Source organism: Pelobates fuscus, chromosome 1 (genome assembly GCF_036172605.1).
Source record: "Pelobates fuscus isolate aPelFus1 chromosome 1, aPelFus1.pri, whole genome shotgun sequence".
Classification (NCBI taxonomy): Eukaryota; Metazoa; Chordata; class Amphibia; order Anura; family Pelobatidae; genus Pelobates; species Pelobates fuscus.
The window spans coordinates 20,111,271-20,183,126 of NC_086317.1; the positions used below are offsets into that span (position 1 = coordinate 20,111,271).

The 71,856-nt window shown below is 35.9% G+C and overlaps 1 protein-coding gene across 1 annotated transcript; it reads right to left on the minus strand.

The window, feature by feature from the left end:
• Nucleotides 1–9,025: 9,025 nt before the first annotated feature.
• LOC134585368 (rho guanine nucleotide exchange factor 11-like) lies at nt 9,026–16,575 on the minus strand. The gene is made up of 12 exons (XM_063441083.1): nt 16,462–16,575; nt 15,861–16,039; nt 14,934–15,009; nt 14,203–14,367; nt 12,354–12,441; nt 12,040–12,141; nt 11,700–11,819; nt 11,275–11,340; nt 10,839–10,919; nt 10,139–10,240; nt 9,367–9,481; nt 9,026–9,114 (listed from the first exon to the last, which is right to left on the minus strand). The coding sequence occupies exons 1-10, from the start codon at nt 16,517–16,519 to the stop codon at nt 10,189–10,191; spliced, it is 987 nt and encodes a 328-aa protein (XP_063297153.1). The 5' UTR covers nt 16,520–16,575; the 3' UTR covers nt 9,026–9,114; nt 9,367–9,481; nt 10,139–10,188.
• Nucleotides 16,576–71,856: the final 55,281 nt, after the last annotated feature.

Sequence of the window (71,856 nt, forward strand, 5' to 3'; positions counted from 1 at the left end):
GGAAAGCTTGCAGTTCTTGTTTGTTTGTTGGAACCGGAGCTCTATGGATAGCTTCAACCTTAGAATCAGTTGGATGAATGCCATGTGCGTCAACTCGGTAACCAAGGAAATCTACGCTGCTTACACCAAAAACACACTTTTCTTTTTTAAGTTTTAGACCAGCATCAAGAAAACGTTGTAAAACAAGTGGCAGCTGTGCAGCCAATGACTGTATAGAATCTGCTCCAATAAGAACGTCATCAAAATAAGGCACTACACCTGGAAGTCCAGATAAGAGGTCCTCCATTAAATTCTGGAATATGCCAGGAGCAATGGAAACTCCAAACTGCAAACGTCTTGCTCGGAAAGCTCCTTTGTGTGTTATTATCGTTTGTGCATCAGCAGCCTCATCATCCACAGGTAACTGCTGGTAGGCTTGAGCCATATCCAACTTGGCAAATACTTTTCCTTTTGCCAAAGTAGTAAGAATTTGATTAACAGCTGGAATTTGATAGGGATGCTCTTGCAACGCTTTATTTATTGTACATTTGTAGTCAGCACAGATTCTGACATCCCCATTTGGTTTCATGACCGGAACTATGGGTGTACACCACTTTGGGTGTGTTATGGGTTCAAGTATGCCTTGTTCCACAAGACGTGTAATCTCAGCATCTATTTTTGGTCTGAGAGCTAATGCAATTTTGCGAGGCTTCATACGAATTGGGGGTACTTTTGAATCCAATACAAAATAAACAGGAGGGCCTTTAAACATGCCAAGACCTTCTTCAAAAACTGCACTAAATTTATCAATCACATTCTGTAGAATATCTGTGGATACATTATTAACTCCAGTTAATGAAATTCCTAAGGGTTCAAACCACTCTCTACCTAGCAAACTTGCTCTTTGTCCCTTAGTAATTATTAAACGTAAATGTCCTCTGAATTTACCATATTTTACTGGTATAAAACAAGCCCCTTTAACATCCACAGCCTGTTTGTTGTAGTCCACGAGATGAATATCACAAGGTACTATTGAAGGAGAATTATGAGGCCATAACAATGTAAATGTCTCTTCTGAAATCAAAGAATATGCGCACCCAGAATCTACTTCCAGTTTGCACGGAACATCTTGAAGCACAATTTCAGTGTAAACCTTCAGTCCTGATGGTGAATTTTCCACTTTATTCACATAGTCATTTGAGTAAACACCTGTAGTCATTTCACTATCTGAAACGGTTTGTGGAGTATTAAAAGAGTGCGCTGTGGTTTGTATTTTATTCACATTCTTATATTTGGTCTGAATTCCACTGGCTTGACTTTGGCAAACTGTCTGTATGTGACCTGTACGTTTACATGTGTGGCAAACTGCATTTCGAAAACGACACGTATTACGCCTGTGTTTTCCACCGCAACTATAACAAGTTCCTTTAACCCCTTAAGGACACATGACGTGTGTGACACGTCATGATTCCCTTTTATTCCAGAAGTTTGGTCCTTAAGGGGTTAAATGGAGCTGTGACATCAGTGTGTGGTGAACAGTGTATTGATTTAACATCAGTCTTCTTCACTAGATTTATTTCAGGTGAGTTATCTTTGCTGGAGGATTGTATCTCTTTTGAATGGACATATGCAGCCTCATTTGCAAGCGCTTCCTCTTGTGCAATAATACAAGTTAAATTCTGTCTTGCAAGCAGTCTCCTCTGCAGTGCTTCATCTTGCACCCCACACACAAGCCTGTCCCTTAACAAGGATTCTAAGCTGGTACCAAAATTGCAATTTTCAGACAGCCTGCGCAGTCCTGCAATGTATGCTGCAATGCTTTCACCTGGTTTCTGATTTCTTCTATTGAAATGGAAACGCCTCACTGTTTCAGATGGGGTGGGTACTAAATGATGTTTTAACAGTGCCAGTATTTCTTCAAATGAGTAGTCTTGTGGTTTAGCAGGAGATATCAGTGAGCGGACAATATCAAATGTTTTGGATCCAATAACACTCAGTAACACAGCTCTCTTCTGAATAGCATCCACCACCTTATTAGCTTCCAGGAAAAACACTAACCTGTCAGCATATGAGTCCCATGAGGCTGGATTAGCCAGATCAAATTCCTCCATGTGTCCCAGAGAAGCCATGCTGGAAATATTTGTAGATAAAAGAATTCCAAAAAAAAGTTTTACTTCCTCACTCAGGCTGATTTCATTTCCTTTATATATATTCTGCAGTGTCCATTTATTATAATCCCATCCTCGTCGCCAGTTTAGTGTATTAGCATGTTATATATTCACAAATGGCTCTCAGACATTGTAGTAAAACAGAACTTCTCTTTACTTCAGTACACACACATAATGACATAACACCAAAGAGACTAAACACAACAGAACAAGTGCATAACTTCACTATGCTGCCATCTACTGGAAGGTGGACTGCATAAGCCTCAATACATAACACGTTCCATTTTGTATATTAAACCATTCCGATCTAATGTCTCTTCCCACTATTCTAGCAGATGGGTTCGAGTAAAGTGCTCCCATTGCTCCCATAAACCAGCCTTCGAAACCGAAGTGTGTCAATGATCTCTTCAGAAAGTCCCAGCCAACCCTGTCGAAGGCTTTCTCAGCATCTACCGACAGGGTTAGCAGGGGCGTCCCCGTTGTCCTTGCCCAATCCAGTATCTCTACTATTCTCCGGGTATTATTACTTGAGTGTCTCCCTGTCACGAAACCTATCTGATCTATATGGATAATGGATGGAAGCACCCTTTGTAGCCTATCCGCCAATATAGCAGAATATAATTTAACGTCTATATTTATCAGCGATATAGGACGATAGTAAGAGATATATGTTGTGGGTTTATCCGGTTTTAAAATTGGGCTAATATGCACTCTTAAAAAATCCGTCGATGCGTGCCCTTTTGTTGAGATTTCATTAAATGTATCTGTTAGAACAGGAATAATCTGTGTTTTAAAACTTTTTATAGAACTGGTTGGTGTATCCATCCGGTCCTGGAGCTTTTTTATTTACCAGCTTATTTATTGCTCGTTCTACTTCTATCGTGGTGAAAATCTTATTTAATTCATTTCTTTGTTCCTGCGAAATTTTTGGCAGCTTTATATTTGATAAATACCTTTCCAGAGCGTCTGATGGGGGCTTTAAATTTAAATTATATAATTTTTTATAGAAATCTTTAAACGTCTCCGCAATGTCTTCAGGGCGTATAATGTTTTTACCATTCTCTATTAGTTTAGAGATTTTCCTATCCATGTTTTGTTTTTTCAGTCTGTTTGTTAACATGGTGTCTACTTTATTGTTCTTATAGTAAAGTTCGATTTGTAATTTCTTTAAATTCCGTTGTATTCTATCTTCAATGTGCTTATTGATTTTGTTTTGACAAATCTTAATTTTCTCTGTTCTTTCCGTAGAAATATTATTCTTGTTAAAACTAGGTTATAGAACTCGATGTAAAGGTCTGATAATTTAGAGTTGCTGATTTTTTGCTGGCTGGCTAGCTTTATCCAATAGCCTCTTATGACTGTTTTAAAAGAGCACCATAAGCATTCTTTAGATATTTCCTCCATTGAATTTTCTCTAAAAAATAGATCAATGAGTTTAGCTATATATTCTATATTCGTCTTTTTTTCTAAGAGCGCATCATCCAATCTCCAAATTGGTGGACATTTATTATTCCTTTCTAGTACATCAGCTATTACTAGATCGTGATCAGACCAGGTGTTCTTTTTAATTATTATTGAATGTATGGCCTTAGAGAGGTTAATATCTCCCATAATCATGTCTATTCTTGCTGCTGATTTATGAGGAATAGATCGATGAGTTACATCTTTATCATTAGGATGGGCTAGCCTCCAGCAATCGTATAATTCATATTTTTTAAGCACTCTGTTCATTTCTGCAGCCTGTTTTACTAACTTTTTTATCAATTGGTTGGTTGACACCCAACTGTTTGTCCATTATAGGATCCAGTATGCAGTTAAAATCTCCTGCTATTATTAATTTCCCTTTTTTCACCTGTTCTATTAGCCTTAAGATCTTTGTCAACAACTTAATTGGGCGTACATTTGGCAAATACACATTTACTAGTGTGTATGTTATCCCATTTAACAGACCAACCAAAATAATAAATCTTCCCTCGGGGTCTAAATACTGGTATTGGCAATCAAAGTTCATCTCTTTTGAAAAAATAATTGCTACACCACATTTTTTCTTCCCCGGAAGGGAGGCCGCATACATAAGCGGGAACTTTTTGTACTGCCATAGCTGTTTAGCATTAAGTAACCAGTGAGTTTCTTGTACGAATCCAATCCCACCTTAATATTCTCCCTGATCAAGGTATCATATAAAAAGCCTCTTTTCACATGAGAGTTTAAACCTTGGGCGTTAATAGAGATCAATCTAACCATATCCCACTCTTCTTCTTAACCATTCTGAGAACAAAACCCAAATCCATAAAACAAGCTTCAAACATACACTCACACCATACTCATTCATACTAAAACCTATTCTTGGATGACCTCTTGTAATCCAAGGTCTGGGTACCATTCTGGGACCCTAGGGGAGGAACACAGCTTCCCTTTGTGAGGACTGCTCCAGACCACCTCACTTTCTTAATTTCTACCTTCTCTCTCTCATTATGGAGAAAGAGAGCGAGGGAGAGAAGAAAAAAGAAAAAAAAATGTTATATACCTATTATTTGCTTATAAATATAACCCAATTTTGTATCTCTTTTATCCTTTCCCTATATCCAATCTTGGCAGTTTCATGAATGTTATTAGTATTTGATCATTCTTATATATTCAGTTTGCTTTTTGCTTCTCTGTTTTCTATTAACACCAATTTCAAACATTCAGATTTTTTCTCTTTTCTTTCCTCTTTCCTTCCCCTCAAAAAAAAAAAAAAAAAAAAAAAAAAAAGTTTAAAGATTCACATCCAGACGTCATTTTTTACTAACCTTCAATATTTTATTCAATAATATAAAATTACACAGTAGTGATAGTTTATCTTTAATCAATAAGAGTTAGAATTACAGTTGTGCTCAAGCATTTTGCTTACCCTTGGATAATAAATGTACTATTTTTAAAGAAAACATGATAGAGCAGGACAAAACACATTTCTTTTGTTTCTTTTGGGATTTATATTCAACTGTAAGTTATAACAGAATGGCACAGTCATAGAACAAAACATGGCAACAAAGAAACAAATAAAAGGACCCCTGTTCAAAAGTCTGCATACCCTTATTTCTTAATACTATGTACTGCATCCTTTAGCAGCGTGCAGTCTTTTGTAATAGTTGTCTATAAGGCCCCTAATTCATGCAGGTGGTATAGCTGCCCATTCTTCTTGGCAAAATGCATCTAGGTCATGCAAAGTCTTTGGTTGTCTTGCATGAACAACACGTTTGAGATCTCCCGATAGTGGCTCAATGATATTAAGGTCAGGAGACTGTGATGGCCACTCCAGAACCTTCACCTTTTTCTGCTGTAACCACTGGAGGGTCAACTTGGCCTTGTGCTTAGGGTCATTGTCATGCTGGAAAGTCCAAATGTGTCCCATGCGCTGCCTTCGTGCAGAAGAATGCAAATTGTCTGCCAGTATTTTCTGATAACATGCTGCATTCATCTTGCCATCAATTTTCACAAGATTCCCCATGTCTTTAGAGCTCACACCCCCCGAAAAAATCAGTGAGCCACCACCATGCTGCACAATGGGGATGAAATTCTTTTCACTATAGGCCTTGTTGACCCCTCTCCAAACATAGCGCTTATCGGTGTCACCTTAAAGCTCCATTTTGTTCTCGTTACTCCAAATTACAGTGTGCCACAAGCTGTGAGGTGTCAAGGTGTTGTCAGGCATATTTTAACCGGGCTTTTTTGTGACATTGACGCAGTAAAGGCTTCTGTCTTGCAACTTGACCATGCAGCTCATTTTTGTTCAAGTATCGTCATATCTTGCTCCTTGAAACAAGCACACCACCTTTTTCCGGAGCAGCCTGTATTTCTCCTGAGGTTACCTGTGGGTTTTTCTATGCATCACGAACAATCCTTCTGGCAGTTGTGGCTGAAATCCTTCTTAGTCTACCTGACCTTGGCTTGGTATCAAGAGATCCATGAATTTTCCACTCCTTAATAAGTTATTAAACAGTACTGACAGGCATTTTCAAGGCTTTGGATATTTTTTATATCCTTTTCCATCTTTATAAAGTGCTATTACCTTGTTATGCAGTTAGTGTCTATTTACACACAGACACTAATTGCATTTTAACCTGTGTGTGTCACCTTGTGTGTATGTAACAAGGCCAAACATTCAAGGGTATGTAAACTTTTGAAGGAGGCAAACAACTACGTCATAATAAATGGCTTCATAGGATCACTATCCTTCAATAAGACATTCTTCTGCATGATCCGTCATATGTTCAAAATCAATGCCAAAATTTCACAAAATCTGCCAGAGTATGCAATTATTTTAGCACAACTGTAGTTCTTTGTCCTCATCCATGACAATAATGTGTTTTCAGCTCTCTTCTGTTTTTCTCTCGGATATTTTGAACGTCTAGCAAATCATTATTCAATGCTAAAAAATAGAAGAAATTGCCGTTGTAACAATCAAAACTAGAATATATTTGTAACAATCAAAACGAGCATAAATGAGGTAAATCAGTCTGGGATACAATAAGTTCTGCTGTAATGAAAGAGCATAAATCATTGATACATTGTGCTATGGTCTTTCTATTATCTAGGCTACATCTACTGTCAGATAGCAGAAAGTCAGTTCAGAAAGGTAAACTTGTACAAGTTGGTTTAGTGGAAATTTAAAGAATTTGACAATTTAACCCCTTTAAGGACCGGACTGTTTTTGCGATGTACATTTGCGACCAGGCCTCTTTTTACACTTTTGTGGTGTTTGTGTTTAGCTGTAATTTTCCCCGCTCTCATTTTTTGTCCTGTTTTTTTTTTTCAGGACAAAAAGGGCTTTTTTTACATACCTTTATTTGTATAATCTCATGTAATTTAATTAAAAAAAATATGAAAAATTGAACAAATACATGTTTTTTTTTTACTTTTACTTGAAAAATCTTTTACTTATCTACAAAAGCTATTGAAAAAAACTGCTAAATAGATTTAAAATGTTGTCCTGAGTTTGAAAATACCCAGTGTTTACATGCTTTTTTTTTTGCAAGTTATAGGGCTATAAGTACAAGTAGGATATTGCGGTTTCAAAACATACATTTTTAAAATGTATCAATAATGACACTGTAACACTATTATCTGTCATAAATCTCTGAATAACACCCTATATGTACATATTTTTTTTTAAAAGTAGACAACCCAGGGTATTCAATATGGGGTATGTCCAGTCTTTTTTTAGTAGCCACTTAGTCACAAACACTGGGCAAAGTTATCGTTCATATTTGTTTGTGTGTGAAAAAAGTAAAAAACTAAATTGAACGCTAGTTTTGGCCAGTGTTTGTGACTAAGTGGCTACTAAAAAAGATTTGTAATACCTTGGGTTGTTTTCTTTTGCAAATGGTATGCCATCATGAGGGTAATTCTCATTCCTGGGCTACCATACGCTCTCAAAGGCAACGTAACCAACCTGGCAATTTTCAATGTAAATTTTTTTGACCCATATATTTGACCCTGTAACTTTCAAAAACGTATTAAAACCTGTACATGGGGGGTACTGTTAAACTCGGGAGACTTCGCTTAACACAAATATTAGTGTTTCAAAACAGGAAAATGTATCACAACAATTATATCATCAGTAAAAGTGCTGTTTGTGTGTGAAAAATGCAAAAAAAGTCACTTTCACTGACAATATCATTGCTGTGATATGTTTTACTGTTTTGAATCACTAATTTTTGTGTTCAGCAAAGTCTCCCGAGTAAAACAGTACCCCACATGTACAGGTTTTAGGGTGTCATAGAAAGTTACAGGGTAAAATACAGTGCTAGCAAATTAAATTCTCTGGACTTTCGGCCTGGTTTGTCAGGCAGGTCCCTCAGATTGCAATCAATAAAATTACTTAATTATGTAAAAATATTACATAAATACGCAAGTAGAATTTAAATATATATGCATACTTATATATTTGAAGTCTACGTGTATATTTCTATAATTAATTATGTAATTTTGTATATGGACATATGTATATTTCGTATTATTTTTATTTATTTATATATGCATAGCTATATATACAATTTCATTCTAAGTGTATTTTGATATAAATAAATATATATATATATATATATATATATATTAATATCAAAACACAGTTAGAATAAAATTTCACATAGATATATATATATTTTCTAAAATTTTATTATTATTTTTACATTTTTTAATTTAATTTAATTTACTTATTTGTATTTTATAATAATATATATGATATATATAGTTATTATATATTATATATATATATCCATGTGTAATTTAATTATAAGTGTATTTTTATATTAATAAATGTACATATTAATATAAAAATACACTTCGCATGACATTATATATATATATATATACATATATAATTCTATTTATTTATTAACATTAACATGTATTTTTTTATTTTATTTTACACTTGCAGGGAGATTGCCTGTCAGCACAGGCAGTCCCCCGGCAGGCAGACACTAGGACACCTATTGTGACCATGTGATCGCTCTGTTGAGCGATCACATAGCCCCGGGGGTCCCAATCTGCCATGGGGAGACTGCCTGGGCTGCAGGCAGTCTCCCCACAACGGGAGCAACGCCGATCGCTGCCGGGGGAACGACGGCGATCTGGTAAGTACATCTGACCGTTGTGACGGTTCAGGACCGTCAGCGGTCGGCAACGCAGAAATGCAGATGACGGTCCTGAACCATCATCGGTCCTTAAGGGGTTAAGGTTTTATAATATTAATGTCCAGCTGTAGCCTTAGCATTGTATGTTCATTTATTTTATGTTCATAAATAATAGTATTACCCTTAGTGTATTGCAGCAAACATCGGCACTTGATCCTTTCCATCCTCACTGAATAGCTCACCCGGCAAAGGGAGGTATCGGCTCTTCAGACTATTCATTGCTGGACTCCGTGGCATCACATGGATCATCCATTGGTTAGTTTTTATCTCCTTCAATCACCATAATATGCCTGTAAGCAAGGTATGAGATGTGTCTGTGAGATGATGGAATATTACATAGACACTAAGTGCTTTGTGATCGGTGCAGGATTATAAACTGAACATATTGAGTTATTATTGTTAAACTGGTTTTACTAAGAGTTTGAGAACAATTGACCAGAGGGAACATTATGAGATTCAAAAATCACTAAGACTTAGTTATTCGTACAAAACAATACAACAATATAACAATATTTTATGGAATTCTGATTAAGTAATTTTACCATCTCACTCCGCAGCAGGACATATTGTGCCATCAAGGTCTTCGTTGCTGGATACTGTGGAACCGGAGGGATCTTCTGTTGGTTCTTGTCCTTCTTCTTCCATCTCAGTATACACCTGTTTGCAAGTACATTTTTAAATATGTCTTTGAAATGATAAATTGGTGACAATAAAAAACAGTATTTTCATATATCAGTAAGAATGTCAAAAGTTGGAGACCGAAAAAGAACAATTAGGCTCTTAATCAATGGAACTAGAATTATACATTTTCCAATATTAAATAAAACATAATTCCTCTCCCATTGATAATTGTTTTATTTTCACTGGTTCATACATTTGGAGGAATTACCCAGATGAATAAAACTAATGTTATCAATACACAATGAAGAATATTATAAATATCTGTGAGATCATACCTCTAACCATCATCTACCCAACATAACCATCACTCCCTCTTTAATACTACATTAAAGCCTAAACCATAAATACCCCAGGATGGCCCATTCCCATTTGCTATGGGTGATAGAGCAGTCTATATACGTGTTCTAGACTCAATGTGCTCTCAGAGAGGTGGAAACATGTCTAGAAAGATAAAGTTATTGACGGACCTGTTCAGCTAGAAATTGTAAACATTTGAGAATTGTTATTTACTAATCGTATTATCCAATTTCAACATCAAATGTATGGGTCCTTTCCTTTTATATCCAAAAACAAGAGCTATACATTTATAGTGTTACAGTAACTAACTGACCCTCAGCTTTATTAATATCTCACCTGTCAGGGGGAATTACTGTGTCATCGGGTGTTCAATTTTTCATTTCTGCCTATACAGATGTTTCACCATTCGCCTCTTTTTCTTCGGGGTCCTCCAAACAGCTGATTGAATAAGGATATAAGTATCTGTGAGATCACACATTTCTATTTATTTATTTAACAGTTCCTATATAGCACTCTTATCCAGAATGATTTACAATGAATTAAAAGTGACATTGGTAATTATACAAACAGGGGATACATAATTAGACAAAGTGAAACAATAGGAGACCTATTATGTGAGGAGAAATACAGGTTTAAATTAACAGAAATGTACCTGTGATTGTTCCATTATAAAGAATACTGGTTCACACAGTGAGTATGATGGAGATATAAATTAGATACAATGCGTACAATCAATATGCACTGAGTGTGGAGAAAGTAGAAGATAATGAGTGTAGAGAAAGTAAAATATAATAAAAGATACAAAACGTTAGGAGGTCGGGAGGAAGCCTTACTCAGAGAGCAGAAACCTGCAGGGAAAGGAAGTTGATGCTAAAGGAAACTATGTGTAAGGATGTATAAGGTTTCTAATAGTTAGAAAGTCCTACAGTGGATGGAATCATTTAGAGTACGATAGAGATAGGACATAGTAGATGCGACGGATGCATTGCTAATTCAGAGTATAGATACAAAGCAATTCATGTAATTAGCTCAATACCAGCAAACTATGATAACGTAACAGAGCATGTCCCAAACGTGTTCCGCAGTGCAGCCTATGTCGAATTTCTTTTTCTCTGAGCTACAATGAGAAAGGAAGCAGTGTTAGATAAACTTAATAGCGGGAAGGAAGGGAAGAAATAATCAGTATAATTGGTGAGAGGATAATAAAACACGGGAATATATTGGGCCAGAAACAGACAGGTTTGCTAATAAATTATGCCAGAGTAAACCGTAACACAGTTTTATAATAGCTAGAGAAAATTCTAAAATGGATAAAAGGAGTATTTACACTAAAGAATATCATCCAATTACATGCCCAGCTTTGAGAGCGTCATTTCCTTATATGTTTATGAAGAAGAGAGATAGCCACAATATATTAGTATAAATTAGCATAGTACTAACTCTAGATCCCCCAGCTTCAATAAAACTCTAACCTGGAGGTGGGAGGTACTGTGCGGTCAGTTTCATTGTTCTTTCCTTCCTCGGGCCCATGGATGGATCTGTTTACAAGATATGAGCAGTATGTGAAAGATTATTTAACGCCATATTGTCATTCTCTGCTGTTGATCAGTGTGGGATGATAAACTAAATAAATTGGGGTGCTGTTTTTGTATCCATGTATGTATATTGCTACGTTTAAACCTAATGTGTCTTAACCCACACCCAGGGGAATAGATTTGCTCAGAAATGAAATCATATCCAAAACAAATTGATCGGGTCTGGTGTAGATAAGGGTGTAATGGACAAAACTTTGAGAATTTTGGATTTCTAACCTAATGTCTAACGACAGCGGCAGCTTTAAGGGGCCTTTCTTTTTATATCCATAAATAAAGTTCAGTTTATTACAGTAATTACTCACCCCTCCCCAGCTTCGCTAACATCTCTTCTAACAGAGGGAATTACTTCAGCTTTCATTTCTGCGTCCCCAGATGGTTCACCAGTCCCCTCGTTTGCTGGTTCTTCCAGCGTCTCAATACAGCTGTTTGTAAAAGATTATAAAATATGCAAGATCATATATTTCTGTATTCACACTATGAGATTTCATAGAGAGTAATGCTACAAAGTATCAGGGGTGGAGCATCGGGGCAAGTTCTCCCCTCAGAATGGCAGAGGAGGGCATGGGGCTGGGGGTATGAATGGGAGGGTACACTAGTTATGTTTGGAGAGGAAAGAGGGAAGTTTAGGGACTAACATCTCACCTGTCAGGGGGAATTACTGGGTCTGCCGATGTTTTCATTCCTATTTCTGTTGATGGTTTCTCCATCACTTCTCTTGTAGCTTCTTGTATCACCTGAATCCACCTGTTTGTAAAGAGATTATAAATAAGAAATATTTCTATATATTATTTGCTGCCTGATCAATGTAGGATTATGAACTAAATATATTATGAGGATAATATTTACCCGTTTTGGTATATACGATATTAAATGTAAACCCAATGACAGCAATTGAGCCTTTAAACATTGGATACAAATTAGTAAATGATCTAAAAGTGATTGTCTGTCATTCTTACTTATTTTTCTCGGAGGTCGATGCTGTTATAAATTCATACAGTTGGGGTGACTGTAGTGATGTATCCACTACAAAGAATGCTCTCCGATCTGTAGGAATAAACACAGGATTCCAGAAGAATAATTAAAATAGTAGATTAAAAGGTCAATGAAGCATCAACTAACACTATGTAGAGATGTCCCGAACAGTTCGCCGGGAACTGTTCGCCAGCGAACATAGCTTGTTCGCGGTCGCCGCGGCAGGCGAACATATGTGATGTTCGGTCCGCCCCCTATTCGTCATGGAGGTGGGAGGGTCTGGGAGGGAGGGTCTGCTGCTGATTGGCTGGAATGTGTCTGCTGACTGTGAGGTACAGGGTCAAAGTTTACTCAATGATGACGAATAAGGGGCGGACCGAACATCGCATATGTTCGCCCGCCGCGGCGACCGCGAACAAGCTATGTTCGCTGGCGAATAGTTCCCGGCGAACTGTTCGGGACATCTCTAACACTATGTCCTGTGGATTGAGAGTGCTGATAATGGTACAATAGGTATACATTCTGTTTGTTATCATTACCCCCAACTTTTTTTATTTTTTATTTTGTTTCTCATTTTAGACGTGTGCCTTCAGACGGTTATAGCTGTTGCTTATACAGTTGAGGCATTGGTACCCTTGTCATCATTAATATCTCCTCTCCTCTTTGCCCTTAAGTCTCTTGTCCTATCTTAATCTGCCCCAATATTTATTTATTTATTTATTTGAGTTTGTATATAGGAAACAACAGAAGTAAACAAGGAGAAAGCTACATTGTTTTAGTCTTATCTTTTACCTCCATATCCCTTCCCCCCGAACCCTCCCTCCAACCCTTTTTTTAGACCCTATTATAGACCTTATTTATTTTAATCTTTCTTTCTTTGCTTATTTTTGGAGAGAGAGAGCACACCCCATGCCTACTATGTTATAGTTGATTTTGTGATTCCGTTTGTTTCCCCATTTTCTGGGATCGATTTTTCTCTTTTCTATCCTGCTTCCCCCCATTCTCTCCCCTCTTTATAACAGGAAATTGACATATGCACATAGTAAATATTGAGAGAAGATGGAAGAAGAAGAAAGGAGAATAGGGATATTATTTCTCCTTATGTTTTATTATTAATTGGAAAAACTTTTAACCATAATGGAATGATTATTAAGTTAGTGTTTCCATTTTCTTTATCCAATTATCCCAGTCTTCTATCTGGGTATATCTGCTACCTAAGTTCATTAAGATACCCTTTTCCATTTTCGCCTGCCATGTGACTTGTGATATTACTTCTTGGGTACATGGAATTCCCCCTGTTTGCCAGTTTGGTGCTACAAATAATTTCGCTGCGGTAATAATGTGTAGCGTTAGCATTAATACTTTTTTTGTCACTTTTGGCCAATCTAAGTTTAACAACCACTTCAGGCTTAAAAACTAATTTTGTATTAGTTATATTACATTGTTTATATCTTTCCAATATTTATTTATGGGTGCGCATTGCCACCAACTTTATATGTATAATTCTGTATCACTGTCATTTTAATGTTTCTATCTCTATTTTTTACAGATTAAATTTTTTATTTTTAGATCATTTTTCTGAAAATGTTCTGTAAAAACCTCTTCTCTCCCCATGTTATAGTTTTAATTTACCCTGCGGTAATCTACATTTCGGTACTTAACGACTGCAGGCCTTATCACTCCTCAGCTTCTATTAAGATAGATGTGAATTCCTATCATCACATGCAGAAAGAGTTACATCTATTGTTCTACATTCACAGTCATTGTCCTGTCCTTTTCTTTACTTCTATATTCACGGACTTTATCCCATTCCGGGAGAGAGTGACTAGTTACCTGTTGCCACAGGGCGGACTAACAGATTGTTCAGCTTGATGACAGGACTGAACACATTCTTTGTCTTGGTTTTGGGGTCCCTTTCTTCCTTATATTTGAGAACCAATTTATTCTTCTTTTTACGGAGCAGAACAAGCAGATCGTCTACAAGCAGAGCTTGTAATTCTGCAAGAAACAATGAGTTTGGGGTTAAATCAATGACAACAGGAAGCAAAGGCAAACTGCAAATAGATATTGTCTTTCAAAATCTTTTTAGTCACTTACAAATTAAACAATGATTATAAAATATAACCATATCATCTGAATAAACAGAATTAAAAAAAACAAACAGCTTATCAAATAATATGCGGCAAATTTAAAACTGCAAATGTATGAATTAAAATGCCCATTTCATATTTTGGGGTAGATGTTTTTTTGTCAAAACAATTTGACAAGATTATTATAGAGAAAATATTTTAACAACATATTTTACCAGATCAGCAGGAATTGTATAAAACACGCATGGTACAGATAACTGTAAATTTACTATATCAAATGCTAATTCAAGCTAAAATAGCAAGCTATCACTATGGGAAATTTTTACCAAATCAGCTCTTTTTGGCTACATTTTGCAATTAGGTTTTCAATTCTCTTCAGTTTGGTGTTTATTGAAAGCTGTATATTTTTTGAACCGTCTACCATATAGTATTACTATTGTACAAGTAGATTCGTCTTTCAATCTTCGTACATACCAGTTGTTTTGTTCTGTGATCTTTTCCATGTTACAAGCCCTTCATGGAATAATCGTTTGTTAGTGAGGTCCAAGTGCTGTGGATATAAGAAGAAATTGTCTGTGTTACTGATTTGATAAACATTATAAAAGAGATATATATATATATATATATAGTGCAGTTCCAGTTATGGGCACTAGAGACGCTATGACCATTTATTTCCACACACTGTCTACACGTTGTTTGTGTAGACCTTTTTCATGTGAGTTATTCTATTTAATTCTATCTAATTATATTTGACCCATGAGTGGGTGGGCAAGAGGGGCAATTGGCCCCTGGGCCACTAGCATACAGGGGTTGTGGACTGCTAATTGGGATTTTTGTTGAGGGAAGTTAGCAGGAGTGAGGCAGCAGACAGGATTTGTGTGAGATCTTTGGTAGCCACGGACTGTATAGGTTTGTGCGCGGTCTAGTCGCCCGCGATGTCGATGCTCTCGTGACCCGGACTGGATAATTGGGATATTTCCTGAAGGATTGCAATATCTGGGGTTGGCTAGGCTGCCAGACTGTGATGGAGGTATATATTAGTGACCAGGTGAGATAGCGCTCAGTACATGCATAACACCTGCCAGTTATAATTGTTGGCAACGAAGTAGCAAGAAACAGAGTATGCGTCTCCTAGACACTCAGATTTCTGTGAATGATCCATCATACTGTGCAGGTCATACTGATGAAGGTTACAGGAATAGATTATGTCATGCCTTACAACTCCAACAACCTCCATCTGTCAGTTCTGTAGACAAACTGCGCGGTGTGAGCCCATGCATGCAGAGATCTGCGAGTTTTGTGTGCAGTAAAAGCCCAATCATTGTACCTCTGTACCCAGGGTTAATAGTTGCCATCCTGCTTCCTTGAATTATAGAGTATAATATCCCCTCCCAGACTTACTGCAAACTCAGCTGCTGTCGGATGCTTGCTCTTTTTGAGAGCCGTTGTATCCAGATGCTTCTGAATATCTGCCAGGGTTTTTTCATTCTCGATCCTCGCCATTGATGCATTTACGTCTTTCAGTATAGCCCGGCACCGTTCCAGGCAGAGACGCAGGGCTTTCATTTCATTTGATCCAGCTGTAAGAAGATAAATTATAGAATCTCTCAGATGATTTGTGAAATGTAGAGATGCTGGTTTATAAGTAAAATCCTCAAACATTTACAGTGGTCTCTATTACAAAGAGTACCCTGGAGTATGATGGGAAGGCCATAGACATTACATGGATATTGATGGAATATGAGTAAATGGAAGCTCATTGGAGCAGAGCCCTCAGCACCTTCTGTCCAACTTGTCTTGTTTCAACTGCTTTTTGTTAGTTCACCTATTCTACAGCGCTGCAGAATTTATTGTTGCTTTATAAATGATAATAATTATAAAAATGTGACTGATTGTTAACATCTAACGATGCCTCTAATGGAAAGATGTTGGTGACATTTTATTAGGGCAACGTGAAAGTGATTGTCCGAGATGAAAGTTAGCAGATAATAGATGTTCTCACCTTCTGTGTGTTTAATGATATTCTCCAAACGCAGAGGATACTTGGTAACATGCCGCATCTCACACACAAGCAGGTCTTCAAGCAGGAGTTTCCTACAGTCAGGGTCCCTCTCTACATGCTGTGTTTCATGGGTGAGAAAGAACAGGTGCACAAGAAATATAAACATAGAAAGAAAAAACTAAATATTGCAATTAGAACACAGCATAAGAACATCTACTAGTATGGCTTAAAAATAGAAGGTGAGAATTAAATAAATAATTTTGTAAAATGCATGCACGAAAAAAGATAAACATATGGATAATGCATCTTGGACGTAAAAACCCAAGGGCAGAGTACAGAATATTTGATAGAGTCCTAACCTCAACATCTGAGGAAAGGGATTTAGGGGTGATTATTTCTGATGACTTAAAGGTAGGCAGACAATGTAATAGAGCAGCAGGAAATGCTAGCAGAATGCTTGGTTGTATAGGGAGAGGTATTAGCAGTAGAAAGAGGGAAGTGCTCATGCCATTGTACAGAACACTGGTGAGAGCTCACTTGGAGTATTGTACGCAGTACTGGAGACCCTATCTTCAGAAGGATATTGATACCTTAGAGAGAGTTCAAAGAAGGGCTACTAAACTGGTTCATGGATTGCAGGATAAAACTTACCAGGAAAGGTTAAAGGATCTTAACATGTATAGCTTGGAGGAAAGACGAGACAGGGGGGATATGATAGAAACATTTCAATACATAAAGGGAATCAACACAGTAAAGGAGGAGACTATATTTAAAAGCAGAAAAACTACCACAACAAGAGGACATAGTCTTAAATTAGAGGGACAAAGGTTTAAAAATAATATCAGGAAGTATTACTTTACTGAGAGGGTAGTGGATGCATGGAATAGCCTTCCAGCTGAAGTGGTAGAGGTTAACACAGTAAAGGAGTTTAAGCATGCGTGGGATAGGCATAAGGCTATCCTAACTATAAGATAAGGCCAGGGACTAATGAAATTATTTAGAAAACCGGGCAGACTAGATGGGCCGAATGGTTCTTATCTGCCGTCACATTCTATGTTTCTATGTTTCTATTGCAGCAAACTAAGAAAAATGTATAATGAGTTTTATTCAGCCTTCAAACCCTTGTGGTCTGATGAAGACACCTTAGGGTGTCAAAACATTGTCATGTTATAGGTTTGTTGGGTGAATAAAACTCCACTGACATTACAAATCACTGTGCTGGGGACATTTACCGGTATCGTCTAGTGAAGTTGGGGACAGGAAATATGTAACATTACAAAACCTACAGCACTGTATATTACTGACTTGTCAATGGACAGAAAACACCAGAGTTAAAATCCTGCAGGAAAGGAGAGAAGGTGTGAGGTAACACATATAGGGAGCGCTCTATGTGGTGGTAGGCACAGTACCTTCATAAGATTTCTTAACTTGGCGTTCTTGCGCCTTTTGTTCTTAATCAGTTCAAGTGCAGATCTCTGGTTACAGCAATACTTCACTGTTTCCTTCACAATGTCATCTGCAGCTCTGTCAAACTAAACAACCCAGACAAACAAGAATTAGTAAAGTGTTAACACAGAGAAAGAATAAGAGAGCAATGAAGAAGAGTTTGTTTTATAATGTCCCTTTTGTTCTGAAGGGTCTGCTGCTAAGGACAATAAATAAACATTCCTTCACGTAAAAAAAGAGTTATCGAAATACTAAGGGAGAGGGTCCACCACATGTGACAGCCAATAGAGGCGTGCACATAGAATCTACCTCCAGTCTCTGCATTGTACACACCTGAGTGTATTCATGCTCCTTACACAGTCTCTTAGTGCAGCTCTGACCCAATAGCATACAGTAAGAGTGGAGGACACAGAAACTTAGCGTCATATCCAGCCTCTCTATCGACCCTCCTTGCATGCTCACCTTGTGCCAGGTTCTCACCTGATCATTATAAAATTCAGGCTGATGGCAACTACTGGAAGGTAAAAAGGTGGTAGGGGCATTGCAGAGATAACAAAGGGATCGGGAGAGATATAAAAAGGGCATTAGATAGTTTAGGGAGAAACACACAAGGAGGTGAGGGTAATGCAGAGTGAGAAACGGGATGAAGGAGGTCACAAGAGACACACAGGGGATGAAGGGTTCAAGGTAGACACACAGGGGATTGAAGTGGTAAGGCGACATGCACATAACGATGAGAGATAAACAGGGGTGAGACAACACAAGGAGAGATGGAGTCCAAAGATACTCAGAAGAGGTTGAAGAGAGACACCTAGGGGCTTTAGTGATAGATACATGTTAACTGACGAGGGAGTTCCAGCAGACAACTCAAGCCCGGTACTAAATACCCTAGATTCACCATTTGCATGAACGGCTCCTGAAATCGCATAATATCAATGAAAACTGTATCTCCATTTGTATCTTCGCAAGACATACTTCATAAGTATTTTACAGCTAAGACATCATTTCTCATACCCAATCAATGGAAGAAATGTTGTGCTTTTCTCAAAAAGGAAACTCTTTTTATATGACTACATTTCAGATTTTTGACTGATAATAAAAGTACTCACGTGGGATAGTAAGATTCCACCGATTTCGTTGACAGTAAGTCCACTTAGAAGTACCTGCTTCAAGGATACTAGCAGGGAGTCTGGAGGGAAGGTGAAAATATGTGAGCATCATAATAGAGATTGATCAAGATTTCCCATAGCACAGTACTTATAGTGTCCACCTGATAAACTATCCACATTGGATTGAATTACAATAGTCTACATTTTGTGTTATTCTAAATATAAATTTTCACAGTGGCCTGCAGTTTACGGAGAAGATACCCCATTGCTTACACTGAGAGCAGAATACTCCTACCTAAGTAGAGCATAATTAGAATGTCCGTACAACAGGTGGCTGACAAAGATATACTGCCCACTTAGTTATATAGGTTACAGGCAGGGTCTAGTTGTGAAAGCTATTTAAAGAATTAATTTTGTCTCCCCAAATGGCTTGGCATTGTTTTATTTAATCTGTGGTGGACGATATCATGAACAGTTAGCACTCCCTTGTGGTAAGTCTTAACTTTATGGCATTTGATCAGTTTTACTGCATACAATAAAAAATTATCCTTATCTTACTGTGGATAGCAATGAGCTGCGGAAGGTTAGGAAAGACAAGCTTCACTTCATCCGAAGAGAGCAATGTCCCGTTTGTCAAGTTCTGGAAGAATACTAAAATGCGGAGAAAACGAATGTGGGACTCTTCAGTCACAATGAGTTCTAGAACAAAGATAAGAGAATGTATATAACATGATTACTAATGCCTAAGAACCTTGATTTATAAACGCAACATGGAGGTTGTGGTCGTTACAGTGAAACCTATTTAACTGTTTCAGTACTAAACTTTTCATAGACACAGACACTATAGAAACATTGTGAGTGACAATTATCTGTGTTCACTAAACAAGCATGTTACATACTGCCAGCTGAATAGAAGAGCTCAAGGTCGGCATTAATTATTTACTTAACTTCTGTTCTTACATTAAAGGGATACTATAGAGCTGGGAATACAAAGCTGTATTTCTGGCACTGTAGCTCCCTCTGCCTCCCCCTTACTTGCGCTAAAGGGTTAAAACTCTTTATTTACTTATGTGACCCCAATGCCAATATGTCCCTCGGCGCTAATACACCCACGCGGTCAAGTGCCGCGTGCAATAGGCCTATAGTGTCAAGTGCCGCGTGCAATATATCTATTTTTGTGGTGACTTCCCAGTAACTGAAACCTATTTCCCAAATTTGGTAAAATAATGAAAATGGATTTTAAAAAAGAACGAATTTAATTCATTATTTATTATTTAATTCATTTGCCAATTTCTCTATTGTCCCAGAATTCTCATATCAAATTCAAATATTCAAATGTGTGTTTATTGTTAAATAAGCTAAATCACTACTTCAGGCCATTATCGAAAATGTTAAATAATTGCTTAATAATTTGTCAAATACCATTGAGTTATTTAATTAATTCCCCATCGTGCAAGGAATTTTGGCTACACAGGTGAAGATGCATTTTGCTGCTCCCCCCAAAAAATGCTTCTTCATCTGTGTGTCTCGTAACCCCCTTTTTGAATTTCTTACCCTCTTTAGTGTATTTTCATGGCCTGTGGTGGAAGGGGAATAGGCTGTAGAAGGAGGGGGGCAGGCGCTGGGAATGGGCACCGGGGCTGCAGAGGAGGGCACAGGGGCTCTAGGGACAGTGGTGGGGGCACTTGGGCTGTAGAGGGAGACAGAGGCTGTGGTGGGGATGTAGCAGCTGTAGGGGGGAAGGGCTGTGGTGGGGGCACTTGGGCTGTAGAGGGAGGCAGAGGCTGGGGGTGTAGGGGGGGAATGGCTTTGGTGGGGGAACTTGGGCTGAAGAGGGAGGCAGAAAAGCAGTAATAAAATAGAATATTGTCCCTCGTCTAAGGTAAAAATAAATGAAAAGTATGAATAAGCAGGACATGGGCAGAGCAGGTATGAAAATAAACGGTGTTTGTAGTTCACTAATGATGATCCATTCTGCTATGCCTTCCACAAAGATTGCACAATGTGGCACTGTGTACAGTTTAGTAACATCAGGCATAGTTTGTCACCTTGGTGCCCACAAGCAATCTCCTGGATTTGTTTATAAAGGAAATATCTAGAGATATGTGGGATAAGTAAAATGCTCAGATACACAACACATCACACTTTATTAATATAGGTGAAGAATCATTTTAACACTTACCGTGTATCATCTCCTGTCTCAGAATTTCTTGTGGTTGTAACTGAGAAACCACATCCTTACCCACGGTCTCTGACCAGGTCAGATCCGTCCTGAAAGTGAACAGATGGCGTTAGGATTCAGAATTTCTATCTACTAAATTGACATTTTTCAAGACAGATTCTCAGTGCACAACCAATCTTATGATATGAGATTCTTCTCTAAGATTCTTATTGCTCTTACATTGAATGGCAAACTTTTTGGCAATAAAAGCGGTTTTGAAAAATCTCCTGTTCTGGACTTAAAAACTAATATCTACAAAAGCAAAATAATACTAACAGACTTTCTTGGATCCCCTTAGATCTTTTGCATAGATTTAATATTCAAATTATTTCATATGTTTGGCATGTAGTATTGTGTAAAATATTTAAATTTTATAATACTTTTTTTAGTTTTTGATTATGGATATTTTTTTTATATATAGAATATATTTTGTGATATTTTTATATTTTAAAGAAAAAAAAAGCTTATCTAAAAAGATTAAATGATTTGAAACGCTTAACCAACAATATTAATTTTAGGCCTTTATATCTGTCCTTTTTTAAACCTATCCAATCTATGGCGAGATATATGACCAGTAAATGACTATTATATTTGGCATTGCCAGTTTAAACAAAGCACTTTCACACCCTAAAACCCAGTTTCTAACCCCCTGGCACAAGCTCCCAGTGGGTTGCTTTTGAAATGGCTACGGAGTAATTGAATGCTTATTTAATATTCTACTTACCTATTCAACGGTTTGAAAAATTTCAGAACCATCACTGATTTGTTCTGTATCAAATCACCTAAAGCCACAAGATTAGAGGAACGCCAAAGAAGAGCTGTCCTCCTGAGTCTTCTTGTGTTTAATGTGTCAAAGAGCCTTGGCCAAGCAGGTTAAACGATTAGTCCAACGATAAGGAGCTAAACCGAATCTATCACACCAGCCAAGGGAAGCGATCAGTGCTGCTCTGTGCTGAGCAGAAGATACTGACTGGCATGAAACATCACATCATAGTCTTAGTTAAGGTGTCAGTTGATTATGTCATGTAAATGACATCAGTGAACCTGTGTAACATTTTCTGCCCAGGCTCTGGCTATGTCAGTTGATTGTGAGCACATCCATAAAATTCTAGTCCAATGAAAATGAAGGTACCAGTTTTAAAGGGACAGTAACATAATATACCATCCAATTTACCTTAAATATAAGGATTTTAAAGATTTTAAAAAATCTATTTCTATTAAAAAAAAAAAAAAACAGGGAAAACAATCCACAAAAATTATATTTCAAACAAATAGCTAGTAACAGTATCATGAGTTATGACAACTGATACTTATAGCATGCCTTATAATTGCACTGAATTCCACATATAATGCATTATGTATATTATATATAGGGCTCAGAATTCCACATATAATGTATTATGTATATTATATATAGGGCTCTGAATTCCACATATAATGCATTATGTATATTATATATAGGGCTCTGAATTCCATATATAATGCATTATGTATATTATATATAGAGCTCTGAATTCCACATATAATGCATTATGTATATTATATATAGGGCTCTGAATTCCCCATATAATGCATTATGTATATTATATACAGGGCTCTGAATTCCACATATAATGCATTATGTATATTATATATAGAGCTCTGAATTCCACATATAATGCATTATGTATATTATATATAGGGCTCTGAATTCCACATAGAATGCATTATGTATATTATATATAGAGCTCTGAATTCCACATATAATGCATTATGTATATTATATATAGGGCTCTGAATTCCCCATATAATGCATTATGTATATTATATACAGGGCTCTGAATTCCACATATAATGCATTATGTATATTATATATAGAGCTCTGAATTCCACATATAATGCATTATGTATATTATATATAGAGCTCTGCATCCCACATATAATGCATTATGTATATTATATATAGGGCTCTGAATTCCACATATAATGCATTATGTATATTATATATAGGGCTCTGAATTCCACATATAATGCATTATGTATATTATATATAGAGCTCTGCATCCCACATATAATGCATTATGTATATTATATATAGTGCTCTGAATTCCACATATAATGCATTATGTATATTATATATAGAGCTCTGAATTCCACATATAATGCATTATGTATATTATATATAGAGCTCTGCATCCCACATATAATGCATTATGTATATTATATATAGTGCTCTGAATTCCACATATAATGCATTATGTATATTATATATAGGGCTCTGAATTCCACATATAATGCATTATGTATATTATATATAGGGCTCTGAATTCCATATATAATGCATTATGTATATTATATATAGAGCTCTGAATTCCACATATAATGCATTATGTATATTATATATAGGGCTCTGAATTCCACTTATAATGCATTATGTATATTATATATAGAGCTCTGAATTCCATGTATAATGCATTATGTATATTATATATAGGGCTCTGAATTCCATGTATAATGCATTATGTATATTATATATAGAGCTCTGAATTCCACATATAATGCATTATGCATATTATATATAGGGCTCTGAATTCCATATATAATGCATTATGTATATTATATATAGAGCTCTGAATTCCACTTATAATGCATTATGTATATTATATATAGGGCTCTGAATTCCACATATAATGCATTATGTATATTATATATAGGGCTCTGAATTCCACTTATAATGCATTATGTATATTATATATAGGGCTCTGAATTCCTCATATAATGCATTATGCATATTATATATAGGGCTCTGAATTCCATATATAATGCATTATGTATATTATATATAGGGCTCTGAATTCCATATATAATGCATTATGTATATTATATATAGGGCTCTGAATTCCATATATAATGCATTATGTATATTATATATAGGGCTCTGAATTCCACATATAATGCATTATGTATATTATATATAGGGCTCTGAATTCCATATATAATGCATTATGTATATTATATATATAGGGCTCTGAATTCCATATATAATGCATTATGCATATTATATATAGAGCTCTGAATTCCATGTATAATGCATTATGTATATTATACATAGGGCTCTGAATTCCATGTATAATGCATTATGTATATTATATATAGAGCTCTGAATTCCATGTATAATGCATTATGTATATTATATACAGGGCTCTGAATTCCATATATAATGCATTATGTATATTATATATAGGGCTCTGAATCCCACATATAATGCATTATGTATATTATATATAGGGCTCTGAATCCCACATATAATGCATTATGTATATTATATATAGGGCTCTGTATTCCACATATAATGCATTATGTATATTATATATAGGGCTCTGAATTCCATGTATAATGCATTATGTATATTATATACAGGGCTCTGAATTCCATATATAATGCATTATGTATATTATATATAGAGCTCTGAATTCCACATATAATGCATTATGTATATTATATACAGGGCTCTGAATTCCATATATAATGCATTATGTATATTATATATAGAGCTCTGAATTCCACATATAATGCATTGTGTATATTATATATAGGGCTCTGAATTCCATATATAATGCATTATGTATATTATATATAGGGCTCTGAATCCCACATATAATGCATTATGTATATTATATATAGGGCTCTGAATCCCACATATAATGCATTATGTATATTATATATAGGGCTCTGTATTCCACATATAATGCATTATGTATATTATATATAGGGCTCTGAATTCCATGTATAATGCATTATGTATATTATATACAGGGCTCTGAATTCCATATATAATGCATTATGTATATTATATATAGAGCTCTGAATTCCACATATAATGCATTATGTATATTATATACAGGGCTCTGAATTCCATATATAATGCATTATGTATATTATATATAGAGCTCTGAATTCCACATATAATGCATTGTGTATATTATATATAGGGCTCTGAATTCCATATATAATGCATTATGTATATTATATATAGGGCTCTGAATTCCACATATAATGCATTATGTATATTATATATAGAGCTCTGAATTCATCATATAATGCATTATGTATATTATATATAGGGCTCTGAATTCCCCATATAATGCATTATGTATATTATATAGAGCTCTGAATTCCACATATAATGCATTATGTATATTATATATAGAGCTCTGAATTCCACATATAATGCATTATGTATATTATATATAGGGCTCTGAATTCCCCATATAATGCATTATGTATATTATATATAGGGCTCTGAATTCCACTTATAATGCATTATGTATATTATATATAGGGCTCTGAATTCCTCATATAATGCATTATGCATATTATATATAGGGCTCTGAATTCCACTTATAATGCATTATGTATATTATATATAGAGCTCTGAATTCCATGTATAATGCATTATGTATATTATATATAGGGCTCTGAATTCCATATATAATGCATTATGTATATTATATATAGAGCTCTGAATTCCACATATAATGCATTATGTATATTATATATAGGGCTCTGAATTCCACTTATAATGCATTATGTATATTATATATAGAGCTCTGAATTCCATGTATAATGCATTATGTATATTATATATAGGGCTCTGAATTCCATGTATAATGCATTATGTATATTATATATAGAGCTCTGAAATCCACATATAATGCATTATGCATATTATATATAGGGCTCTGAATTCCATATATAATGCATTATGTATATTATATATAGAGCTCTGAATTCCACTTATAATGCATTATGTATATTATATATAGGGCTCTGAATTCCACATATAATGCATTATGTATATTATATATAGGGCTCTGAATTCCACTTATAATGCATTATGTATATTATATATAGGGCTCTGAATTCCTCATATAATGCATTATGCATATTATATATAGGGCTCTGAATTCCATATATAATGCATTATGTATATTATATATAGGGCTCTGAATTCCATATATAATGCATTATGTATATTATATATAGGGCTCTGAATTCCATATATAATGCATTATGTATATTATATATAGGGCTCTGAATTCCACATATAATGCATTATGTATATTATATATAGGGCTCTGAATTCCATATATAATGCATTATGTATATTATATATATAGGGCTCTGAATTCCATATATAATGCATTATGCATATTATATATAGAGCTCTGAATTCCATGTATAATGCATTATGTATATTATACATAGGGCTCTGAATTCCATGTATAATGCATTATGTATATTATATATAGAGCTCTGAATTCCATGTATAATGCATTATGTATATTATATACAGGGCTCTGAATTCCATATATAATGCATTATGTATATTATATATAGGGCTCTGAATCCCACATATAATGCATTATGTATATTATATATAGGGCTCTGAATCCCACATATAATGCATTATGTATATTATATATAGGGCTCTGTATTCCACATATAATGCATTATGTATATTATATATAGGGCTCTGAATTCCATGTATAATGCATTATGTATATTATATACAGGGCTCTGAATTCCATATATAATGCATTATGTATATTATATATAGAGCTCTGAATTCCACATATAATGCATTATGTATATTATATACAGGGCTCTGAATTCCATATATAATGCATTATGTATATTATATATAGAGCTCTGAATTCCACATATAATGCATTGTGTATATTATATATAGGGCTCTGAATTCCATATATAATGCATTATGTATATTATATATAGGGCTCTGAATCCCACATATAATGCATTATGTATATTATATATAGGGCTCTGAATCCCACATATAATGCATTATGTATATTATATATAGGGCTCTGTATTCCACATATAATGCATTATGTATATTATATATAGGGCTCTGAATTCCATGTATAATGCATTATGTATATTATATACAGGGCTCTGAATTCCATATATAATGCATTATGTATATTATATATAGAGCTCTGAATTCCACATATAATGCATTATGTATATTATATACAGGGCTCTGAATTCCATATATAATGCATTATGTATATTATATATAGAGCTCTGAATTCCACATATAATGCATTGTGTATATTATATATAGGGCTCTGAATTCCATATATAATGCATTATGTATATTATATATAGGGCTCTGAATTCCACATATAATGCATTATGTATATTATATATAGAGCTCTGAATTCATCATATAATGCATTATGTATATTATATATAGGGCTCTGAATTCCCCATATAATGCATTATGTATATTATATAGAGCTCTGAATTCCACATATAATGCATTATGTATATTATATATAGAGCTCTGAATTCCACATAAAATGCATTATGTATATTATATATAGGGCTCTGAATTCCCCATATAATGCATTATGTATATTATATATAGGGCTCTGAATTCCACTTATAATGCATTATGTATATTATATATAGGGCTCTGAATTCCTCATATAATGCATTATGCATATTATATATAGGGCTCTGAATTCCATATATAATGCATTATGTATATTATATATAGGGCTCTGAATTCCATATATAATGCATTATGTATATTATATATAGGGCTCTGAATTCCATATATAATGCATTATGTATATTATATATAGGGCTCTGAATTCCACATATAATGCATTATGTATATTATATATAGGGCTCTGAATTCCATATATAATGCATTATGTATATTATATATATAGGGCTCTGAATTCCATATATAATGCATTATGCATATTATATATAGAGCTCTGAATTCCATGTATAATGCATTATGTATATTATATATAGGGCTCTGAATTCCACATATAATGCATTATGTATATTATATATAGAGCTCTGAATTCCACATATAATGCATTATGTATATTATATATAGGGCTCTGAATTCCATATATAATGCATTATGTATATTATATATAGGGCTCTGAATTCCACATATAATGCATTATGTATATTATATATAGGGCTCTGAATCCAACATATAATGCATTATGTATATTATATATAGAGCTCTGAATTCCACATATAATGCATTATGTATATTATATATAGAGCTCTGAATTCCATATATAATGTATTATGTATATTATATATAGAGCTCTGAATTCCACATATAATGCATTATGCATATTATATATAGAGCTCTGAATTCCATATATAATGCATTATGCATATTATATATAGGGCTCTGAATTCCACATATAATGTATTATGTATATTATATATAGAGCTCTGAATTCCATATATAATGTATTATGTATATTATATATAGGGCTCTGAATTCCACATATAATGCATTATGCATATTATATATAGGGCTCTGAATTCCACATATAATGTATTATGTATATTATATATAGGGCTCTGAATTACACATATAATGCATTATGTATTTTTTATAGGGCTCTGAATTCCCCATATAATGCATTATGTATATTATATATAGGGCTCTGAATTCCACATATAATGCATTATGTATATTATATATAGGGCTCTGAATTCCCCATATAATGCATTATGCATATTATATATAGGGCTCTGAATTCCACATATAATGTATTATGTATATTATATATAGGGCTCTGAATTCCACATATAATGCATTATGCATATTATATATAGGGCTCTGAATTCCACATATAATGCATTATGCATATTATATATAGGGCTCTGAATTCCACATATAATGTATTATGTATATTATATATAGGGCTCTGAATTCCACATATAATGCATTATGTATATTATATATAGGGCTCTGAATTCCACATATAATGCATTATGTATATTATATATAGAGCTCTGAATTCCACATATAATGCATTATGTATATTATATATAGGGCTCTGAATTCCACATATAATGCATTATGTATATTATATATAGGGCTCAGAATTCCACATATAATGCATTATGTATATTATATATAGAGCTCTGAATCCCACATATAATGCATTATGTATATTATATATAGAGCTCTGAATTCCACATATAATGCATTATGTATATTATATATAGGGCTCTGAATTCCACATATAATGCATTATGTATATTATATATAGAGCTCTGAATCCCACATATAATGCATTATGTATATTATATATAGGGCTCTGAATTCCACATATAATGCATTGTGTATATTATATATAGAGCTCTGAATTCCACATATAATGTATTATGTATATTATATATAGGGCTCTGAATTCCATATATAATGCATTATGTATATTATATATAGAGCTCTGAATTCCACATATAATGCATTATGTATATTATATATAGGGCTCTGAATTCCACATATAATGCATTATGTATATTATATATAGGGCTCAGAATTCCACATATAATGCATTATGTATATTATATATAGAGCTCTGAATTCCACATATAATGCATTATGTATATTATATATAGGGCTCTGAATTCCACATATAATGCATTATGTATATTATATATAGGGCTCTGAATTCCACATATAATTTATTATGCATATTATATATAGAGCTCTGAATTCCACATATAATGCATTATGTATATTATATATAGGGCTCTGAATTCCACATATAATGTATTATGCATATTATATATAGAGCTCTGAATTCCACATATAATGCATTATGTATATTATATATAGGGCTCTGAATTCCACATATAATGCATTATGTATATTATATATAGGGCTCTGAATTCCACATATAATGCATTATGCATATTATATATAGGGCTCTGAATTCCACATATAATGCATTATGTATATTATATATAGGGCTCTGAATTCCACATATAATGCATTATGTATATTATATATATAGGGCTCTGAATTCCACATATAATGCATTATGTATATTATATATAGAGCTCTGAATTCCACATATAATGCATTATGCATATTATATACAGGGCTCTGAATCCCACATAAAATGCATTATGTATATTATATATAGGGCTCTGAATTCCACATATAATGCATTATGTATATTATATATAGAGCTCTGAATTCCACATATAATGCATTATGTATATTATATATAGAGCTCTGAATTCCACATATAATGCATTATGTATATTATATACAGGGCTCTGAATTCCACATATAATGCATTATGTATATTATATATAGGGCTCTGAATTCCACATATAATGCATTATGTATATTATATATAGAGCTCTGAATTCCACATATAATGCATTATGTATATTATATACAGGGCTCTGAATTCCACATATAATGCATTATGTATATTATATATAGGGCTCTGAATTCCACATATAATGCATTATGTATATTATATATAGAGCTCTGAATTCCACATATAATGCATTATGTATATTATATATAGGGCTCTGAATCCCACATATAATGTATTATGTATATTATATATAGGGCTCTGAATTCCACATATAATGAATTATGTATATTATATATAGGGCTCCGAATTCCACATATAATGCATTATGTATATTATATATAGGGCTCTGAATCCCACATATAATGCATTATGTATATTATATATAGGGCTCTGAATTCCATATATAATGTATTATGTATATTATATATAGGGCTCTGAATCCCACATATAATGCATTATGTATATTATATATAGAGCTCTGAATCCCACATATAATGTATTATGTATATTATATATAGGGCTCTGAATCCCACATATAATGCATTATGTATATTATATATAGAGATCTGAATCCCACATATAATGCATTATGTATATTATATATAGGGCTCTGAATTCCATATATAATGCATTATGTATATTATATATAGAGCTCTGAATTCCACATATAATGTATTATGTATATTATATATAGGGCTCTGAATTCCACATATAATGCATTATGTATATTATATATAGGGCTCAGAATTCTACATATAATGCATTATGTATATTATATATAGGGCTCAGAATTACCCATATAATGCATTATGTATATTATATATAGGGCTCTGAATTCAACATATAATGCATTATGTATATTATATATAGGGCTCTGAATTCCATATATAATGCATTATGTATATTATATATAGAGCTCTGAAATCCACATATAATGCATTATGTATATTATATATAGGGCTCTGAATTCCACATATAATGCATTATGTATTTTATATATAGAGCTCTGAATTCCACATATAATGCATTATGTACATTATATATAGGGCTCTGAATTCCACATATAATGCATTATGTATATTATATATAGAGCTCTGAATTCCACATATAATGCATTATGTATATTATATATAGGGCTCTGAATTCCACATATAATGTATTATGTATATTATATATAGGGCTCTGAATTCCTCATATAATGCATTATGCATATTACATATAGAGCTCTGAATTCCATATATAATGTATTATGTATATTATATATAGCGCTCTGAATTCCACATATAATGCATTATGTATATTATATATAGGGCTCTGAATTCCTCATATAATGCATTATGTATATTATATATAGGGCTCTGAATTCCCCATATAATGCATTATGTATATTATATATAGAGCTCCGAATTCCTCATATAATGCATTATGTATATTATATATAGGGGTCTGAATTCCACATATAATGTATTATGTATATTATATATAGAGCTCTGAATTCCACATATAATGCATTATGTATATTATATATAGAGCTCTGAATTCCACATATAATGCATTATGTATATTATATATAGGGCTCCGAATTCCACATATAATGCATTATGTATATTATATATAGAGCTCTGAATTCCACATATAATGCATTATGTATATTATATACAGGGCTCTGAATTCCATATATAATGCATTATGTATATTATATATAGGGCTCTGAATTCCACATATAATGTATTATGTATATTATATATAGGGCTCTGAATTCCACATATAATGCATTATGTATATTATATACAGGGCTCTGAATTCCATGTATAATGCATTATGTATATTATATATAGAGTTCTGAATTCCATATATAATGCATTATGTATATTATATATAGAGCTCTGAATTCCCCATATAATGCATTATGTATATTATATATAGGGCTCTGAATTCCCCATATAATGTATTATGTATATTATATATAGGGCTCTGAATTCCCCATATAATGCATTATGTATATTATATATAGGGCTCTGAATTCCATATATAATGCATTATGTATATTATATATAGGGCTCTGAATTCCACATATAATGCATTATGTATATTATATATAGAGCTCTGAATTCCACATATAATGTATTATGTATATTATATATAGGGCTCTGAATTCCCCATATAATGCATTATGTATATTATATATAGGGCTCTGAATTCCATATATAATGCATTATGTATATTATATATAGGGCTCTGAATTCCACATATAATGCATTATGTATATTATATATAGAGCTCTGAATTCCACATATAATGTATTATGTATATTATATATAGGGCTCTGAATTCCCCATATAATGCATTATGTATATTATATATAGGGCTCTGAATTCCACATATAATGCATTATGTATATTATATATAGGGCTCTGAATTCCACATATAATGTATTATGTATATTATATATAGGGCTCTGAATTCCACATATAATGTATTATGTATATTATAAATAGGGCTCTGAATTCCACATATAATGTATTATGTATATTATATATAGGGCTCTGAATTCCACATATAATGTATTATGTATATTATATATAGAGCTCTGAATTCCGTATATAATGCATTATGTATATTATATATAGGGCTCTGAATTCCATATAAAATGCATTATGTATATTATATATAGGGCTCTGAATTCCACATATAATGTATTATGTATATTATATATAGGGCTCTGAATTCCATGTATAATGCATTATGTATATTATATATAGAACTCTGAATTCCACATATAATGCATTATGTATATTATATATAGGGCTCTGAATTCCATATATAATGTATTATGTATATTATATATAGGGCTCTGAATCCCACATATAATGCATTATGTATATTATATATAGAGCTCTGAATCCCACATATAATGTATTATGTATATTATATATAGGGCTCTGAATCCCACATATAATGCATTATGTATATTATATATAGAGATCTGAATCCCACATATAATGCATTATGTATATTATATATAGGGCTCTGAATTCCATATATAATGCATTATGTATATTATATATAGAGCTCTGAATTCCACATATAATGTATTATGTATATTATATATAGGGCTCTGAATTCCACATATAATGCATTATGTATATTATATATAGGGCTCAGAATTCTACATATAATGCATTATGTATATTATATATAGGGCTCAGAATTACCCATATAATGCATTATGTATATTATATATAGGGCTCTGAATTCAACATATAATGCATTATGTATATTATATATAGGGCTCTGAATTCCATATATAATGCATTATGTATATTATATATAGAGCTCTGAAATCCACATATAATGCATTATGTATATTATATATAGGGCTCTGAATTCCACATATAATGCATTTTGTATTTTATATATAGAGCTCTGAATTCCACATATAATGCATTATGTATATTATATATAGGGCTCTGAATTCCACATATAATGCATTATGTATATTATATATAGAGCTCTGAATTCCACATATAATGCATTATGTATATTATATATAGGGCTCTGAATTCCACATATAATGTATTATGTATATTATATATAGGGCTCTGAATTCCTCATATAATGCATTATGCATATTACATATAGAGCTCTGAATTCCATATATAATGTATTATGTATATTATATATAGCGCTCTGAATTCCACATATAATGCATTATGTATATTATATATAGGGCTCTGAATTCCTCATATAATGCATTATGTATATTATATATAGGGCTCTGAATTCCCCATATAATGCATTATGTATATTATATATAGAGCTCCGAATTCCTCATATAATGCATTATGTATATTATATATAGGGGTCTGAATTCCACATATAATGTATTATGTATATTATATATAGAGCTCTGAATTCCACATATAATGCATTATGTATATTATATATAGAGCTCTGAATTCCACATATAATGCATTATGTATATTATATATAGGGCTCCGAATTCCACATATAATGCATTATGTATATTATATATAGAGCTCTGAATTCCACATATAATGCATTATGTATATTATATACAGGGCTCTGAATTCCATATATAATGCATTATGTATATTATATATAGGGCTCTGAATTCCACATATAATGTATTATGTATATTATATATAGGGCTCTGAATTCCACATATAATGCATTATGTATATTATATACAGGGCTCTGAATTCCATATATAATGCATTATGTATATTATATATAGAGTTCTGAATTCCATATATAATGCATTATGTATATTATATATAGAGCTCTGAATTCCCCATATAATGCATTATGTATATTATATATAGGGCTCTGAATTCCCCATATAATGTATTATGTATATTATATATAGGGCTCTGAATTCCCCATATAATGCATTATGTATATTATATATAGGGCTCTGAATTCCATATATAATGCATTATGTATATTATATATAGGGCTCTGAATTCCACATATAATGCATTATGTATATTATATATAGAGCTCTGAATTCCACATATAATGTATTATGTATATTATATATAGGGCTCTGAATTCCCCATATAATGCATTATGTATATTATATATAGGGCTCTGAATTCCATATATAATGCATTATGTATATTATATATAGGGCTCTGAATTCCACATATAATGCATTATGTATATTATATATAGAGCTCTGAATTCCACATATAATGTATTATGTATATTATATATAGGGCTCTGAATTCCCCATATAATGCATTATGTATATTATATATAGGGCTCTGAATTCCACATATAATGCATTATGTATATTATATATAGGGCTCTGAATTCCACATATAATGTATTATGTATATTATATATAGGGCTCTGAATTCCACATATAATGTATTATGTATATTATATATAGGGCTCTGAATTCCACATATAATGTATTATGTATATTATATATAGGGCTCTGAATTCCACATATAATGTATTATGTATATTATATATAGAGCTCTGAATTCCATATATAATGCATTATGTATATTATATATAGGGCTCTGAATTCCATATAAAATGCATTATGTATATTATATATAGGGCTCTGAATTCCACATATAATGTATTATGTATATTATATATAGGGCTCTGAATTCCATGTATAATGCATTATGTATATTATATATAGAACTCTGAATTCCACATATAATGCATTATGTATATTATATATAGAGCTCTGAATTCCACATATAATGCATTATGTATATTATATATAGGGCTCTGAATTCCACTTATAATGCATCATGTATATTATATATAGAGCTCTGAATTCCACATATAATGCATTATGTATATTATATATAGGGCTCTGAATTCCACATATAATGCATTATGTATATTATATATAGGGCTCAGAATTACCCATATAATGCATTATGTATATTATATATAGGGCTCTGAATTCCACGTATAATGTATTATGTATATTATATATAGGGCTCTGAATTCCACGTATAATGTATTATGTATATTATATATAGAGCTCTCAATCCCACATATAATGCATTATGTATATTATATATAGGGCTCTGAATTCCATATATAATGCATTATGTATATTATATATAGAGCTCTGAATTCCACATATAATGCATTATGTATATAATATATAGGGCTCTGAATACCACATATAATGCATTATGTATATTATATATAGGGCTCTGAATTCCATATATAATGTATTATGTATATTATATATAGGGCTCTGAATTCCACGTATAATGTATTATGTATATTATATATAGAGCTCTGAATCCCACATATAATGCATTATGTATATTATATATAGAGCTCTGAATCCCACATATAATGTATTATGTATATTATATATAGGGCTCTGAATCCCACATATAATGCATTATGTATATTATATATAGAGCTCTGAATCCCACATATAATGCATTATGTATATTATATATAGGGCTCTGAATTCCATATATAATGCAGTATGTATATTATATATAGAGCTCTGAATTCCACATTTAATGTATTATGTATATAAAATATAGGGCTCTGAATTCCACATATAATGCATTATGTATATTATATATAGGGCTCAGAATTCTACATATAATGCATTATGTATATTATATATAAGGCTCTGAATTCCATATATAATGCATTATGTATATTATATATAGGGCTCTGAATTCCCCATATAATGCATTATGTATATTATATATAGGGCTCTGAATTCCACATATAATGCATTATGTATATTATATATAGAGCTCTGAATTCCACATATAATGTATTATGTATATTATATATAGGGCTCTGAATTCCCCATATAATGCATTATGTATATTATATATAGGGCTCTGAATTCCATATATAATGCATTATGTATATTATATATAGGGCTCTGAATTCCACATATAATGCATTATGTATATTATATATAGAGCTCTGAATTCCACATATAATGTATTATGTATATTATATATAGGGCTCTGAATTCCCCATATAATGCATTATGTATATTATATATAGGGCTCTGAATTCCACATATAATGCATTATGTATATTATATATAGGGCTCTGAATTCCACATATAATGTATTATGTATATTATATATAGGGCTCTGAATTCCACATATAATGTATTATGTATATTATATATAGGGCTCTGAATTCCACATATAATGTATTATGTATATTATATATAGGGCTCTGAATTCCACATATAATGTATTATGTATATTATATATAGAGCTCTGAATTCCATATATAATGCATTATGTATATTATATATAGGGCTCTGAATTCCATATAAAATGCATTATGTATATTATATATAGGGCTCTGAATTCCACATATAATGTATTATGTATATTATATATAGGGCTCTGAATTCCATGTATAATGCATTATGTACATTATATATAGAACTCTGAATTCCACATATAATGCATTATGTATATTATATATAGAGCTCTGAATTCCACATATAATGCATTATGTATATTATATATAGGGCTCTGAATTCCACTTATAATGCATTATGTATATTATATATAGAGCTCTGAATTCCACATATAATGCATTATGTATATTATATATAGGGCTCTGAATTCCACATATAATGCATTATGTATATTATATATAGGGCTCAGAATTACCCATATAATGCATTATGTATATTATATATAGGGCTCTGAATTCCACATATAATGCATTATGTATATTATATATAGGGCTCTGAATTCCACATATAATGTATTATGTATATTATATATAGGGCTCTGAATTCCACATATAATGTATTATGTATATTATATATAGGGCTCTGAATTCCACATATAATGTATTATGTATATTATATATAGGGCTCTGAATTCCACATATAATGTATTATGTATATTATATATAGAGCTCTGAATTCCATATATAATGCATTATGTATATTATATATAGGGCTCTGAATTCCATATAAAATGCATTATGTATATTATATATAGGGCTCTGAATTCCACATATAATGCATTATGTATATTATATATAGGGCTCAGAATTACCCATATAATGCATTATGTATATTATATATAGAACTCTGAATTCCACATATAATGCATTATGTATATTATATATAGAGCTCTGAATTCCACATATAATGCATTATGTATATTATATATAGGGCTCTGAATTCCACTTATAATGCATTATGTATATTATATATAGAGCTCTGAATTCCACATATAATGCATTATGTATATTATATATAGGGCTCTGAATTCCACATATAATGCATTATGTATATTATATATAGGGCTCAGAATTACCCATATAATGCATTATGTATATTATATATAGGGCTCTGAATTCCATATATAATGTATTATGTATATTATATATAGGGCTCTGAATTCCACGTATAATGTATTATGTATATTATATATAGAGCTCTCAATCCCACATATAATGCATTATGTATATTATATATAGGGCTCTGAATTCCATATATAATGCATTATGTATATTATATATAGAGCTCTGAATTCCACATATAATGCATTATGTATATAATATATAGGGCTCTGAATACCACATATAATGCATTATGTATATTATATATAGGGCTCTGAATTCCATATATAATGTATTATGTATATTATATATAGGGCTCTGAATTCCACGTATAATGTATTATGTATATTATATATAGAGCTCTGAATCCCACATATAATGCATTATGTATATTATATATAGAGCTCTGAATCCCACATATAATGTATTATGTATATTATATATAGAGCTCTGAATCCCACATATAATGCATTATGTATATTATATATAGGGCTCTGAATTCCATATATAATGCATTATGTATATTATATATAGAGCTCTGAATTCCACATTTAATGTATTATGTATATAAAATATAGGGCTCTGAATTCCACATATAATGCATTATGTATATTATATATAGGGCTCAGAATTCTACATATAATGCATTATGTATATTATATATAGGGCTCTGAATTCCATATATAATGCATTATGTATATTATATATAGGGCTCTGAATTCCCCATATAATGCATTATGTATATTATATATAGGGCTCTGAATTCCATATATAATGCATTATGTATATTATATATAGGGCTCTGAATTCCACATATAATGCATTATGTATATTATATATAGAGCTCTGAATTCCACATATAATGTATTATGTATATTATATATAGGGCTCTGAATTCCCCATATAATGCATTATGTATATTATATATAGGGCTCTGAATTCCATATATAATGCATTATGTATATTATATATAGGGCTCTGAATTCCACATATAATGCATTATGTATATTATATATAGAGCTCTGAATTCCACATATAATGTATTATGTATATTATATATAGGGCTCTGAATTCCCCATATAATGCATTATGTATATTATATATAGGGCTCTGAATTCCACATATAATGCATTATGTATATTATATATAGGGCTCTGAATTCCACATATAATGTATTATGTATATTATATATAGGGCTCTGAATTCCACATATAATGTATTATGTATATTATATATAGGGCTCTGAATTCCACATATAATGTATTATGTATATTATATATAGGGCTCTGAATTCCATATAAAATGCATTATGTATATTATATATAGGGCTCTGAATTCCACATATAATGTATTATGTATATTATATATAGGGCTCTGAATTCCATGTATAATGCATTATGTATATTATATATAGAACTCTGAATTCCACATATAATGCATTATGTATATTATATATAGAGCTCTGAATTCCACATATAATGCATTATGTATATTATATATAGGGCTCTGAATTCCACTTATAATGCATTATGTATATTATATATAGAGCTCTGAATTCCACATATAATGCATTATGTATATTATATATAGGGCTCTGAATTCCACATATAATGCATTATGTATATTATATATAGGGCTCAGAATTACCCATATAATGCATTATGTATATTATATATAGGGCTCTGAATTCCATATATAATGTATTATGTATATTATATATAGGGCTCTGAATTCCACGTATAATGTATTATGTATATTATATATAGAGCTCTCAATCCCACATATAATGCATTATGTATATTATATATAGGGCTCTGAATTCCATATATAATGCATTATGTATATTATATATAGAGCTCTGAATTCCACATATAATGCATTATGTATATAATATATAGGGCTCTGAATACCACATATAATGCATTATGTATATTATATATAGGGCTCTGAATTCCATATATAATGTATTATGTATATTATATATAGGGCTCTGAATTCCACGTATAATGTATTATGTATATTATATATAGAGCTCTGAATCCCACATATAATGCATTATGTATATTATATATAGAGCTCTGAATCCCACATATAATGTATTATGTATATTATATATAGGGCTCTGAATCCCACATATAATGCATTATGTATATTATATATAGTGCTCTGAATCCCACATATAATGCATTATGTATATTATATATAGGGCTCTGAATTCCATATATAATGCATTATGTATATTATATATAGAGCTCTGAATTCCACATATAATGTATTATGTATATAAAATATAGGGCTCTGAATTCCAAATATAATGCATTATGTATATTATATATAGGGCTCAGAATTCTACATATAATGCATTATGTATATTATATATAGGGCTCAGAATTACCCATATAATGCATTATGTATATTATATATAGGGCTCTGAATTCCACATATAATGCATTATGTATATTATATATAGGGCTCTGAATTCCATATATAATGCATTATGTATATTATATATAGAGCTCTGAATTCCACATATAATGCATTATGTATATTATATATAGGGCTCTGAATTCCACATATAATGCATTATGTATTTTATATATAGAGCTCTGAATTCCACATATAATGCATTATGTATATTATATATAGAGCTCTGAATTCCACATATAATGCATTATGTATATTATATATAGGGCTCTGAATTCCACATATAATGTATTATGTATATTATATATAGGGCTCTGAATTCCTCATATAATGCATTATGCATATTATATATAGAGCTCTGAATTCCACATATAATGCATTATGTATATTATATATAGGGCTCTGAATTCCACATATAATGCATTATGTATATTATATATAGGGCTCGGAATTCCACATATAATGCATTATGTATATTATATATAGGGCTCTGAATTCCACATATAATGTATTATGTATATTATATATAGCGCTCTGAATTCCACATATAATGCATTATGTATATTATATATAGGGCTCTGAATTCCTCATATAATGCATTATGTATATTATATATAGGGCTCTGAATTCCCCATATAATGCATTATGTATATTATATATAGAGCTCTGAATTCCACATATAATGCATTATGTATATTATATATAGGAGTCTGAATTCCACATATAATGCATTATGTATATTATATATAGAGCTCCGAATTCCTCATATAATGCATTATGTATATTATATATAGGGCTCTGAATTCCACATATAATGTATTATGTATATTATATATAGGGGTCTGAATTCCACATATAATGTATTATGTATATTATATATAGAGCTCTGAATTCCACATATAATGCATTATGCATATTATATATAGAGCTCTGAATTCCATATATAATGCATTATGTATATTATATACAGGGCTCTGAATTCCACATATAATGCATTATGTATATTATATATAGGGCTCTGAATTCCACATATAATGCATTATGTATATTATATATAGAGCTCTGAATCCCACATATAATGCATTATGTATATTATATACAGGGCTCTGAATCCCACATATAATGTATTATGTATATTATATATAGAGCTCTGAATTCCACATATAATGCATTATGTATATTATATATAGAGCTCTGAATTCCACATATAATGCATTATGTATATTATATACAGGGCTCTGAATCACACATATAATGCATTATGTATATTATATATAGAGCTCTGAATTCCACATATAATGTATTATGTATATTATATATAGAGCTCTGAATCCCACATATAATGCATTATGTATATTATATACAGGGCTCTGAATTCCACATATAATGCATTATGTATATTATATATAGGGCTCTGAATTCCATATGTATTAAGGCCTTTTGGCCTGTAATTGTGGGAGGGGCGTATGACACACCTCTTCCCTACTTAAGGGACACCCCTTACCTGGCTCCATATCGTTCGAGGTCAGCGCTGCATCATTTCCACTTCCGGGTCATCCAGACGCCATTTTACCTGATTACTCCATGAGGTTTTTTAAGCAGAGCTGTGTCAGGAATCCAGCCACAGGCTTTTCCGGCCTACCACATTCTTTCTTCAATCCATCGCCGTGGATGGTGTCCAAGTGACTCACAAACTGTAAGCCAACCTACCCGTTATGCCAGGCATCAGTCCCACGGCACCATGCACGGGTCAGGTCCTCACTTTACGGCTGCATTTTGTCTAAGTCTGTTCTAAAACCATTGCATGTTCATGCATATCATTCGTTTAAACCCCCTACCGGTCTTTGGGTGTACTACAGGCTTCTTAGACATTATCGCATTTCATGTACAAACCAACGAACCACTGCATTTTCGCCTACACACTGACCCCTACCGGTCATTCGGTGTACTACAGGCTTCTCAGACATTATTGCATTTCATGTACAAACCATCGAACCACTGCATTTTCGCCTACACACTGACCCCTACCGGTCATTCAGTGTACTACAGGCTTCTCAGACATTATTGCTTTTAATGTAAAAACCAACCTTGCTTCATTTAAACGATTGTCATTTCGGTTTGTGTTTTCTGGTCCGCACTTATTCATAGTATATTCTATGCACGATTGCTGTTCGCATTAAAATGCATACGGTTAAGCTATTCATGCTAACTTCTGTTTCCCTTCATACTAAGATTCGGTTATTCTGCTATGTATTCACATAGATCTTTTTCGTGAGTTACATTTCATCATTTCATGTATTTACATTTGGTTAAAAAGTTGCTTGGTTAAATAGACAGACCATTTTCATGCTATTTTTAAGGTATCACTTATTACATCAAGGGTATGAAACCAGCTAACATTTCTGTATAGACATTGGACTCCCACGCTTACTGGAGTTTTTTTTTTAATCTAATTATCCATTTCATTACAATTAAATCAGCCTACGTTACAGGCCTCATTTCTTTGTTGTTAACCATGACACAAGGATTTAATTCCTTTTCATGCATACTCGGGTTGAATCACACGTACTGATCCAACCAATCATACGTTTCCTGCACAGTAATCGGTTAAACTTTCAAATACTTATTTTACACGATCTTAGGTTGTCTATTTTGTTTCAGTTTGCTTATTATATATATATGGTTTTAATAATAATAGTTATTTTATTTTACAATGCAGATATTACATGTATATTACTGTTATGGTTAGCCTACATTACGGCTCCTTTTTCTGTCATGCTCGTACGACATACCACGAGTTCAAGGACACGGTCCTATTTTCAAAGAGTATAATGGAGATATGATGTTATTACAACCATGTACATTACGATTACATGGCACTAACTATTCAGGCCATTTCTTATCATGCTCATACGATATACCACGAGTATATAAGAACACGGTCCTACCTTCCACAGAGGGTTTCGGGTTGAATCACACGCATTGGTTCAACCACTCATACGTCACGTTACAACATTTTCTGCATAGATTGTCATTTCACATAATTTCACATGGCATTTACAAACTCAGGCCTTTTCTTGACACACTCAGACGACGTAACACGAGTATTCAAGAACACGGCATATACGTCTCACAAGACTTTCGGTTTTTGAATCACACGTTCTGGTTCATACATTCATATGTCACTTTACAGCAACATTTATGATTCTGCATATTGTCACTTCACATTAAAAAGTCCCTTGCATTCCCAGATCAGTTTAGTGACATGCATATCATCTGATCACCTTCCATATATACACATTACACGGCCAATCCCCTGCTGCCAGTTATCGGACTCAGCGTAACGCTTGTCACCAAGCATGGGCAGTCATGTCACTATCATACTCATAGATTTTACACCTCCCACACATACTGCTAGAAGCCCTAATCCCAGCCTATACAGATTACACAGGTCTCACAGGATCCATTCTCACTCTATCCCTTTTTAGGTTTATCCAGGTTTTCATACCTGTCGAATCTCAAAACTTCATACATACTACCAGGTACGTAAGCCTGCTCACGTTGTAGTTCACATACGTTTCATTCTTCTAGGCCATAGAGTACTGGCAAGTTAGGGGTATAGGCCCAAATAGGTACCTCCCTTCTTGGCATTTCTGCCTATCGTTTAGTGGTCCGCGAGGCCAACACCCCGCCTCAACATTTCGGAGGCAAACGCCATCGGGCCACACGTGAGTTAGCCGCCTCGGCACACCACAACCGACTTGCTCTTTTAATACCATCCTACACTTATCAGTGTTTGTATCTTCTGTACTATCATGAGCCCTTAACACAAGTATTAAGGCCTTTTGGCCTGTAATTGTGGGAGGGGCGTATGACACACCTCTTCCCTACTTAAGGGACACCCCTTACCTGGCTCCATATCGTTCGAGGTCAGCGCTGCATCACCCTCCCACCCACTCCTCATTATTAACTCCTTTTCTCTTTACATTTCTTCTTGGTGGGCCCTCTTTATTTACAGGCCTACCTCATCGTCGGTTCCGGCACACCACAACCGACTTGCTCTTTTAATACCATCCTACACTTATCAGTGTTTGTATCTTCTGTACTATCATGAGCCCTTAACACAAATAATGTATTATGTATATTATATATAGAGCTCTGAATTCCACATATAATGCATTATGCATATTATATATAGAGCTCTGAATTCCATATATAATGTATTATGTATATTATATATTGGGCTCTGAATTCCACATATAATGCATTATGTATATTATATATAGGGCTCTGAAGTCCACATATAATGCATTATGTATATTATATATAGAGCTCTGAATTCCACATATAATGTATTATGTATATTATATACAGGGCTCTGAATCCCACATATAATGCATTATGTATATTATATATAGGGCTCGGAATTCCCCATATAATGCATTATATATATTATATACAGGGCTCTGAATCCCACATATAATGCATTATGTATATTATATATAGAGCTCTGAATCCCACATAAAATGCATTATGTATATTATACATAGGGCTCGGAATTCCCCATATAATGCATTATATATATTATATACAGGACTCTGAATCCCACATATAATGCATTATGTATATTATATATAGGGCTCTGAATTCCACATATAATGCATTATGTATATTATATATAGGGCTCTGAATTCCACATATAATGCATTATGTATATTATATATAGAGCTCTGAATTCCACATATAATGTATTATGTATATTATATACAGGGCTCTGAATCCCACATATAATGCATTATGTATATTATATATAGGGCTCTGAATTCCCCATATAATGCATTATGTATATTATATACAGGGCTCTGAATCCCGCATATAATGCATTATGTATATTATATATAGGGCTCTGAATTCCACATATAATGCATTATGTATATTATATATATAGAGCTCTGAATTCCATGTATAATGCATTATGTATATTATATATAGGGCTCTGAATTCCACATATAATGCATTATGTATATTATGTATATAGAGCTCTGAATTCCACATATAATGCATTATGTATATTATATATAGGGCTCCGAATTCCACATATAATGCATTATGTATATTATATATAGGGCTCCGAATTCCACATATAATGCATTATGTATATTATATATAGAGCTCTGAATTCCACATATAATGCATTATGCATATTATATATGGGGCTCTGAATTCCACATATAATGTATTATGTATATTATATACAGGGCTCTGAATTCCACATATAATGCATTATGTATATTATATATAGGGCTCTGAATTCCACATATAATGCATTATGTATATTATGTATATAGAGCTCTGAATTCCACATATAATGTATTATGTATATTATATACAGGGCTCTGAATCCCACATATAATGCATTATGTATATTATATATAGGGCTCTGAATTCCCCATATAATGCATTATGTATATTATATACAGCTCTCTGAATCCCGCATATAATGCATTATGTATATTATATATAGGGCTCTGAATTCCACATATAATGCATTATGTATATTATATATATAGAGCTCTGAATTCCATGTATAATGCATTATGTATATTATATATAGGGCTCTGAATTCCACATATAATGCATTATGTATATTATGTATATAGAGCTCTGAATTCCACATATAATGCATTATGTATATTATATATAGGGCTCCGAATTCCACATATAATGCATTATGTATATTATATATAGGGCTCCGAAATCCACATATAATGCATTATGTATATTATATATAGAGCTCTGAATTCCACATATAATGCATTATGCATATTATATATGGGGCTCTGAATTCCACATATAATGTATTATGTATATTATATACAGGGCTCTGAATTCCACATATAATGCATTATGTATATTATATATAGGGCTCTGAATTCCACATATAATGCATTATGTATATTATGTATATAGAGCTCTGAATTCCACATATAATGTATTATGTATATTATATACAGGGCTCTGAATCCCACATATAATGCATTATGTATATTATATATAGGGCTCTGAATTCCCCATATAATGCATTATGTATATTATATACAGCTCTCTGAATCCCGCATATAATGCATTATGTATATTATATATAGGGCTCTGAATTCCACATATAATGCATTATGTATATTATATATATAGAGCTCTGAATTCCATGTATAATGCATTATGTATATTATATATAGGGCTCTGAATTCCACATATAATGCATTATGTATATTATGTATATAGAGCTCTGAATTCCACATATAATGCATTATGTATATTATATATAGGGCTCCGAATTCCACATATAATGCATTATGTATATTATATATAGGGCTCCGAAATCCACATATAATGCATTATGTATATTATATATAGAGCTCTGAATTCCACATATAATGCATTATGTATATTATATATAGGGCTCTGAATTCCACATATAATGTATTATGTATATTATATATAGAGCTCTGAATTCCACATATAATGTATTATGTATATTATATATAGGGCTCCGAATTCCACATATAATGCATTATGTATATTATATATAGGGCTCCGAATTCCACATATAATGCATTATGTATATTATATATAGAGCTCTGAATTCCACATATAATGCATTATGTATATTATATATAGGGCTCTGAATTCCATATATAATGCATTATGTATATTATATATAGAGCTCTAAATTCCCCCAAATAATGCATTATGCATATTATATATAGAGCTCTGAATTCCACATATAATGTATTATGTATATTATATATAGGGCTCTGAATTCCACATATAATGCATTATGTATATTATATATAGAGCTCTGAATTCCACATATAATGCATTATGTATATTATATATAGGGCTCTGAATTCCATATATAATGCATTATGTATATTATATATAGAGCTCTAAATTCCCCCAAATAATGCATTATGCATATTATATATAGAGCTCTGAATTCCACATATAATGTATTATGTATATTATATATAGGGCTCTGAATTCCACATATAATGCATTATGTATATTATATATAGGGCTCTGAATTCCATATATAATGCATTATGTATATTATATATAGGGCTCTGAATTCCACATATAATGCATTATGTATATTATATATAGGGCTCTGAATTCCACATATAATGCATTATGCATATTATATATAGGGCTCTGAATTCCATATATAATGCATTATGTATATTATATATAGAGCTCTGAATTCCACATATAATGCATTATGTATATTATATATAGGGCTCTGAATTCCATATATAATGCATTATGTATATTATATATAGGGCTCTGAATTCCACATATAATGCATTATGTATATTATATACAGGGCTCTAATTCCATGTATAATGCATTATGTATATTATATATAGAGCTCTGAATTCCCCATATAATGCATTATGTATATTATATATAGGGCTCTGAATTCCCCATATAATGTATTATGTATATTATATATAGGGCTCTGAATTCCCCATATAATGCATTATGTATATTATATATAGCGCTCTGAATTCCACATATAATGTATTATGTATATTATATATAGGGCTCTGAATTCCCCATATAATGCATTATGTATATTATATATAGGGCTCTGAATTCCATATATAATGCATTATGTATATTATATATAGGGCTCTGAATTCCACATATAATGCATTATGTATATTATATATAGAGCTCTGAATTCCACATATAATGTATTATGTATATTATATATAGGGCTCTGAATTCCCCATATAATGCATTATGTATATTATATATAGGGCTCTGAATTCCACATATAATGCATTATGTATATTATATATAGGGCTCTGAATTCCACATATAATGTATTATGTATATTATATATAGGGCTCTGAATTCCACATATAATGTATTATGTATATTATATATAGGGCTCTGAATTCCATGTATAATGCATTATGTATATTGTATATAGAGCTCTGAATTCCATATATAATGCATTATGTATATTATATATAGGGCTCTGAATTCCATATAAAATGCATTATGTATATTATATATAGGGCTCTGAATTCCACATATAATGCATTATGTATATTATATATAGGGCTCTGAATTCCACATATAATGCATTATGTATATTATATCTAGGGCTCTGAATTCCATATATAATGCATTATGTATATTATATATATAGGGCTCTGAATTCCATATATATAATGCATTATGTATATTATATACAGGGCTCTGAATTCCACATATAATGCATTATGTATATTATATATAGGGCTCTGAATTCCACATATAATGCATTTTGTATATTATATATAGGGCTCTGAATTCCACATATAATGCATTATGTATATTATATATAGGGCTCTGAATTCCATATATAATGCATTATGTATATTATATATAGGGCTCTGAATTCCATATATAATGCATTATGTATATTATATATAGGGCTCTGAATTCCATATATAATGCATTATGTATATTATATATAGGGCTCTGAATTCCACATATAATGCATTATGTATATTATATATAGGGCTCTGAATTCCACATATAATGCATTATGTATATTATACACAGGGCTCTGAATTCCACATATAATGCATTATGTATATTATATATAGGGCTCTGAATTCCATATATAATGCATTATGTATATTATATATAGGGCTCTGAATTCCATATATAATGCATTATGTATATTATATATAGGGCTCTGAATTCCATATATAATGCATTATGTATATTATATATAGGGCTCTGAATTCCATATATAATGCATTATGTATATTATATATAGGGCTCTGAATTCCACATATAATGTATTATGTATATTATATATGGGGCTCTGAATTCCACATATAATGCATTATGTATATTATATATAGGGCTCTGAATTCCATATATAATGCATTATGTATATTATATATAGGGCTCTGAATTCCATATATAATGCATTATGTATATTATATATAGGGCTCTGAATTCCATATATAATGCATTATGTATATTATATATAGGGCTCTGAATTCCATATATAATGCATTATGTATATTATATATAGAGCTCTGAATTCCACATATAATGCATTATGTATATTATATATAGAGCTCTGAATTCCACATATAATGCATTATGTATATTATATATAGAGCTCTGAATTCCACATATAATGCATTATGTATATTATATATAGGGCTCTGAATTCCACATATAATGCATTATGTATATTATATATAGGGCTCTGAATTCCACATATAATGCATTATGTATATTATATATAGGGCTCTGAATTCCACATATAATGCATTATGTATATTATATATAGAGAATTAACTGTAATAAGAGAGTCAAAATAAATGTCTAATGCAGGGACTAAAATATGGGTATTCATATCTAAAGTAAATCCAGTTGTTTGTTCAGGCTTGTTGGTGCTTTTATGTTCAAAAGATAAGTCCACTTAGACTCTGCATATTGTAGTTTAAAGAGTCCTGTGGTTTGATCATCTTGTGGAGGTGTACAGACAATCCCCATAGCTGAAAGACTACTAGTGTCTGAATTATGTAAGTTACAAAAGTGAATTACCAGAGTGCTATTGATATTATTGTTAATATTAGCATTCTTATGCTCACTAGTGGCCTCCTAGTGTGTTCCACATATAGGCCCCAGGGAGCGTGCGCAGCTTAGCGGACAAGGGCACATGTCTGAGTGTGGGAATGGTGATGAATGATGAAGCAGGATGGGCTGTGTTTATGTTGGGGTAGTGTTGTATGAGAGGAAGTGGGTGGTGACAATTGGGACTGACCTCAGTGCCACTTAGGAGCCGCTCCAGCAACAAGTTTCCCTGCCTCCTCCTGTTGCTGGGCTTGCTGGATTTCGGCCTGTGGGTGTCCTGGATGTTGGATCCATTCTGTCTGCCCTCAGGGCTGGTGCTGCTGCAAACAGTGGCCTCCCCCTTCCCCAGCAGCCTGGCGGTGTGGTCCTCCTCCTTCCCCAGCAGCCTGGTGGTGTGGTCCTCCTCCTTCCCCAGCAGCCTGGTGGTGTGGTCCCCCTCCCCAGCGGTGTGGCTCCCCCTGTGTCTCTCCCCGCGGCACCCTCCATGTGCACCCGCCCTCCGGCTCCCAGCACTTCTTCTCGGGCCTGGTATATAGAAAACCCAGACAGGTACAACTACCTCCAAAATCCCAGCTTCAAACCACAAGGTATCATCTACAGCCAGGTTATCAGATATCACCGCATCTGCTCTTACACAAAAGACAGAGATCGACACCTGAGTTCACTGTCAGAGTCCATCCACTTGGGCTGAAAGAGGATGTATCCTTCTGTCCCTTCATCTAAACTTATTTTAGTGTTTCATTTCCTGCCATAGTAGTTTTGTTTTTTATTTGAACTTTTAAATGACACTGATCCTTTATCATTCGTATAGGGCTTAGGCTATTTAAGCTCCTCCCCACCTTTCCATTGCCCCTATGGGAGTAACATAATAGCTTTTGGGCCAACCCTTCCTATTAGTCGCACCATTAACCAGAATATGTAATGTAGTGAGCCATATCACTTTGCTGAAGTGTAGTATTAGTACTTATGGTATCTGACATGAATGGTGTTATCATTAGACTTATATATGAGACCAAGGCTATGCTGGTCTCGAATTATACTTCCACCTCTGTCGTTTATTTTAGGACGCAGAGGTTACCCACTGATCTTGTATATTCCTTGGTGATCGATACCATTGGGGTTGAGACCATTAAATCTATAGATATGAATAAGGCTGGGTGTTTCATGACCGTGGGCATTTGGACTTGGGTTTTGCCTCTCTGACCCTTATAAATATGTGCATAGTGGTCTTTGGATTTCCCTTGAGCATACACTTGGCTGGAGCTCTTTTGTTTACACATTTGGAGAACCTTAGTGCATCTATTTGTAGGTTGCATCTGTTATAATTTATGGATAGTCCCATTGTGTGTTTGTTACTCTTTGTTTTCCCCTTTATATACCAGCAGGTGTTTTAACTTATGTTGGGGGACATGCATCGAGTGGCGACCATCGAGACGTCAGGCATGCGACCCCTGCCTAAGGTAATATAACAAGAAGCATATCTATTCCCTTTTTGATTGATCTCTTGAACAGGGCTAGTGGGTGAGTTTAGAAGTGACTTAATATTAGAGCTTAATTTGGATGCCCATCTTGTTAATCACAAAATTATCCTGAACTCACCACCTAGACATCAACCCCTTTAAATAAGTGTGGGTTACTGTTGGGGTAAACATTACCTTTGCGGATACTACTTTACCCTGTCCCCAATTACAATTCTTTGGGATAGAGTTAACATAGATATTTCTTTATACCTTAACCTTACCCCTAACTTTAACCCTACACTATCTCAAACCCTAGTGTAGCATTAATTCTAACCCAGCATTTACCCTTACCTTACCATAACTGTAACCCTTCAAATAACCTTACCCCAACGCAAAGCCTACCCTAACCTTACCCTACACTATCTCTAACCCTAACATAGCATTAATTCTAACCAAGCATTTACCCCTACCTTACCATAACTGTAACCCTACAAATAACCTTACCCCAACGCAAAGCCTACCCTAACCTTACCCTACACTATCTCTAACCCTAACATAGCATTAATTCTAACCCAGCATTTACCCTTACCTTACCATAACTGTAACCCTACAAATAACCTTACACCAACGCAGAGCCTACCCTAACCTTACCCTACACTATCTCTAACCCTAACATAGCATTACTTCTAACCCAGCATTTACCCTTACCTTACCATAACTGTAACCCTACAAATAACCTTACCCCAACGCAAAGCCTACCCTAACCTTACCCCTACACTATCTCTAACCCTAACATAGCATTAATTCTAACCCAGCATTTACCCTTACCTTACCATAACTGTAACCCTTCAAATAACCTTACCCTAACGCAGAGCCTACCCTAACCTTACCCTACACTATCTCTAACCCTAACATAGCATTAATTCTAACCCAGCATTTACCATTACCTTACCATAACTGTAACCCTTCAAATAACCTTACCCTAACGCAGAGCCTACCCTAACCTTGCCCCTACACCATCTCTAACCCTAACATAGCATTAATTCTAACCCAGCATTTACCCTTAACTTACCATAACTGTAACCCTTCAAATAACCTTACACCAACGCAGAGCCTACCCTAACCTTGCCCCTACACCATCTCTAACCCTAACATAGCATTAATTCTAACCCAGCATTTACCCTTAACTTACCATAACTGTAACCCTACAAATAACCTCCCCTTAACAATAAGCCTACCCTAACCTTACCCTACACTATCTCTAACCCTAACATAGCATTAATTCTAACCCAGCATTTACCCTTACCTTACCATAACTGTAACGCTACAAATAACCTTACCCCAACGCAAAGCCTACCCTAACCTTACCCTACACTATCTCTAACCCTAACATAGCATTACTTCTAACCCAGCATTTACCCTTACCTTAACATAACTGTAACACTACAAATAACCTTACCCCAGCGCAAAGCCTACCCTAACCTTACCCTACACTATCTCTAACCCTAACATAGCATTAATTCTAACCCAGCATTTACCCTTACCTTACCATAACTGTAACCCTACAAATAACCTTACCCCAACGCAAAGCCTACCCTAACCTTACCCTACACTATCTCTAACCCTAACATAGCATTAATTCTAAACCAGCATTTACCCTTAACTTACCATAACTGTAACCCTTCAAATAACCTTACACCAACGCAGAGCCTACCCTAACCTTGCCCCTACACCATCTCTAACCCTAACATAGCATTAATTCTAACCCAGCATTTACCCTTAACTTACCATAACTGTAACCCTACAAATAACCTCCCCTTAACAATAAGCCTACCCTAACCTTACCCTACACTATCTCTAACCCTAACATAGCATTAATTCTAACCCAGCATTTACCCTTACCTTACCATAACTGTAACGCTACAAATAACCTTACCCCAGCGCAAAGCCTACCCTAACCTTACCCTACACTATCTCTAACCCTAACATAGCATTAATTCTAACCCAGCATTTACCCTTACCTTACCATAACTGTAACGCTACAAATAACCTTACCCCAACGCAAAGCCTACCCTAACCTTACCCTACACTATCTCTAACCCTAACATAGCATTACTTCTAACCCAGCATTTACCCTTACCTTAACATAACTGTAACCCTACAAATAACCTTACCCCAGCGCAAAGCCTACCCTAACCTTACCCTACACTATCTCTAACCCTAACATAGCATTAATTCTAACCCAGCATTTACCCTTACCTTACCATAACTGTAACACTACAAATAACCTTACCCCAGCGCAAAGCCTACCCTAACCTTACCCTACACTATCTCTAACCCTAACATAGCATTAATTCTAACCCAGCATTTACCCTTACCTTACCATAACTGTAACGCTACAAATAACCTTACACCAACGCAGAGCCTACCCTAACCTTGCCCCTACACCATCTCTAACCCTAACATAGCATTAATTCTAACCCAGCATTTACCCTTAACTTACCATAACTGTAACCCTACAAATAACCTCCCCTTAACAATAAGCCTACCCTAACCTTACCCTACACTATCTCTAACCCTAACATAGCATTAATTCTAACCCAGCATTTACCCTTACCTTACCATAACTGTAACGCTACAAATAACCTTACCCCAACGCAAAGCCTACCCTAACCTTACCCTACACTATCTCTAACCCTAACATAGCATTACTTCTAACCCAGCATTTACCCTTACCTTAACATAACTGTAACCCTACAAATAACCTTACCCCAGCGCAAAGCCTACCCTAACCTTACCCTACACTATCTCTAACCCTAACATAGCATTAATTCTAACCCAGCATTTACCCTTACCTTACCATAACTGTAACCCTACAAATAACCTTACCCCAACGCAAAGCCTACCCTAACCTTACCCTACACTATCTCTAACCCTAACATAGCATTAATTCTAAACCAGCATTTACCTCTATCTTACCATAACTGTAACCCTACAAATAACCTTACCCCAGCGCAAAGCCTACCCTAACCTTGCCCCTACACTATCTCTAACCCTAACATAGCATTAATTCTAACCCAGCATTCTAACCTTAGCATAACGCTATACTAACGCTAAGTAAGATTATGAATTACACAGTTTTAAATTATAAACCACACAGTCTTCATTAATTTAGAGAAATTTGTCCAAATTCCTGACTTAGACCCACTGCCATGTGTCTAAACACGTGGTCAGATGTAAATCCCCTACCACTTATTAAATCCCTTTATACAGATAAAGATTTTTTCTCCCAATCTCTGCATTCGCTAGCACAATGTATAAATAAAATTTCATGTTCTTTAAAAAAAAATAAAAGTCGTTTTTGGCATGACAGGTGCCCTTGAGCATACTTAGACACATTCCATCTGGCTGGAGTACTAAGCCATTTAGGATTTGAACATGTATAACCATAGGCGTGCGCAGCCTATTGCATTAGGGTGTGCACCCTAAAGCACAAACACACGCCGCATGTATATATATATATATATATATATATACCGTATATACTCGAGTATAAGCCGACCCGAATATAAGCCGAGGCCCCTAATTTTACCCCAAAAACTGGGAAAACTTATTGACTCGAGTATAAGACTATGGTGGGAAATGCAGCAGCTACTAGTAAATTTCTAAATAAAATTAGATCCTTCAAAAATTATATTAATTGAATATTTATTTACAGTGTGTGTATATAATGAATGCAGTGTGTGTATGAGTGCAGTGTGTGTATGAGTGCAGTGTGTATATGAGTGCAGTGTGTATATGAGTGCAGTGTGTATATGAGTGCAGTGTGTATATGAGTGCAGTGTGTATATGAGTGCAGTGTGTATATGAGTGCAGTGTGTATATGAGTGCAGTGTGTATATGAGTGCAGTGTGTATATGAGTGCAGTGTGTATATGAGTGCAGTGTATGAGTGCAGTGTGTGTGTATGAATGCTGTGTGTATGAGTGCAGTGTGTGTATGAGAATGCTGTGTGTATGAGTGCAGTGTGTGTGTATGAGTGCAGTGTGTGTGTATGAGTGCAGTGTGTGTGTATGAGTGCAGTGTGTGTGTATGAATGCAGTGTGTGTGTATGAGTGCAGTGTGTGTGTATGAGAATGCTGTGTGTATGAGAATGCTGTGTGTATGAGAATGCAGTGTGTGTGCATGAATGCAGTGTGTGTGCATGAATGCAGTGTGTGTGCATGAATGCTGTGTGTATGAGTGCAGTGTGTGTGTATGAGAATGCTGTGTGTGTGTATGAATGCAGTGTGTGTGTATGAGTGCAGTGTGTGTGTGTATGAATGAGTGCAGTGTGTGTGTGTGTGTATGAGTGCTGTGTGTGTGTGTATGAATGCTGCGTATGAGTGCAGTGTGTGTGTATGAGAATGCTGTGTGTATGAGTGCTGTGTGTGTATGAGTGCTGTGTGTGTATGAGTGCTGTGTGTGTATGAGTGCTGTGTGTGTATGAGTGCTGTGTGTGCATGAATGCAGTGTGTGTGTGTGTGTGTGTGAATGCAGTGTGTGTATGCGTGTGTGTAATGCAGAGTGTGATGCAGAGCCTTGGTGGGGGGGTGGGCATTTTTATTTTTTAATTATTATTTTAATATTTTTTTTGTTTCATTACATTTTTTTATTATTATTTTTTTATTTTATTATTATTATTTATTTAATTATTATTTTTATTTTATTTTTTTTATTTTTTTATTATTATTAATATATATATGCATTTTTTCGTCCCCCCTCCCTGCTTGCTAGCTGGCCAGGGAGGGGGGCTCTCCTTCCCTGGTGGTCCAGTGGATGGGCACTGTGTAGGAGGGGGCTCTGGGGGCTGCAGAGAGATGTTACTTACCTTCCTGCAGCTCCTGTCAGCTCTCTCCTCCTCCGCCGGTCCGTTCAGCACCTCGGTCAGCTCCCAGTGTAAATCTCGCGAGAGATTTACACTGTGAGCTGACAGAAGAGCTGAACGGACCGGCGGAGGAGGAGAGAGCTGACAGGAAGGTAAGTAACATCTCTCTGCAGCCCCCACAGCCCCTGTCTGTATTATGGCAATGCAAATTGCCATAATACAGACAATTGACTCGAGTATAAGCTGAGTTGGGGTTTTTCAGCACAAAAAATGTGCTGAAAAACTCGGCTTATACTCGAGTATATACGGTATATATATATATATATATATATATATATATATATATATATATATATATATATATATATATATATATATATATACACACACACATACATATACTGCTGTTTGTGAGGGTGCTGGTAGTGTGCTATGTGGGTGAGGTTGCTGGTAGTGTGCTGTGTGTGAGGGTGCGGTTTGTGTGTGAGGGTGCGGTTTGTGTGTGAGGGTGCTGTTTGTGTGCTGTGTGTTAGGGTCCTGTTAGTGTGCTTTGTGTGTGAGGGTGCTGTTTGTGTGGTGTGTGTGTGAGGGTGCTGTTTGTGTGGTGTGTGTGTGTGAGGGTGCTGTTTGTGTGGTGTGTGTGTGTGTGAGGGTGCTGTTTGTGTGGTGTGTGTGTGTGTGAGGGTGCTGTTAGTGTGCTGTGTGTGAGTATGCTGTTTGTGTGAGGGTGCTGTGTGTGTTTGTGAGGGTGCTGTTAGTGTGCTGTGTGTGAGGGTGTTGTGTGTTGTAAGGGTGCTGTGTGTGTGTGTTTGTGAGGGTGCTGTTAGTGTACTGTGTGTGTGAACGTGCTATGTGTGTGTGTGTGAGGATGCTCTGTGTGTGATGGTGCGGTGTGTGTGGGTGCTGTGTGTGCGCACTGTTTGTGTTAGGGTGCTGTGTGTGTATGGGTGCTGTATGTGTGTGTGCTGTATGTTTGGGGGGATTGTGAAGGTGGGGGCAGATTAGTAAATAACACCCCTCCATTCTTACCTTATGTAGGGAGGGGGGATCCTTGCTGTCATGTGCCATCCCTGGTGGTCCAAGGGAGAGTGAACTCTAGCCTGCGGGGCTAGAGTTCACTCTCGCGAGATCTGAGCATTGCCGCCGCACCGCTCAGATCTCGCGAGAGGAACCTGGCAGAGCTTCTGTCTAGAGCTCCCCAGGTCCTCTCCTGCCTCCCTCCATGCTGCTGTGGGCTGGTGAGGTAGATCTTTGATCTCCCCGCCGGCCCATGGAGGCTTAGAGCAGAGCCACACTTTATTCCTGGGCAATAAAGTGTGGGAACTCTCCCAAGCTCCCCCCCCCCTCCCCCAAAAAAAAATATACACTTGTGTGTGTGTGTATATATATATATATATATATATATATATATATATACGCATACACTCACACACACATACTCAGACACACACACACACACACACATACATTCACAGACACACTCACAGACACACACACACATACATTCACAGACACACATACACACAAATTATTATTTTTTAATGCCTGTAAGTGCACACACACACACATAAACTCACAGACACTCACACACACAAACTCACAGACACACACACTTACAGACACACTCACACACACACTTACACACACACTCACACACATACACTCACAAACACACAAATTATTATTTTTTAATAAAAAATTGTCCACCCAGCCTCCCTACCTGGAGTGCTGGCGTGGACTTTGTCCCTGGGGTCCAGTGGGGCGGGCGCCTCTCTCTATATCAGCCGCGGCAAGGGAGCTGTGTGCTGTCTGCTCCCTCTCGCCGCGCGGGCTGTCTACAGTAGCTGGGAGCCGGAATATGACGTCATATTCCGTCTCCCAGCATCAGCAAGCGGCGCGGGGCGAGAGGGAGCAGACAGCACACAGCTCCCTCGCCGCGGATGGTGACAGGAACCCGACCGGGGGGGGGGTGGGGGAGACAGGGCATTTGACCCATGACAGGGTGAACACGGGGGGGAGGTGGAGGGCATTTGGGGGGGAAGAGTGCCTGCAGGAACAGTGGGAACATTGTTCCCACGCGTTCCTGCAGGACTCACAGGCGTGCCGCGGGGATTAGGGTGTGCCCAGGCACACCCCGTGCGCACGCCTATGTGTATAACTTTGCTTGCGTGGTAGAAAGAAACAAGTGTTCATATTAAAGGGACACTATAGTCACCCAGACCACTTCAGATCAATGAAGTGGTCTGGGTGCCAGGTCCCCCAGGTTTTAACTCTGCAGATGTAAACATAGCAGTTTCAGAGTCTTCCTGACAGCCGCTAGAGGCACTTCTGCGACGCTGGATGCGAAAATCGCATTCAGCGTGCAGAACGTCTATAGGAAAGCATTGAGAAATGCTTTCCTATGGACTGTTTGAATGCGCGCGCGGCTCTGGCGCATTCCGCTCCACTCGGGAGCCGACGTCGGAGTGGGAGGACAGGTCACCAGCACCGAGGGAGCCCGGCCTAGTAACTAAAGGGGTTTTAACCCCTTCAGCGCTAAGAGAGGGGGCCCCTGAGGGTGTGGGGGACCTAAGGGTTGTATAGTTTCAGGAAAACAAGTTTGTTTTCCTGACACTATAGTGATCCTTTAACTACAAAAACTGTATACAATATGGCCCCTCTAAACTTGTGGCCCCCAAATAGTAAGTGAGTAATTACAGATTTAAATAGCTGAATGTTCACAGCTGAACTTAAGGGTTAAACTGAGACTCTCCTTGTTTGCTCTTTGATACATTTATTTGGTAACTAATGTGGTAAACATTCAAATCATATAAAATAATAATTACAGGAATTATAATTTATAATACGGGTGCTTGCACCATTTGCATTTTTATAGAAACATTTTGGCAGGAAGTCAAACTGCAAATTGAAGATCACGTGGAGACATTTCAACAGGCTTTGAGGACAGTCCTAAAATATCCGATCTTCAAAGTTTCACCATTGATGTCGTATGACATTTCAGTAGTCATAGAAAAAAAAAGTGTATATAAGCATATAAACACAGGATCTATGGGGGGCGGAGCCAGCTAGGGAACTGGTCGGTCGCATAACCCTGAGCTCCGTATCTCATCCAGAGAATTTGCACCCTAAAAGGTGGAGAAGACCCTCAATCTTGAACGATCCTCTTACCAGTGGTACACTGCAGCGACATGGGCAAAAAACCCAAAAAAAACAGGACAGATAAAGTCCCCACGAGCCGAGATATCGCAGATCTGTTCCGTGGCATGGCCAAGGCCGCATGGGACAAAATGGCGTCGGCGGACGACCTATACTCCTACTCCTCGGATGATTTTACTGCCGTCCTGGACATAGGAGCCACGGCTACCAAACCATCGGAGCCTGCCAAGGCCACCTCGAAGCCAGGAGAACCGGTAACGGCGGACCTGCTCCAACATATGCTGAGCGAGCTGAGGAAACATATCGCGGCCGATATGGCCCACTACAAAACGGCCATAGACATGGTAAGCACTAAAGCAACCAAGCTGGAAGAAATCACTGGAGCCCAAGATACAAGGCTAACAGCGGTGGAACAACAAGTTGCCGACCTCCAGCGCAATCTAAAAGCCTCCACAGATAGGCTAGACGCAATGGAGGACCGCCGCAGAGGGCACAACTTGAAAATCAGGGGCATCCCTGACTCAGTGGGGACCGTGGAGGCACCACATTTTCTTAGACGCCTTTTAAATACCGTCCTGCCGCCCAAACAAGCGAAAGCCGTACAGCTCGACGGTATGTTCCGGCTCCCAAAACCTCCCAGAGCCCCTGACAACGCATCCATGGATCTTATAGTTAGATTCCAATCGCTCCAACACAAGGCACTGACCCTTACGGCGCTCTGAGGGAAAACACCTCTGCTCTTTGAAGGATCTACATTATCCATTTTCCCGGATCTAACCAGGACCACCCTTGCATGGAGAAAGGAGTTGCAGCCGAGCCTACAGCACCTGAGAAACAAGAATATAACATATAAGTGGGGAACCCCAAGAGCGGTCATCTTCTCCCACGGTGGGACCACACACAGAGTAACCAGCGCCCAGGAGCTCGACTCACTACTTACCACTCTGGGCATACTGACACCACCACGCCAGGGAGGACGAAGCCTGTCGCAATTGAATCCAGCTGACGTCCCAGAGTTCGCACCCAGACATGCACGGAAAGCGCATGGACCCGCTGTACCACCTTGAAGGACATACCCTGAGGGTGATAAACACTGCACCATTCACCCCCTCCTGGGGAAGGACTACCCACCACCACAACTTACTGACATACCTGGAAGCAAGACACACCACGCACAAACCCGACCTACACCCTAGCACTCACACTACACACACGACTCCCAAGCTGCGACTAGACACGTTTCATACCTCACCGAACACTATGTACATACGAAACACGTAGGGCCTAACCAGAGAGAATGGGCCTGCAAGGGAGCAATGGGCTCAATTTTACGATCCCCCCCCCCCTCCCACTCACCCCCACGACGGACCTGACATGCATCACTAGGATACTACAGCACTGGGGATGACCCTCTCTTAGTGGCACACATACATGAAACCAATAGACAGCCGACAACAAGGTTGCCACTGAGACCACTTGAATTTTTTTATTCTGTCTGTACCTCATCTTTTCAAAAAAAAATATTTTTTTCACAATGCATGATATTTTTTCGATGTTTATACCACATATGTTTGCATCTTATACATGATCAGTTCGCATTTTCTATGTGTTAAATGAGCATTGTGAAACAAAAATAAAGAATTAAAAAAAAAACCCACAGGATCTATAGTTTATTTGATACAACTCAGATAGAAATAAGTAAATTAAAAACATCATAATGTAACAAACAAAATCCCTAAACACAAACACATTGTTATGATATTTCTGAAATACAATTTAGTAAAACTGTCATTTAAAAAAAAAAATAGTCTTTATTTTTGCTGTGCAGAGTGATAAAACAATGCCTGCAATGCCACGACAACAGAAACAACCTGTTATATAACAACACAAGAAAATAAAAGCATGGCATTTTAATTTCAGCACAATTTTGTAAATATAACAGTAAACAAGAGGCCTAACATGTCTGAACAATAAGCTTATAGTACAGGAATAAGTGGTAAGAGACACGAGAGTTACTTAAGTTAGAAACCACTGGGTCATAGTGCATGATATTGACATCGTGCTGAGTTAAATCAGGCCGAGGCTTATAAAAATAAAATAAAAATTTACACATGCCTAAGGTACAGAATTGGGTTAAACGTAGGGTGTTAAACGGGTGTTAGGCCTTAAAATCACAGAGCTGTCAGCAAGTTATGAAAGATTGATATAAGGTGATAGACTACTACTACACATTAAGAAACAAGGCTTAGATGCAGATATCACAGATGCCAGTAGATCCAGGCCGGGAATTCAGCCGTTTCTCCCCTCTCTAACCGCTCCTAAAAAATCCACAACATCACACCGAATATCATGCTAACCAAGCCCCATTTACGGATTTATAAATCCTCCAGCTGGTCTCCCCGAGCCCACCACACTGATAGATGCCTTTTTTTCACACTCCAAAACACTACAAACCGCGGCGCAAATCTGCGGCCTACTACGCACCGGCGATCCTGGGACTGGAGGCACTCCTCCGCGGCAACACCACACAGACCCTGCCGGGAATGGTGCCTAAAAACTCACTGACACCTAGGGAACTCCGGCCCGCTATGGGACGCCGCTCCCAAAAGCCGAATCCCGTGGCTGACGGCAGAGACATAGGAGCAATGCTCAGAAAGCCTGTGCAGCCCAAGTTGACTCCCGCAGAGGATAGGAACATGGATACCCAAGCACAAGAGGTACAGGAGGCCATACCAGTCACCCAGGCAGGTCTGCTCCGACAACCAAACAGGACCTGAAAATCCTGCTTAATGATATCCACAAACGGTGGGCTACTGATTTCACACTGTTGAGAACAGAAATACAGGACATCAGTGACTGGGTGCAAGCCTCTGAAGAGCACATTCTTGATATCAGATCTGATATCACAACCATTAAAGAGACAGTGCAACAACTCCTAACAAACAAAGCTCTTGTGGCGACTCACAATGGAACCAGCCACACACTCACATCGATCGAAGGGGCACCGGCCTTCCTAAAAGCCCTGGAACAGGGATATCATGACAAGGCCCAGAGTCGACCACCCTCATGGACAATTGGGACCCTGCCCGTGTCACCCCCTTCATCCCAAAAACCAGCGGCTCACAAGCTGCTAACACCTGATAACACTTGGGAACTATGCCTATACACCAGGCTGCTAACACCTGATAACACTTGGGGACTCTGCCTATACACCAGGCTGCTAACACCTGATAACACTTGGGAACTATGCCTATACACCAGGCTGCTAACACCTGATAACACTTGGGAACTATGCCTATACACCAGGCTGCTAACACCTGATAACACTTGGGAACTCTGCCTATACACCAGGCCATGAAAATGGAGAACAAATTAGTAAACCTATTATGATGTTGTTCTGTTTGATTTCTGTTTTATTTTTATACTCTTCTATTATTTTACACATGCTCTGGTTAACTACTCAGCAATCTGAGGAGGCTATTGCATTGACCTGATACTTGATGTCTTTTTCTCCCTCTCACACCCGCCCCTGCTGCCCCACAGGTTAGGGGTAACTTATATTACTACAGAGGCATAACTTATCACATGCTTGGCTGCTTGATGCCAAACAGTCCTCACCTACCAAATACACTATCTGAGCCTCTAGGTTATCTTGTCACCAGCCTAAGAAAAATTTCAAGTTGTCTTGTTCTGTCTCTGGACCACTTCAATTTATTTACAAAATATTATATGAAACAAAAAAAAAAAAAAAATGTATAATTACAATCATGCGCCCTCAAATAAACTGTATGCTTGTAGATTTATATTGTCCTATGTCCTTGTCGGTAAGCCGCCCGATGGTAGAAATTGCGGATAAAAATAGAAATATAATGCGTAATGCATAGAATTACTACTAGTACAACATGAAAGAAACTATCCTTTTCACATTATCAGATTCTTATCCATTCCATGTATCAGAAAAATGAGATCTTGTATTACCTGCTGGGAATATAATATATAATTTTCAATAAATAGAGCAGCATTTATCTTTTACAAGTTTTGGTGTAAATTATATGGGAACCCTCTAATAACACACCCGTGTGAACATGCACAGAAGATATGTGACACCTTAAATTATCTTCCAACTATGTCACTCATGTAATGGAGCATTCATTTATCTCCTGCTATACAAAGCATCAACAGAGATCTGTGTAGCATCAGGCACAACAAAAAGATCATATAGAGAATTGTATTTTACTACATAGTAAATGGGAAGGAATGTATATGTCCTGCCAACCACATTCTCTAATATGCTCTTCTAGACTTTAGATGCCAGGCTCACCATTATTAGTTTATTGGGTGTATGATACCAATGCAAATTACAATTTGTAAATCACTGCTTGAAATTAAACTGGTTATAACACCAAGCACTCTTAGCCTTTCATTGCTGTCCAGGCTGGATATGTCAATATTTGGACTGATATGGGATATGCAATAATATATTGAAATTATATTGAGAAGCTGTACATAATGAATATATAAATTCTAAATAATGGATTTATATTTTGTGCTAATAATGTTTTTATTTGTAAGTTATATATTGCTAAAGGTATTGTCACCGTAATAAGATAACTTAAAAAAATATATATATATATATATTACTTATGCATAAAAACTGTTACAGTCCTACATTTTGGGGGCCTGTCTGTGTAAAAATGGGTCTCCCAGCCAGTGTCCCCATGGCTCCCAGTGTCTGTGTCCCCATGTTTTTCAGTGTCCCTAGTGTCTCAGTATCCTCATGTCTCCCAGTGTCCCCAAGTCTCCAGGTGTCCCCAAATGTCTCAGTGTCCCCATGTCTACCAGCCAGTGTCCCCATGTCTCCCAGTGTCCCTATGTCTCACAGCCAGTGTCCCTAGTGTCTCAGTGTCCCCATGGCTCCCAGAATCCCCTACTCTCCCAGTGTCTGTGTCCCCATGTCTCTCAGTGTCCTCATGTCTCCCAGTGTCCCAAAGTCTCCCAGTGTCCCCAAATGTCTCAGTGTCCCCATGTCCTTCAGTGTCCCCATGTCTATGTCCACAAGTGCCCCATGTCTCCCAGTCTCCCCAAGTGTCTCAGTGTCCCCATGTCTCCCAGCCAGTGTCCCTAGTGTCTCAGTGTCTGTGTTCCCTTGTCTCTCTGTCTCTAGTGTCTTAGTGTCCCCAAGTGTCACAGTGTCCCCATGTCTCCCAGTGTCTGTGTCCCCATGTGTCCCTAGTGTCTCAGTCTCCCCATTTCTCCCAGTGTCCCCAAATGTCTCAGTGTCCCCATGTCTCCCAGTGTCTCCATATCTCCCAGTGTCTCCATATCTCCCAGTGTCCCCATGTCTGCATCCATAAGTGCCCCCATGTCTCCCAGTGTCCCCAAGCGTCTCAGTGTCCCCGGGTTTCTAAGTGTCCCCATGTCTCACTGTGTCCTCATGTCTCTCAGTGTCCCCTAGTATCCTAGTGACACAGGGAAACACTGAGACATAGGGACACTGGGAGACTAGGGGACTGGGTGACATGGGGACAGTGACACTGTAATAAATAGGGACACTGAGACACTGGGTGACTTGGGAGACTGAGACACTGGGAGACAGGAAGACACTGGGGGCATCTATACAGCAGAATCAAACTGTGAGTAGTTTGTTGGTGATTTTACAGAATTTTCTCTTATGTCACTCCTTGTGATTTACATCATGTGATGTCACGCATACATAATTAATTATACAAATGATTAAGGCTGGTATTTTTTTCCAAGAAAGGTGGCAACCCTAACTACTCTTCACATACTCTTGCTTAAAGGAACACTATAAGGTCAGGAACACAATCGTGTATTTCTGACCCTATTATGTTAAAACCACCATCTAGCCCCCCATGTCCCCTCTTGCCTCCCTAAATATAGTAAAATATTACTTGTATTCAAGTCTGCAGCTGCTGGCTCTGCCCCTCTCTGCCTCTGTCTGATGACATCATCGGAACTGGTGGTCTGAGCCAATTACAATGCTTCCCTATAGGATTGGCTGCGACTGTCAAGGAGGCAGACCAGGGGCAGAGCCAGCACAAGTCAAACATAGCCCTGACCAATCAGCATTTCCTTATAGAGATAAATTGAATCTTTGCATCTCTATGAGGAAAGTGTTGTGTCTGCATGCAGAGGGTGGAGACACTGAATGGCAGTGCTGCACACTCGGCAGTACTGCCCCAGGAAGCACCTCTAGCAGCCATCTAAGGAGTGGCCAGTGGAGTTATTTTCTCTGAAAAGACAGTGTTTACTGCAAAAAAGCCTGAAGGGAATGATTCAATAAGCTGTAGTTGTTCTGGTGACTATAGTGTCCCTTTAAGTATTGAAGCTTAAGTGGGATGTATGGAAACAAAACTTGTGTGTACTGGCTGACAATAAAATTAGTTTAGGTAACGCAGACTTTGGTCTCTCTAACACTGTGGCATGTCCTCTTTCTTCTACACTCACTACATCCACCTTTTCTCTGTCCTAGACTGTATACCAGGAGATTCTGTCTGCTAGTAAGAAGATAAGGAGACAAGTGGACATGTGAGTGCTAGCGGACAGTCCTTAGAACGCGTGGAGAAGGCGCATCATTTGATGCATTTATGTCAAACTCAGGGTGCTGTCAGCATAGTATGCCCTTAGTTAGACATGTTCTCCCCTTTTGGCAGGTCTGGTCACGTGATTCGCTCCAGTGGCACACCTTTTTAACCCGCACATTGACTTCCTGCTTCACTGGACACTGCTGTTAGGAGGTATGGATTTACTTGAAAGATGAAAGCATGAATTAGAGAGAGATTAGCATAGAGTATGTGTTTTCTTATAGCTGCATCCTATGAGTTTCCCTCCAACACCATCTCCATCAGATACATGACGCTTGGGAGGTATGACTGTTTTAGTGTTTTTGGTCGATAAGATTCTGTAATTAGGCCCATCATAACTGTCAGCACCAGGCCCAATGGGCTCTTAATCTGGCCCTGGGCCGTGTTTTGAAATGTTTGATCCGTATTAACTGTATTGATCCTATATGTAACCTCTGTGAACGCTTTTTCCTACGTGTACGGGAGAAGAATAATTGAAATGGAAATTTATTTTTAATTTAATGTAAATATAGAGGTAACCAAAAAAAAAAATATATATATATAATATAGACATACACAAATGCAACAAATAATCTCAGTAAATGCTGTAGTAGGATTCTGAGAAGTTGTAACGCCGTTTGTAGCAACTTGTTAAACCAGGGGAGGATCCCTGTACGCGGGTGCACTGCAATAAATACTCAGTTTGTACAGAGCAGCTTCCTAATTGCACATATCAAATAATTATTTTAATAACAGCTAAGTAATCTCAGAAATATCACAGACAACATCAATAAACATTGAAAACAGCAACAAGCACTAAAGGAACACTGCAAGTACCATAACCACTACTGCTCATTGTCGTAGTTATGGTTCAAAAAAAGAGTTCAGCTCATCCTTTGATCCTAATAATTAAAGTACCGCTCTTCTACAGCGGACATTATAGGCACCCAGACATTATCATATCTCTCTCTACTCCTTTCTTTTTAATAAAATGTTTTATACTAAAATTGCAATAACTGAAATATAATAATAATTTAATATACTGTCCTGACAACCTACTTTTCTACCCTACCCTTACCTTTTGTGCCACTATTAGCATTACTATCGCCATTTAAATAGCGCCAACAGGTTCCGTAGCGCTTTACAATATTATTAGAGGGGGGATTTAACTATAAATAGGACAATTACAAGAAAACTTACAGGAACGATAGGTTGAAGAGGGCCCTGCTCAAACAAGCTTACGGTCTATAGGAGGTGGGGTATAAAACACAATAGGATAGGAAATAGCAATCAAATAAGGTGGGAGTGAAGCAGAGCTGGAGGAGAGTGTAAAGTGCTGCCCTTTAGGAGAGAGCAAGAGACAGTTATGTAAGGTAGAGGTTACTCTGGGAGGCCATAGGCTTTCCTAAAGAAATGGGTTTTAAGGCACTTCTTAAATGATTGAAGACTACGGGAGAGTCTGATGGCGGTAGGCAGGCTATTCCATAGGAAGGGAGCCGCCCGTGAGAAGTCCTGTAAGCGCGAGTTGGCTGTACGGGTGCGAGCAGCGGACAGAAGAAGGCCACGAGCAGAGCGGAGAGACTGAGAAGGGGCATACCTAGGGATCTGTATGGGTTAGCACTTTGAATTGACTTCTAAAGTATACAGGAAGCCAATGTAAGGACTGACAGAGGGGAGAGGTGTGAGAGGACCGAATAGAGAGGAAAATAAGTCTGACGGCAGCATTCATTAAAGACTGTAGCGGGGCAATACGGCTATTGGGTAGCGGGGCAATACGGCTATTGGGAAGACCACTCCCTCTAGCATGTAAGCTCCTTGAGCAGGGCCCTCAATCCCTCTGTTCCTGTGAGTCCAACACGTCTGGTTAAAAATACGTGTCTGTTAGCCCTCCCATTGTACAGTGCTGCAGACATTTTTGGCGCTTTATAAATCGTAATAATTTAGTTGCATAATATATTTATTATTATGCTTTGAGGCAGCATCCCACAAACCACTCTATACTAGTGCCCCTGGGGGGCAACCTACCCCCCACCCCCAGCCCTTAGCTATATTATAACAACATTGCAGTATCTTTTCAAATTATTTGTATTAAACATTTTTCAAAACAATTTTAAACAGAAAAAAAAATGAAGAACAGGGAGTAAATTAGAGGGTAGGGGGAATAATAAAAGGGAATAGGTTGCCTTAACACCAGGTCACATTTTTTATTGTCAAGTATCAAGTACAATACTTCCTTCATTGATGGAATAATCAAAGATTTACAATGACAGCGTATAACTGACGTGAATGTTCTTGTTTCTTATGAACATTGATGGGTATTTTCACCGACGATGTTTACTACCTACAAAACGATTGTGGCTCACTAATTCGCTGAAAATAAATGGCATTAAACACGTGAACTCAGTTTGTCAATAGCAGCAATTTTGTTTTCCTCTTAAATGTATCTGATAGCACACAACACAAAGGATATTTTTAATAAATTGGGCAGCTATTAAGTTTTACAGGTACCTGGAAAGGTGTCACTAAATTATAGATCCCCATAATAAGGCACTTCTGTGTTCGGTGAATTATTATTCGTATACACTGCAGACATGTAATTCATTAAACTACGGGCCGAAAATAATCGTCTGACTCATTCTATTAATGTTCTTGTTGTGTGAATAATGTACAAAGAATACAGTTTTAACCAAAAATGATAAATGATCTAGACTAGCTTGACCACAATGCTGACATCAAGCCATCTAACAAGCAGCTGTTATAGATCCTGACATTTTTGTTCAAACAAATATATTTCCAAAAACTGTTTTTTAAATGTCATATAAGAGTGTACATTTATCAATCTGAAACTTAATGGGAGTTAGGGCCTTGGTGGTTAAGCCAATACAAATATGTATTCCTAACACTAAGGTGTTCTTTTCACAGTTTAGCTTTAAAAAATAGTGTTTTACTGACCTTGTAGCCCATGACCCACCAGTGTCCATAATGCTGGTCTCACCTTCTTGATTGAGAACACTGGTACTTATGATCTTAACCAATCCAATGCTTCCTCTTAGAGGAGGCGAGTGCATGGGCGTAGGAACCCCCCAAAAATCTGGGGGGGATAGCATTTTTACTCGTTGGGTATATTCTGATTCCGTAAACTAGGAGTTGTTTATCCCATTGTACAGCGCTACGGAATTTGCAGTCGCTAAATAAATGATTAAGTAATAGACCCTACATTAAGCTGCAGTGGTTCTGGGGACTATAGTGTTTCTTTAATGTGAGGTAAATTAGAGATTAGTGCCACGAATAATATGCTAGATTGCCTTCTTACAACCAGATGAGGATGATGATGGGCTCTAGCTGCAGTCTGGCTCCACTGGTCTGGTGTAGAACAGGCTCTCTGGAGGCTGTTTGTAACTGTGCTCACAAAATTCAATGTTCTGGGAAGCAGCTCCATTTTTGGGGGGCCCTTTACACAGTTCAAGGTCTGGGTCCCAGGGTCCACCTTCATGTTCCACCAATGAGTTTGTTCACAGGGGGTGGAGTGTGTAGGGGATGTCCTGATATGTGTGTAAGGAATGCATTGTGTGAATCTGTGTTTGTATGTGTAAGGGCTGCAAGGTGTGTTTCTGTGTATGTACGGGATGCAGTGTGTGCGTCTGTAAGGGGTGCATTGAGTGTGTGTAAGGAATTCATTGTGTATTTCTGTGTGTGTAAGGGTTGCATGATTGTGTGATTGTGTGTGTGTGTGTGTGTGTGTGTGATGGATGTCAATCTCCCTCCCTTGTCACTCTCTTTCTCCCCCTCCCTCCCTCGTCACTCTTTCTCCCCCTCGTCACTCTTTCTCCCCCTCCCTCCCTTGTCACTCTTTCTCCCCCTCCCTCCCTTGTCACTCTCTTTCTCCCCCTCCCTCCCTTGTCACTCTCTTTCTCCCCCTCCCTCCCTCCCTTGTCACTCTTTCTCCCCCTCCCTCCCTCCCTTGTCACTCTTTCTCCCCCTCCCTCCCTTGTCACTCTCTTTCTCCCCCTCCCTCCCTTGTCACTCTCTTTCTCACCCTCCCTCCCTTGTCACTCTCTTTCTCACCCTCCCTCCCTTGTCACTCTTTCTCACCCTCCCTCCCTTGTCACTCTTTCTCCCCCTTCCTCCCTCCCTCCCTTGTCACTCTTTTTCTCCCCCTCCCTCCCTTGTCACTCTTTTTCTCCCCCTCCCTCCCTCCCTTGTCACTCTTTTTCTCCCCCTCCCTCCCTTGTCACTCTTTTTCTCCCCCTCCCTCCCTCCCCCCTCCCTCCCTCCCTCCCTCCCTTGTCACTCTTTCTCCGCCTCCCTCACTCCCTGTCAATTCCCCTCCCCTACCTCTATTGTAGCGTGGCCGAGCTCTTTATGATCCGCGGGTACAGGGAGCTTTTGTTTCCTGTGCCCGACCGGATTAAAATGAAGTGCACACTCCTGTTGGTCCGGCCGGGTACAGGAGACAGATGCTCCCTGTACCCGCGGACCATACAGGGCTCGGCCACACTACAGTGAGGGAGTGACAGGAGGGAGCGCTGAGCACTTCCCTCCTGTCAGCCCCTCTCCTCATGCTGCGCCCGGGCGGTGCGCCCTCAAGGACGCACCAGCCCGGGAAAAGCTGCAGCTGCCTGAGGCTCTCTGCAGAGCGCTCGGGCGGCTGCAGCATGAGGGGGGCCGGCGGAGCTGGGGGGGATTTCCCTATAACCTGTCCACCCCCGCATGATTTGCTGGGGGGGATGCGTCTCCCCATCCCCCACGGTTCCTACGCCCATGGGCTAGTGCACATTCACGACAAAACGGTACGCTGAGCTAAGCAGACGCTCTCTATAAGAGTCCCTTGATTGAAAAACTAAGTCTGGCACTGTAGAATATTAGATATTCTATATGTTCCTATTCAAATACATATTAAGATGTGGTTGTCTAATGGTTTAAAAAGAACAGATGGTGTTTGCTATTCTGTACCATGAGAACTCTGGAATGTGCTTTATAGGGAGATTGAAGGTAGGACCACATTCTCTTTCTCCTACGCTCCGCTCTCCTCTCCTGATTAGTGATGTACCGAACTGTTCGCTGGCGAATAGTTCCTGGCGAACATAGCGTGTTCACGTTTGCCACGGCGGGCGAACACATGCGCGGTTCGATCCGCCCCCTATTCGTCATCAGTGAGTAAACTTTGACCCTGTGCCTCACGGTCAGCAGACACATTAGCAGCAGACCCTCCCTTCCAGACCCTCCCACCTGTACAGCATCCATTTTAGATTCATTCTGAAGCTGCATTCTTAGATAGAGGAAAGAAAGTGTAGCTGCTGCTCATTTGATAGGGAAATTGATAGCTAGGCTAGGGTATTCAGTGTCCACTACAGTCCTGAAGGACTCATCTGATCTCTGCTGTAAGGACAGCACCCCAAAAAGCCCTTTTTAGGGCTAGAACATCAGTCTGCTTTTTTTTGT

What these genes read in the sequence shown, in the direction of transcription:
- LOC134585368 (XM_063441083.1), bottom strand. Translation starts at nt 16,519, where the DNA reads ATGCGGCATGTTACCAAGTATCCTCTGCGTTTGGAGAATATCATTAAA. An exon ending in CGACAGCAGCTGAGTTTGCA is followed by an intron (nt 15,010 to 15,860) that starts GTAAGTCTGGGA and finishes TTATATCCACAG; the next exon opens with CACTTGGACCTCACTAACAA. An exon ending in TCGACCTCCGAGAAAAATAA is followed by an intron (nt 12,142 to 12,353) that starts GTAAGAATGACA and finishes CTTTACAAACAG; the next exon opens with GTGGATTCAGGTGATACAAG.